Source organism: Gorilla gorilla, chromosome 5 (assembly GCF_029281585.2).
Source record: "Gorilla gorilla gorilla isolate KB3781 chromosome 5, NHGRI_mGorGor1-v2.1_pri, whole genome shotgun sequence".
In the NCBI taxonomy this organism is placed as follows: Eukaryota; Metazoa; Chordata; class Mammalia; order Primates; family Hominidae; genus Gorilla; species Gorilla gorilla.
Window position 1 is genome coordinate 117,832,616 of NC_073229.2, and position 72,089 is coordinate 117,904,704.

The 72,089-nt window shown below is 37.8% G+C and overlaps 1 long non-coding RNA gene across 2 annotated transcripts; it reads right to left on the reverse strand.

Moving 5' to 3' along the window:
* Positions 1-11,708: 11,708 nt before the first annotated feature.
* LOC129534342 (uncharacterized) lies at positions 11,709-36,822 on the reverse strand. Of its 2 annotated transcripts, none has more exons than XR_008680896.2 (3): positions 36,729-36,822; positions 24,317-24,411; positions 11,709-11,919 (listed from the first exon to the last, which is right to left on the reverse strand). It is a non-coding gene; the product is annotated as an uncharacterized lncRNA (long non-coding RNA). The 2 variants fall into 2 exon arrangements; XR_008680895.2 differs by lacking the exon at positions 36,729-36,822 and adding an exon at positions 34,024-34,104.
* Positions 36,823-72,089: the final 35,267 nt, after the last annotated feature.

Below are 72,089 nucleotides of genomic sequence, written 5' to 3' on the forward strand. Positions count from 1 at the left end.
ATTTTGTTTTCTATTCCTGCATTAATTTGCTTAGTATAATGCTCCCCAGCTGCAGCCATGCTGCTTCAAAGGACATAATTTTTCTCTTTTTATGACTGCATAGTATTCCATGTTGTATGCATGCCACATTTTCTTTATCCATTCCAACACTGATGGACATCTAGATTGATTCCATTTCTATGGTATTGTGAATAGTGCTGAGATGAACACATGCATGCATGTGCCTGTTTGTAGAATGATTTTAATTCCTTTGGGTATATTGCAGCAATGGGATTGCTGGGTCAAATGGTAGTTGTATTTGAAGTTCTTTGAGAAATCTTCAAACTGCTTTCCACAGTGGCTGAACTAATTTACTTTCATAACAACAGTGTATAATTGATCCCTCTTCTCTGCAATGTTGCCAACATTTGTTATATTTTGACTTTTTAATAATAGCTATTCTGACTGCTATGTGATGTTATCTCATTGTGGTTTTGATTTGCATTTATCTAATGATTGGTGATGTTGAGCATTTTTTTTTCATATGCCCATTGGCTGAATGTATGTCTTCTTTGAGAAGTGTCTGTTCATGTATTTTGCCTATTTTTTAAGTGGGTTGTTTGTGTTTTGCTTCTTGATTTAAGTTCCTTATATTTTCTGGATATTAGACCTTTGTCAGATACATAGCTTGCAAATATTTTTTCCCATTTTGTGCCTTTTTTCTCTGTTGATAGTTTCCTTTGCTTTGAGGAAGCTCTTTAGTTTAAGTAGGTCCCACTTATCAATTTTTGTTTTTGTTACAAATGTTTTTGGAGATTTTATCATGAAATATTTGCCAAGGCCAAGTTTTCTCCTAGGATTTTTAAAATTTTAAGTCTTACATTTAAGTCTTTAATCCATGTTGAATTAATTTTTGTACAGGGTGAAAGGAATGGGGTCCAGTTTTAGTCTTCTGCATATGGCTAGCCAGTTAGGGGATCCAATTTTAACATGGAGTTTCAAGGGACAAATATCCAAACTATACTAAAGGGTTATTTGAGATTTCTGTAAAATATTTTTTTAAAAGAAGGAATGGTTCCACTATTTCTCTCCTTTTTCTTTCCCACTAGCTAATGTGTGGATATTACAGATATAACTGATGTAGCTTTCTTGAACCACAAGGTAAACTCAAGAGTGGAAGTTGCTGCTGAAATTAGGCACAGATTGTTTTATATTTGCTTCTCTAGATCCATTCTTTGCCCACTTAAAAAACCCTGTTCCCTGCTCTAGAAAGCTGACCTCTATTTATAGCATCACTCAAGTTCCTTTGTTTTCTTACAACTAGATGGATTTGACCAATGAGAACAAGATATTGGAGGTGAGAGGAGAGCAAGGTCACAGTATTTATTTCTCCTCTTTCTTGCCAGATTGTAGACCTGAAGAACGGAGGGAATAAAGTTTTTATTTAACTTGAAGAAAGAGAGAGCTGGTAGTGAAGACTGCCTGAGATAAACTTTGGTGTTTTGTAGAAGAACATATAGAACCCATGGTGACTGGGAAGGCAGGAAACCAGGGGAGTGGATCCTCAGCTTTACTCTCTTCCATTGTATTATCTATTGTTAGTGGTTTCTGATTGTTGGACTAACCAGAAATTAGAGGGCATCAGGAGCCATTGGTATAGAGTATGTGTCTGAGCACCCATGGAGAGCTATGAAAAGTAAAGACAGAGGGGCACAGAGAATAAATATACAAACACATGCTTCTTTAAAAGCTCATCAATTACCCTTTTAAGTTTGTCATTTGTTTCTTTCAAGGACTCTAGTCGATACAGTAATGACTGTCAGAAGTAGGCTTTCTAAATATGATGTTGGAATTTGAATGGACACATATTCCCAGCTCAGGAAGTGGGCAGAGAAGTCAACCATCTCATGTAGTCATAAGGTAAACAGGAATAAAGCCTGATTGTGAAAGCTTTAGATTCACAGATCCAAAATGCACAATCCAACTAGGTCTCATGCTAAGGCAGGAGTGGCAATTGGGAAGAACCAAGACCCTAAGATGTGCTTTGGGGTCAATTAGGCAGACACCGATGGGGCACAGAATTAGAACTATCAAGTCTTCCTGAACATACATTTTTGGTGGAAGTATCCCCTCCTACCATCCTACCTGCCCATTTCTGCCTAAGAGAACTAATCTCTTATATTAAACAAAACTAAACAAAGCAAAACAAAACAACTCTTCATGATGTCACCTAGTACAGATACTTCATAAAGATATGTGGATTCTCTTGAGTACCTACTCTCAACATTCTTCACAGACTCCATCCCTAAAATGAGAATTAGATCTAAGCATAGCACAGACAGTCAAATCAGGGCCTCTTCCAGGTGGAGATCACTTCTACACCAGGACAATTTTTAGCATGTAGGAAATACTTTTTCCCAAAGCTTTAAGAGCTGCATTGCTGAGGGGAATATCAGAAATCATAAAAAAAAAAAAAAAAAACAAAGGCTACAGTGGTTGTTGTCTATAATCTAGAGAGGACAGTCAGCTCTGCTACCATGGAATTAGGTTCCCCAGTGGATTATGGTATCCCACAGTAGCAGGGGTCAGGTGGTGGCCCATAACCTTTGGACACAATTAACCATAATTAGCCACAGAGGTCTATAGCTGTGGCTAATTATTCCCAAGGCTCCTGAGAGTGAAATAGATGGGCAGCCTCCTAATGCATTATTTAACTTATAAAAGCAGAACATTTTCAGGTCTATTGAGCAAAAATAAGACTTGAAGTACTGCAGTGGGGTTCATGGCCTCTTATTCAATTCTAAAACATAAACTATCTCACAGACCCAGAATGATTTGATTGACAGGGAGACCAGTCCTCTTTGAGGAAAGACCCTAGAAAAGAGCCTAAATTCTGTACTGTGAATCTTTCTTCATGTTCTCTCCAGAGGCTATAATCCCTTAATAATGTGACTGAGAAAAAGCAAAAAACCAGACCGTATGTGGTTATTAGATACCAGATCTGAATGAAACAATGTGATCCAGTGGTTCAATTAAGGACTAATGGATATCAAGTGTGAGATGGAATCTTGGCAAAGTCAATCTTGTACTAAATTGATTAGAATTATTTTTTCCTATTTTCCTAGTTTTGGAATATTTTGAGTAAATATGTATATTTGGTAAATGCAGAGTCCTCTCATTAGTTCTCTGTCCTATGGAATGAGGGCTATTATTGCAGAAATGTTCTATATATTTTTCTCTCATGGCATCCTTCCCCAAGATACTAAATCAAAAGCAACACTACATAACTGGTGGGAATTGCAGAGATTAGTGCCACCATCAAGGATTTAAGAGATAATGGAGTGGATATTTTTTATCTATTTGTAAAACCAGCATTATCTATTTTATCCTTATTTAACTTTTTGTTTGAATTCTGAAAAAAAATTAGAATAATCTTAGAGAATGACTCTGGATTATAACAATATTACTCAAATAATACAACAATTGTATTTGTTGTTCTGGATATGATGAGCAAATAAACAGATGTGTTAGCTTCTCGTATGCTGTTACCTTAGAAATTACTGTCTTTAACTTCCAACCAGTTAACACAATCAGAAATAGTGTGCCTTCATGTGTCAGGATCAGCAGCACTACTTACCTTCTTATATCAGGTCTTTGTTAACTCTTTTGCTCTCTGTTCTAACCTAGTATGGAGAAAACTTCTTTCTTTGTTTTTGGAATTCTATAGACTATTTCCTGATCCATTACGTTATACTAATTGCAACAGGTATGAAGGAAGTAGGAAGCACCATAGTTGATTTATTAAGATAAATACGGGTCTGAAAATTCCATGGAGTTTCTAAGTACCCTTCAAAAAGAAATAGCCATAATGGCTGACCTCTTTAGATTTTAGAGCTAACCTGTAAAATATTTGAGCACTTAAATACGTATATTTACCATTTGCAACGATTAATGTTAGGTGTCAACTTAACTGGATTGAGGGATGCCTAGATGGCTGGTAAAGTATTGTTTCTGAGTGAGTTTGTGAGGGTGTTGCCAGAGGAGACTGACATTGAGTTGGTGGGATGTGAGAGGAAGATTCTCCCATCATGTGGGTGGGGGCCATCCAATTGGCTGCTGCCAGCCTGGCTAGAACAAAGCAGGAAGAAGAAGGTAGGATAACTTTACTTGTTGAATCTTCTGGCTCTCTTTCTCCTTCACATGCTGGACACTTGCTTCTGCTGTTTCTGCTTTTGGACATCAGACTCCAGGTTCTTCAGCCTTTGGACTTTGGGACTTGCACTAGCAACTTCCCAAGTTTCTTGGTCCTTCGGCTGCAGACTGAAGGCTGCACTGTCAGCTTCTCTGGTTTTGAGGCTTTCAGACTTGGAATGAGCCACTTCTGGCTTCTCTCTTCCCCAGCTTGCAGACAGCCTATCATAGGACTTTGTCTTGTAATCTTGGGAGCCAGTACACCATAATAAACTCTTTTTTGTATATACATGTATCGTATTGGTTTTGTCCCTCTGGAGAACCCTAATACAGATTTTGGTACCAGGACTGGTTATTAGGAAAGAAATTTAAGAATGAATTTTCTTAGTTGATTTTGGGGTTTCTGGAGTTGGCTTTCTAATCTGATTAGACCTAAACATGCTAAAGACTCTTCTTCTAATAGCCCAGAGAGCACTGAGTCTTTGGCATGCATTGTTTACAGAGTTGTGCAAAATAAAGATATTTGATACTCCTGATTCAGTGCTCCTGAAAGGCAAGTTTAGTGACTCTATACATAATACCTTTGAACATTTGCAGAGAACCAAGGAGTATAATGAAGTCGGTTGTTTGCTCCTAAATTCACTGGACAGAGTGATGAAAGAAAAGGATGAGTTCAGAGACTATATCTCCTGGCTCTAGAAGAACATACTTTGCCTCAAAGCTTCTAAGAGTGTCCGGGGTGAGATTCTTCTCTTCTATAGACAAAGGGCTGAAATTGCTGAAAATAAGGTGCAAGATCTTATCATGTGAGTGGCGGAGGTACAACAACAAAAAAGTGTCGGCTCAACCTTACCAGGTGTCTATTGTTAAAGTGAAGTCATTGATTGGGTAACAACCGGACCCTGTAACTTGGCATGAGGATGTGTGAGAGGGCCCTAATGAAGCTGAGGACACTGAACTTCTAAATAGTGATGCGACTTTTTTGCCAGAGGAAACAGCCTCCCCATGCTCAGTGGTGGCAACATCCCCTCCCCCACCCACACTGCCATCAGCCTTTCCACCTTTGTCTGAGGAGATTAACCCTGCACTGCTTGAGACCACAGTGATGGCCTCACCTGAGGCAGTTGCCAGTCAAGACAATGCAGATTATCTTCAGGACCCACCCCCACCATGCCTCTTTGTTTCTAGACCTATAACTAGACTCAAGACCCAGTAGGACCCTAGAGGTGAGGTTCAGGGTGTTACCCATGAGGAGGTGCACTACACTCCAATAGAACTGCTTGAGTTTTCTAATTTATATAAGCAGAAATCTGGAGAACAGATATGGCAATGGATGTTAAGGGTTTGGGATAATGGTGATAGGATCATAAAGTTGGATCAGGCTGAATTTATTGATATCGACTCACTAAACAGAGATTCTGAATTAAATGTTGCAGCTCAGGGATTTACAAAGGTTCTACTAGTTTATTTACTTGGTTAACTAAAACATAGAGCGAAAGATGGTCCACTGTAAGCAAGCTAGAGACACCTGATCTCCCTTGGTTTAATGTAGATGAAGTGATCCAAAAACTTAGGGAGATTGAAATGCTAGAGTAGGCTTGTCACTGAATACCTACTCACCTCAACTGGGAGAGTCCAGAAGACATAACCTTCACCAATACCTGTGACATAGATTTGTGAGGGAAGTACCAGCATCCTTGAAGAGTTCTGTGATAGTTCTTTTTCATATGCCAGATCTTACAGTGAAAACGGCAGCCACTCAGTTGGAAAACTTAAATGCAATGGGAATAATTGGCTCCTAGGTGGAACAACTAAATGGCAGCACTCAATCATCAAAGGCAAGGTGGGCATAGTTACCATAATTAACAGCAGAGGCAAAGTGGCAATCAGAATAGTCTGACTTGTATAGAGTTCTGGCAGTGGCTAATTAATCCTGGTGTTCCTAGAAGTGAAATTAATAGGAAGCCTACTGCATTCTTACTTGATTTGCATAAGCAGAAAACTTCCAGGTCGAGTGGACAAAGTAAAATTTGAGTTATAAAAATAGAGAATCAAGGTCCCTCAATCAATTTCCAAACTTGAGCCAGTTTATGGGCCTGGTACCCCTTGAATGAAGGGAAGGCCAGGTTCCCTTGAGGGAGAACCCCACTACACTCCCGAAAATCTATACTGTTAATCTTTCTCCCATCCTTCCCCAAAGAGACCTCTGGCTTTTACCAGGGTAACTGTGCATTAGGGAAAGGGGAATGATCAGACCTTTTGAGGACTCCTGGGCACTTACTCTGATATGAAATTGATTTCCAGGGACTTAAAATGTAATTGTGGCCCTCCAATTAGAGTAGGGGCTTTTGAAGGCAAGGTAGTTAACAGAGTTTTAGCTCAAGTCTGACTCACAGTGGGTCCAGTGGGTTCCCGGAAACATTCTGTGGTTATTTCCCCAGTGCCAGAGTGCATAACTGGGATAGACATACTTTGCAGCTGGCAGAATCCCCACATTGGTTCCCTGAACTGTGGGGTGAGGGCTATTATGGTGGGAAAGGCCAACTAGATGCCATTAGAGCTGCCTGTACCAAATAAAATAGTAAATAAAACCAATATTACATCTCTGGAGGGGTTTCAGAGATTAGTGTCATGATCAAGGACTTGAAAGAGGCAGGGGAGGTGATCCCCAACACATCCCCATTCAACTCTCCTATTTGGCCTGTGCAGAAGACAGATGGATCTTAGATAATAATAGTGGATTATTGTAAGCTTAACCAAGTGATGACTCCAGTTGCAGATGCTGTATCAGATGTGGTTTCATTGCTTGAGCAAATGAAGACATCTCCTGGTAACTTGTACGTAGCTATTGATTTGATAAATGCCTTTTTCTCCATTCCTGTCCGTAATGCCCACCAGAAATAACTTGTCTTCAGCTGGCAAGTTCAGCAATATACCTTAACTGTCCTACCTCGGGGTATATCAGTTCTCTGGCTTTGTGTCATAATCTTGTTTGCAGAGATCTTGATTGCTTTTCCATTCCACAAGATATTATACTGGTCCATTGCATTGATGACATTATGCTGATTGGACCCAGGGAGCAAGAAGTAGCAACCACTTTAGACTTATTAGTGAGATGTTTGTCATGTCAGGAGATGGGAAATAAATATGACTAAAACTCAGGATCCTTCTATCTCAGTGAAATATTGAAGAGTTTATTGATGTGGGGCCTGTTGAGATATTCATTTGAAAGTAAAGGATAAGTTACTGCGTTTGGCTCTTCCTACAATCAAGAAAGTTGCACAATGCCTAGTGTGCCTATTCAGATTTTAGAGGCAACACATTCCTCATTCAGTTGTGTTACTCTGACTCATTTATTAAGTGATCCAAAAGGTTTCTAGTCTTGAGTGGGTTCCAGAACAGGAAAAAGTTCTGCAACAGGTCCAGCCTGCTATGCAAGCTGGTCTGGCACTTGGGCCAGATGACCCAGCAGATCCAATGGTGTTTGAGGTATCCGTGACAGAGAGGGATGATGATTGGAGCCTTTGGCAGGTCCCCACAGATGAATGACAGTTGGAGCAAGGCCCTACTATCTTCTGCAAATATCTATTCTCTTGAGAGACAGCTTTTAACCTGTTACTGGGCCTTGGTAAAAACTGAACCTTTGACTATGGGTCGCCAAGTGTATTAGTTAATTCTCACATTGCTGTAGAGAAACATAATACTTGAGACTGTGTAATTTATAAAGAAAGGATATTTAATTGGTTTACAGTTCTGCAGGCTGTACAGAAAGGATAGCTGCATCTGCTTCTGGGAGGCCTCAGTGAAGGTGTAGCAGGTATGTCACATGGCGAGAGGGGGAGAGAGAGAGAGAGAGAGAGACATCCACTTTTAAATGACCAGATCTCTGAAGAATTCTCTCACTCTTGCAAGTACAGCACCAAGAGGATAGTGCTAAACCACTCATTAGAACCTGCCCCCATGATCCAATCACCTCCCACTAGGCCCCACTTCCAGGACTGAGGATTACAATTCAACATGAGATTTGGATGGGAACATAGATTCAAACCATATCACCAAGTTACCACAAGACCTAAACTGACTATCATGAATTGATTGCTTTCTGACTCATCTACCCATAAGGGTGGGCATATGCTGCAGCATTTCATCATCAAATGGATGTGGTACATATGGGATTGGGCTCTAGCAGATTCTGATGGCACAAGTAAGTTACATGAGGAAGTAGCCCAAATGCCCATGGTCCCCACTTCTACCACCCTACCTTGTCTCTCTCAGCCTGCATGTATGACCTCATGGAGAGTTTCCTATGATCAGTTGACAGAGGAAGAAAAGACTAGGATCTAATTGACAAATGGTTCTGCATAATATGCATGCACCACCTGAAAGTGAACAGTTGCAGCACTACAGTCCCTTTCTGGGAGATTCCTGAAAAACAGTGGCAAAGGGGAATCTCCCTAGTGGGCAGAACATCAAACAGTATATCTGGTTGTGCACTTTGCTTGAAAGGAGAAATGGCCAAGTGTGCAATTATATACTGATTCATGGGCTGTAGTCAATGGTTCGGGTAGATGGCCAGGATCTTGGAAGGAGCATGATTGGAAAATTGGTGACAAAGAAATCTGGGGAAGAGGTATGTGGATGGGCCTCTCTGAGTGGTCAAAAACTGTGAAGATGTTTGTGTTCCATGTGAATACTCACCAAAGGATGGCCTCAGCAGAGTAGAATTTCAATGATCAAGTGGATAGAATGACCTGTTCTGTGAATACCACTCAGCGTCTTTCTCCAGCCATCCCTGTTATCACCCAATGGGCTCATAAACAAAGCAGACATGGTGGTAGGGATGAAGGCTGAGCATAAGCTCAGCAACATGGACTTCCACTCACCAAAGCTGACATGGCTATGGCCACTACTGTGTGTCCAATCTGCTAGCAGCAGAGATCAACACTGAGCCCTCGATATGGCACCATTCCTTGAGGTGATTAGCCAGCTACATGGTGGTAGGTTGATTACATTGGACCTCCTCCATGATGGAAGGAGCAGTAGTTTGTCCTTACTGGAATAGACACTTACTCCAGATATGGATTTCCTTTTCCTGCATGCAGTGCTTCTGCCAAGACTACCATCTGTGGAATCACAAAATGCCTTATCTACTCTCATGATATTTCACACAGCATTGTCTCTGACCAGGGAACTGACTTCACAGGCAAAGAAGTGTGGCAATGGGCTCATGCTTATGACATTTACTGGTCTTACCATGTTCCCTATTATCCTGAAGCGGCTGGCTTGATAGAAGAGTGGAATGGCTTTTTGAAGTCACAATTACAATGCCGGCTAAGGCAAAGTTCTCCAGAAAGCTGTGTATGCTCTGAATCGTGTCCAATATATGGTACTGTATCTCCCATAGCCAGTATTTATGAGTCCAAGGATAAAGGGGTAGAAGTGGCAGTGGCACCACTCTCCATAACCCCTAGTGACCTGCTAGAAAGTTTGTGTTTCCTGTTCCCATGATATTATGTTCTGCTGGCCTAGAGGTCTTAGTTCCAAAGGGAGGAATGTTGCACCAGGAGACACAACAACGATTCCATTGAACTGGAAGTTGAGACAACTGCTACCTGGCCACTTTGGGCTCCACCTGCCTCTAAGTCAAGAGGCTAGGAAAGGAGTTACAGTGCTGGTTTGGGTGACTGACCTGGACTACCAAGATGAAATCAGACTACTACTCCACAATGGAGGTAAGGAAGAGTATGTTTGGAATACAGGAGATTCCTTAGGGCATCTCAGTATTACCCTGCCCTGTAGTTAAGGTCAGTTGGAAGCTACATCAACCCAATCCAGGCAAGACAACACATAGTCAAGGCTCTTCAGAAAGGAAGGTTTGTGTCATGCCACCAGGCGGAAAAAAACACAACCAGCTGGGGTGCTTGCTGAAAGCAAGGGGAATACTGAATGGATAGTGGAAAAAGATAGTCACCAACACCAGCTACAACCATGTGACCAGTTACAGAAACGAAGAGTTTAATTGTCATGAGCATTTTTTCCTTATTTGGTTAAGAATATGTTGGTGGATATGCACACCAGTACTAAGAAAATATCTTCATTTTATTTCCATTATTACTTTATCATATAACATAAGATTTACTGACTTCATGTCTATCAGTATTTAAATGCTGTTAATTTTATGTAATAGCATTTAGGTTAAAGGATTAGTGCACTTTTGGTTGGTTGTACGAAGGATAGTTATATTATGATAGACATAATTATGACTTTATTATTGTCCTTATTTGGAGATTAAGTATAATTTAAGATGTGTATGGATGCCGAGTTGACAAGGAGTGAACTTGTGATGGTTAATACTAGGTCAGCTTGATTGCATTGAGGGATGCCTAGATGGCTGGTAATAAATTGTTTCTGAGTGTGTTTGTGAGGACGTGGCCAGAGACAACTGACATTAAGTTGTTGGACTGGGAGAGGAGACCCTCCCTCAATGTAGGTGGGTGCCATCCATTTGGCTGTCAGTGCAGCTAGAACAAAGCAAGAGGAAGGTGTGGAAAACTTTGCTTGCTAAATCTTCTGGCTCTTTTTATTCTTTTCATGCTGGACACTTGCTTCAGCTCCTCCTGCCCTTGGACATCAGACTCCAGGTTCTTCAGCCTTTAAACTCTGGGACTTGCAACAGCAGCTTCCCAGAGACTCTTGGTCCTCTGGCTGCAGACTGAAGCTGCACTGTCAGCTTCCCTGGTTTTGAGGCTTTCAGACTTGGACTGAGGTACTACTGGCTTCTGTCTTCCCCAGCTTGCAGGGGACTCTATCACAGGACTTTGTCTTGTAATCTTGTAAGTCAATTCACCCTAATAAACTCCTTTTTTATATACATGTATCCTAATGGTTCTGTCCCTCAGGAGAACTGTGAGTAATATATTATTTATATTTAAGGTTGCAGTTTTGAGTGAGGCCCAGAGCAAGTGACGGCTACACAGCAGGCCTAGACTGCATTACAATTTTTTCTGGCATATGGATCTTAGGATGCAGCAGACCCAATGGTCCTGAATGGAACCGTGACAGATGCCTCCTCAGATTTCTGGCAAGTCCCAACAGGAGAATACCAGCACATTCCTCTTGAAATTCAGATTAAATGCATGCCCCTTTCTGCCATTTGAAAAGCTGCTCCTGGTGTATAACTGAGTCCTGGTAAATTCTAAATGCCTAAATATGGGAGACTAAGTGATTTTGGGTCCCAAGCTGACCAAACATGGAAAAAAGACAAAACACATACTGAGGGATAAAAGGAGGCAACTGATTATTTTATGTTTATTCTTCTAATTTAGTATTTTACTCTTTTGTATCCTGTTCTGTTCCTTGAGATGCTGAAAGTATCCCCTGGGCTCTCTTGGCCTGTAGTTTCTAGTTATATTTGACCAATGACAGGAAATGAAATGGAGGAGGAGAGTATGAGATTATTTATTAATTCCCTATATTTTCTCTCTGCTGAAACGAAGTTTAGCAGTGGTGATGGTACTCTTTCGAAGGCACAGTTGCTCTTCATATGGCCGCAGCTCTAATTTCATGTAACAGCATCTCCTTCTCACCCCTTCAGACTTAAAGCTATTGTTGACTTCCCCCGTTTCTATTCCTTGGAATCTTCATCATTCTCTTCCGTTGCTCTTAGCCATCCTTATACCTCTATAAATAGTTCCTTTATTCGATTCTCAACCATTACTACTTTTGGTATGCAGACAGTTCCCCTATCGCCTAGAATAAATGACAGAGCAGAAAGAAGACCATATCAGGTCACATATGTACTTTTTAGTAAGAGATAAATAAAATCTATCTCTTTTAAAGACACTGTCACTTTGGGGTTTTCTATTATAAGCAGTCAAACGTTATCCTCAATGCTGTAACACCTCACTTTGATAATTCCACCTTTCATTTGTTTGGAAAGTGCTTTTCGTCACGTCTTTTTTGTTGGCATTGTCCTAGCACCCATTGTGTCCCTTAGACACCTCTGCATCCTCTGAATGTCAATAGACTTGGTGCCTTTACCCCTCATTTTGAGTTAGAATCTCTAACTGTACCATTATCTTCCATCCATGTATCATCCTCTGTTCCTCATCTAAAATTTAGCAAACATGTCCTGAACTCAGTAGTTATCAATATATGCTATTGATAAGAATGGTACTTTCCCCATTTATTTAGGAAGAATCAAACTTCACAGCCTTCTAAGTAGAGAAGACTGCAGTGGTTTAAATATTTTCATTCTGAATTCTTGCCATAAGTGTATTTTATGAGAAGATTATTTTTCTCCGACTCTGCTTGGAAAGTCAGAAGCAAGCAACATGGAAGAATATCGCTTTGGAAGCAAAGTGGAAGAATATCATTGGCAGATGCTTTAGTAGAGAGCAACTGAGGGATATGGCAAAGTCCCAGTCCCTGCTTCATCTTCCTCTATGGTCATGTCGTGGGCCAAACTTTAGAGCCTGTCGCTCTCAAAGACCTACCTGGAAGGTGTAATCTGCCTGTCAACATCTGCTCACTCGACTCAAATGAAATGTCCTCTTATTTAGTCCCAACTATCCCTCCAATAGCTTCAGATAACAGTTATCAGCCTTTCACTGAGTAGTGATTTTGTATATGTGTGTGTGTGTGTCTGACTGGCACATATCTTATGAGATTAGAAGCACTAGAAGGGTCAAAACTTATCTTGGGTATTTTTGTCTCCTTAACAACTAGAACATGCCTGGCTCATAGCAGAAAGTCAAAGAAATAAATCCAAACAAATAATATATATTTGTTGAATATATTCAAGACCTCATTCAAAATCCTTCAATTCTTCATCACCTTCAAACCTGTCATAGTGTTTACTCCCTCTGTGATTCCATAGTAATTTATATATGATTCTCTTACAGCATTTTCATGTAATTTCATAATTATATATGTATTTCCCAGTAGCCTATGTAATTATCAAGCACAGTAACTATACAGCTGAATGTTTAAACCTCCAGCTTTGAATCACAACTCGGCTGCTACATAGCTACCTCATCTTAGTTAAGTTGCTTAACTTTTCTAAGATTGTTTCCTTGTTAATAAAATATATATAACTTATTTTTACACAAAGAAAAGATTTATTATGTACCTAACATCTAACAGGTGCAGCTATGGGCAATAGAGTTAAGAGAAAAAGGAAAAGTAAAAAAGAAAAGGGAAAGTATGGAGATGGGGAAGAAAGAAAAGGTGGACAAAGTGCTTGTCCTCACGGATTGTGCATTACAAATATGAATTTATTTATATTTTTCTATGTCCAATTCTATATCTCCAAGCAAACAATATGATTTCATATATTTATAAGTAGTCTGAAGAAAATAAAGCAAGATGAGGGCATAGAATTTGACAGAGATGGCAGAAAGTCCTGGCGTTTATTAGAGAAGCTGATTTAAGGATTGAAGTCCCCCAAATCATTAGGATTGTGCAAAAAATTCATAAAATTTTCTTCTTCTTGATACACGGTAGGATTGCACTTGCTATCTTCTTTGTATCTGGGTATGGCCTTCTCAGCCCATGAAAGTTGGAGAAAAGGGAGTTACGTGCAGAAGCTTTAACAACTAACTCAAGATTTGCCCCATCTTCTTCACCTGCAGAAATTATTTGGAAGCATTTATTGAGAAGCTCTGGTCTTTATGTTAACCCAAACTGGACAGCACACAATTTGAAGATTGTTTTAATACTGCGTAAGCTATCCTATCTTTACTGATACAAGCCTTATCACAGTGCCTGACCCCCAGAGACTGCTTGATAAATTCTTATTATCATTTTGCTGACATTATTATTATTATTGATTTTATTATAGTAATGTACATATTACCTATGTAGAAACATAGTAGAGGATAAATATCCTTCTCTTGAGTGAGTTTTAAGGCAGGAAAGTGCAAGTCTTTTGATCCCATCTTTAATTCAAATTACCTGTCAGAGGCAGCAGAGTGGCAACACTTAGATCCAAAGAGGAATCCCTAGTGGGAAAAATTGAACGTATGCTTTCATTGCTATATATTAATTGATTGGCACTGTAAAACTGGATACAAATATTTTTAAGCTATTTGGCTTGGAGACCTAATAAATCGAATTATTAATGCAGAAAACTTTAAAAAATCAAGTATATAAGTAAAAAATGATAACTCTTTGAAATACTATTAGGAATAGTAAAAGTTGTCACAAAATATCAATATAAACTAAGAAATTTTATTTTTAGGCACAGCTTAAATTATAGAAGAGATAATTAAGTAACTTAACTGGACAGAAATATCAGTTTTAACTGAAATGTAGCTCAGTTTCATTTAAACCTTTGCAAGGGAATCATAGGAAAAAATATAACACAACTTTCTCTGGTGGCAGAAATTGCTAACAGCATCACAGTAAATCTTGTGTGAAACATGTAAAAACAGATCTGGAGGGGTAGGGAAATGCAAAACACGTCAGAAGCAATTTTTCAGTGAATAAAATTAAATCAAAGGAGAAAGTAAATTTATTGGAACGTAAATATAAATGATAAAATGAGAACTACATTTTATAAAATAAGAACATGTTTCTTCAATAAGTATTTCAGTGGTATCTACAAAATCAAGTTCATAATTTTAAATTCTGTAAGTGGAATTCTAAATATCCTATTTCTGGTGCATACTAAAAACTAGTGAATTTGGAATATTATTTATTTTCTAGAGCTCACTATTTGCCACAACAATAGCCTCAGGGAAAGCTTAATTGAATTTGCATTATATGTTAGTAACAAATACAGTACAATCACAGTAGTAGCCTCGATAAGCTTGGCTTGAAATTGTGTGCTTTAATAGGCTTGATTTGAGAACATACAGGTAATACTTTTTCTATGCCATAAAAATAACCAGTGCAAATTCCTTGCTCCTAGAGCTGAAAAAGAAGACATTATTCAATTGACTAGGACACAGAGTTACTATCATTTTCTTGTTTGACATACTAACCTAAACAGAACAGATTTGTCAAATGTGTTCCAGTAAGAAAGAAAAACTACCTTTTGTTTCACTTTGAGATTTATTTCTTTACTCAGAGCTCATTGTACTGATTGTGTGCTATCAGCAGAAGTCTTAACCCAGAAGCCAAGTTTCCAACAAGCAGTTCAAGCAGTTTCTAGATACCACATGGTTTGGTTTGTGTTGGTACTAAAATAAAGCACATGGAAGTGGTATCATGTAGTATTTGCCTTTCTGTGTCTGGACTATTTCACTTACCATAATGTTCTCCAGTTTCATCCACATTGTTGCAAATGGCAGAATTTTTTAAATAGTTGAATAATATTTCATCGTATGTATTCATTAATCCATTGATGGACATTTAGGTGGTTTCCCTGTATTGGCTATTGTGAATAATCCTATTATGATCAGGGGTGTACAAATACCTCTTCAAGATCCAGATTTTGATTTCATGTTTCAAAAGAGGAATTACTGGAGTATATGGTAGGTCTACTTTATTTTTTTTTTGAGGAACCTCTATGCTGTTTTCCACAGTCATTGTACCATGTTCCCTCCTCTGGGAAAACTGAGAGGTATTAGTCAAAGGGTGCAAGGCTTCAGTTGTGCAATATGAGTAAGCCCAAGAGCTCTGCTCTACTGCATAGTGCCCATGTTTAATAATACTTTGCTTTATACTTGAAATTTTGCTAAAAGTGTAGATCTCATGTTAAGGAATCTTATCACAAAATAATAATAACAGTAATAAAGAGGTGAGAGAGAAACTTTTGAGGTGATAAATACATTTATGATATAGATTGTTGTGATAGTTTCACAGATTTATATTTATTGCCAGATTTATCAAGTTGTGTATATTAAATATATACATCTTTTTGTGTGTCAATCATATATCTCAATAAAGTGGTATAAAATATTAAAATAAAACACAAGCTCATACACAAACTAGCATATCAATAAAAATAACCTAATTCTTAATTTTGCATTAACAAACTTATTTTAATTATCTATATATCCATTTCACTTGATAAACAGCGTTTAGATTCCAAAAGTTAAATATAATATTTAAAGTAATAAATCATAAAAAATAACAATTTTTCATGTGGAGCTATGGATATATATCATATATTAAATCATGTGTGGTATGGGTATGTATATATGACTTAGATTTTATAATTTATATATTATATTGGAAATAATAGGAACAAAATTTGAACTAATTTAAATAGGATAAACATCGTTTTCTTTTGTTCTGAAGTGAAAATATAGATCAGACCCTTTTCTTCAGTTCACTGTGGTTGCTTCAAATGGCTTGAAGCTACTGAGTTAACAAAGTCAGACTCTCCTCAATTTTTTAATATATTAAAATAAAAGTCTCTTCCACTAAAACATGCACTAGAATTATCAAATCTTCACCAGCGAAGTTTAGTCATTAGATAGATGGATGGGTTTTTACTCCTCCTATCATTTTTAATTGTCATGGAATTACATTTATCCTCCCTAAACCAGTACAATGTATGCTTTTCTTGGTTCAGTTGAAAGGGATGCATCCAAGCAAAGATAAGTTATTCCTTTATCACCAAAACATTTATTAAATGTCTATATTTTTAGGGGGCAGTGCTGAGTGTTATAAATGGGAATTAATTAGGCTAAATTCCTGCCTGTATCTCTATTACAACAGAAGATAGACAACAACGATGCAGGAATTTTAAGGCCATTCATTCAACATGCGGGATGCGTTCAACATGGGGATGCAGACAGATAAGTTTTTACCATGAACATTTGCATCCTTGAGCACAGTGTACTGGGTGAAAAGGGTGATGCACACCATGTGATTAATTGCCACCCACCAAACATGGTAAGAAAGATCGCTGCCAAAATCCTATGACTTGACAGAGTGCTGTCCAAATGAAAGCATGATAAGAAGGGGTAGGCACAGTGGTTTTTTTTTTTTTTAATCATCCATATCCAATCTCAGAAATTACTAACAGAAAGGGATTTCCAGCTTGCATCTGCTTTATACATTTTAAAAATCCTTTATCTGCTGTGGGGAAAAATGTTAAATAGGGAATAAAGTAGTTATTGACAAACATCACAGAGAAGCACACGAGAGTAGTGGATACTTCTCATACTCATAGAGATTTAAGCACATGCTTAGAGAATTATACACATTTTATATATTACATATACTCAGCACACCAACATATTATTTACTTTACCTATACTCCCCATCTCTACATGGGAAGATCTTATTAATCTTACCACATCTCTATCTCAAACTCATTCCCTCTTCATCTTTTTCAGGACAATCAAATTAACATAAGTTGTGAATCATTTTGGTCTGGATAATTACAATAACCTCCTAGCCATATTTTTTTGATTTCCCATTATTGTATTTCATACAGTATTGCTTCTGAGCAAGAAACTCACTTCAAAACAAAAGAAGTGCAAGAATGGGCTCATGCTCATGGATTTCACTGATTTTACCATGTTCCCCACCAATCTGAAGCAGCTGGCTTGATAGAATGATGGAATGTTCTTTTGAAGACTGAATTACAGCACCAGCTAGGTAATAACACCTTTCAGGGCTGGAGCAAGATTCTCCAGAAGGCTCTGAATCAGTGTCATTATGTGGTACTCTTTCTCTGATAGCCAGGATATATAGGTCTAGGAGTCAAGGAGTGGAAATGGGAGTGGCATCACTCACAATTACCTTTGGTGACCCACTAGCAAAATTTTTGGTCCCTGTTTCTGCAGCTTTAATTTCTGTCAGCCTAGAGGTCTTAGTTCCACAGAAACAAATGCTTCTACCAGGAGACACAACAATGATTTCATTGTGTTGGATGTTAAGACTGCCACCTGGCCATTTTGGGTTCCTCATGCCTTTGAGTCAACAGGCAAGAAGGAAGTTGTGGTGTTGGCTGGGATTATTAATCCTGATGACGAAGGGGAAATTGAACTAATCCTCCTCAATAAAGGTAAGGAAGAGTATGTCTGAAATCCAGAAGATTCCTTAGTGTGTCTCCTAGTATTAACATACCCTATAATTAAAGTCAATGGAAAACTATGACAATCCAATTCTGGCAGAACTACAAATGGCCCAGACCTTTCAGGAATGAAGGGTTAAGTCACCCTATCAGGTAAAGAACCATCAACAGGTAAAGAAACAAAGTATATATATTTTTCTCCTTGTGGGGTAGAAAAAGAGACACCCCTTTGAACATGATTTTCTTTGAACATTCATTAAGTATCAGTATATTACAAGCCAAAAATTCCTTAGCCTTTATTTATTTCATTTGGCATCTAACCTCATTGTGACATAAATTATGGTTTGACAGAAGATCCAACCAAGTTATTGTACATTTTAGATAGGTATTTTAGGATAATGGTTCATAAAATAATCATTGGTATCAAGTACTCTGAGCTGAGCATTTAAAAATTCTTGGTACAAAAGTTCTAAGCAATCATATCCATTCTGCACCTTAGGGGAAGTAATCACAAATTATCTTTTGACAATGTCTATGTTAGTCAGTATTTTTATTTTCCTGCTATTCAGAAGACTGAATATTCATAGAAATAAATATTTGTGATTATTAGAACCAAATGCAAAATGAACCAATGTTGTTTCTACATTTTTATGTTGAAAATCAACCAGATTTAATTTTCACCCTACATGAGGTAGGAAAGAATACACAAATCAATTTTTCATTCTGAAATGAGACAAAGAGATTCTGGCATTTGTTAGGACTGTCTAAAAGGGAAAAAAAAACCTAGATATTTGCTTTAATGGGATAATACTGTGTTTTCATATGTACCACAAAGCTATTTCCATAGCTTTCAGTGGGGGCATATTGTTTTAATTTCTTCTATAGTGACTGCTATGATTTTGTCTTGGTTCATTCATATTAAGTTGCCAAATCCCTATTTGTGTACATGCACTTGCACTTATAAATATATGCCTGGGATCTGTTAGTGACCTTCCACTGACCAACTCTGCACAAATATCTCTTATCTGAACATTTAGAGCAAAGTTTGGTAAACAGGGCAAAATTCTGGAGGGAAGACATAAATCAAAACTAAAGTAATAAGTTCAAAGACTTGAACTCTTGCTATATATTGTTTTTCAATCTTGGGAGTCATTGAAATGATTACAGAGACCCAAACTATTTGAAATGCATGTCTAAAATCTAACCAGGATGCAACCACATTTGAGTAAAAGGCTATTAAAATGATGAAATCATTACATTGTATCCAAGGATAAAAGACATTGTAAATATTTAGTCTTTCGCAGTCACAAACCACTTAAATGAATGAATATAGTCTATTCAATGGTTTATGGTTCCAATAGCCACCAGGAAATGTCAAATTCACATGCTGTCCCAGAACACAAGATTTAGCTTTTGGATTTTTAATTTAGCTAAAAGATGTGTAAAAGCATACAATCATTCAGATCTCTATTGGCTCCACATCTGTGTAAAATTATATACAAACAATGTTTAAGCTAGCATTGGCAATCACATTGGCTAACGAATGTAATTAATTGTATTTTTTTAATTTTAATTTTTATTTATTTTTATTTTTTAGGGAGAAACAGAAATAATGAAGGATGAAAATTTGGAGAGGCACTGTTTTTAGTAATAGTCTTACATATGAGGTAAGGCTTAAAGTTGCCCAAATGGAATCTGGAAATAAAAATCCATCAGCCTTATGTCTAAAGTAAATCATAATTGTTCTGAAAATGATTAACACTGGGTGACAGCCAATGCTCCTTTGATAAAATAGTACTTAGTCTGATTCTACAATTGAGTAGACAGGAAATGGCTCACCTTTTGGTAATGAATTAACTCTTTCATACAGGGCTATAGTAATTCCAAAACATAGGTTACAAAAATGGCTCAGATGCCAGGAAATTAAACAGAGTTTCCCAGGATAGCAGACAATTGTTTGTTTGTTTTTTCTATTTCAGTCTCACATTCCTCTAAGTTTTGCTTTTTCTTCTTATGAGCATATTTGGCAAACCATGTACCTATTGTTCAAGGAGCTTCCTACAATTTCTTTGCTGATTTGACTGCATCAGAGTAGAAGTTAGTAAACAACAACATGACAGTACTATTCAGTGACTTTTTACTTTGCAAATTACACAAAATATTTTTAATAACTTTGTAATAAGGTGGGATCCAGGCAGATCAAATTCTCATAATTTGTCAAAGGTAGCCATTAAAATTGTAATAGTTTATTGGAATTTCTTGATTCCTGGAGTGCAAAAAACTATTAAGCTGAGTCTCTGTCATCATATAGTGTATTTAAATGCTTCTTTTAGACAATTCTTTGCATTCCACACCACACTTCCTATATGCAATATTGCCAAGCTCAGGCTCTTTCTTCCCATGGGCATAACTTAAATGCATCTAGAAAATGATGTGAACTGTAGAGTGCATATCATTTTAAACTGGAGAGAACAATAAAGCCTTGGAGACAGCACAGTGTGTGGTTGTAGTAGTCCAAGGTAAAAATGACTTAAGTATCAACGAGGGATTTGAATGCTAGACTAGTGTGGTTATTAATGGACAAATACTCTTTCCTCAATGAAGGAACTGCTTCTATTCCTTATGGTTATGGGAATAGGAAATGGAAAGAGACAACACTTTACTGGCAGACACATTACTGACCATGCAGAGGCAGCAAGAAAAATGAGCAGAGAAAGCTTCAGAGAAGAGAGTCCTGCCAAGCAGAATCATTGCTGCAAGAAGTACAGGATTCCTTGGACATGGTGGTGACTGGGTTGGATAACCACCTATCAGAGTAGAATGGATCAACCAAAGAAAGGGTTGTTGAATCAAATCATCCTAGACTGTCGAAATCACTGGGAAAGAAGCAAAGGCATCCTAATTCCTGTCATTTCTGAGTCATGGGTATTTGAGGGAGCCAACCTCTCACTTCACTTCGGATACACATTGACAGCGATTTGCTAGCCATAAATCTGGCATGGTCTTGAATTCAAATATTCATTCTGTAATCAGAAAATGTCTTGATGTTTTGCTTTCATAAGTATGGCTATGAAAATAATCTATTAATAAAATGCAGTTTTTAGACCAGTATAACTCTTCAAGACAGTGCCTAAAATAAGTAAAATGGTTAGGAGGTTTTTAAATTACAGATTTTAGCAAATATATTTAAGTTAGAAAAAACAAATATTAAACGTATGTTTTTAGATTTAATATTTAGCTTATTTCTCATCTCAACTTTGCTTACTTATAACAGTAACCAAATTTTATGAAAAAAAACATATTTGGAACTAGGTTCAATACAATCTAATGCATAAAAGACATGAAGGAGAAATAAATAGTGGAAGAACATAAATAAAAATAATTAAATAAGAAAGCAAGCCATGCTATTGCAGGCTGAATAATACCTAGAAATGGTCCCCCCTTAAAAAAGGATACTTTGTTTTTCCTCCTCTCTCTTTCATTATGATATAGGGAATCTAGAGCATAGTTTACTCTGGAAACAAAGACAAAATTAAAGGAGTCAGACAGAGGGAAAACCAGTACTCACCTCTGCTACTTTGAACTTGAGAGATAAGTGGAAAGTTTCTGAAAAAAGATGACTTTTATAGAACTGTGTTTTTGAGATGCTTAAAATTCTTTCACTAGTGATGCATTCTTCCACTTGTGATATATTATTAAACTCTAGAACAGAAATTTATCAAGGCTTTTTGGGTCTTCAAGAAACAATTTATATAAATGAAACTGCCCCTGGAAGGATCATAACATAATCAGCAGACACTTGGCCAGTTTTCTTTATAATAATGTTAGAAAATCTTTGCTTGCTGGTAAGAAAAAATAAGATAGTCTTCTAAGAAGCTGTGACTAAAGGAAATTAGGTACCTGAATTGGGAAGAAATGAAAATAGAAAGGTATCAGAGATGGGCTTTCCCTGGATCTATGCCTTTTCTGCAGTTTGCTTCACTCTACGTACAAAGGGGTCCAGCTCTAGCTGTTCTTCCCTAATGATATTATTGGCAGTCAGCTGAATGTCTGCACAGAGAATGTCACAGTCACGGCAGGATTTTTTCTGTATTGAAAAAGCAGAAACCAACTTCTTGGCACTCCATCAGAAGAGATGTGATTTCCTAACTAAAGCAGAATGCTCAATCAGAACAGTTTTTGGAACTTTTCCCTCTGCCATGGAACCTGGTGAATGGTTTGTGTTTTTCCAAAATTACTTGAAATTTAGCTGCTAGGAGGCTGTGCCGACCGTTCCAATTTTTCTTTCAATTTTGCATTTTATTGGATGCTTCCCTCAAGTCTTCCAGCGTAATTCAGTCATTAGTCAGAGCTGGAAGATTTATTATTTATTTTGACAGTCACCAGCCTATTTTGTCAAACCATACACATTACTGCTCCATTTGACAGGTGTTACTCTTAAAATCCTTCAGTTTATTTTCCCCCTTTGTGTGAGGCTTCTATGTCTACTGTCTTGTTTACTTTCCCAAAGGAAGCACAATATGTTTTCTGGTTGATAAAAGCTTGGTTTTGTTGCTACTTTTCAGTGACAGATTAAGCAGCCACTGGTCAAAAACTTTTTTCTTGATTTAATCTAAATTTTGGTGACGTGCTTACACTAGGAACCATTAGGAAATAAAATAAAACAAAAGAAAGAGTAGTGAATTCAGTGTAAGTAGAGGCAGAAAAACATTGCCATTTTACCTGCAATGTACATATTGCAGGGTATATCAAATTTAGAATTTCTTTACTCTAAAAGAGCTCTAAGGTTAATGTATATTACAAACTGTCATATAAGAAAATACAGGGAGCTATGATGACATAGAAGAGAGCACTACCCAGATTAGAAAAGTCAGGTAGGTCTTCCTGGAGAAGATGACAGCTAAATTGATTTGTAAAGATAAATAGTAATGCAGAGAAAAGGAGATGACAGGATGGGCATTCTATGTGGATGCCAATATAGGAAGGATGGTGAATTTGATTTGAATATATTGCTTATAACATATCACGAAAACATTTGTAGATATATATATGTATTTTTTTTCTGATGTTTGTGACTCATCTCTGTTACCCATTTTGTTATCTAACTTCCTTTTCTTCTTGAATGTTATCTCTTCAGGAAGCCTTCTCTGACCACCCAATGTAAATACTTCTCTACCACTTCCTTGGTAGCTCTCCATCTTTAAGCCTTGCTTCATGTTTTTCTTTTCTTTCCTTTTTTTTGTGTTTTTTGTTTGTTTGTTTGTTTGTTTCTTTTGAGATGGACTCTTGCTCTGTCACCAGGCTGGAGTGGTGCAGTGGCACGATCTCGGCTCACTGTGACCTCCTCTTCCCAGGGTCAAGCAATTCTCCTGCCTCAGCCTCCCGAGTAGCTGGGATTACAGGCGCATGCCACCATGCCCAGCTAATTTTTCTATTTTTAGTAGAGATGGGGTTTCACCATGTTGGTCAGGCTGGTCTCGATCTCGTGACCTCGTGATCCACCTGCCTCGGCCTCTCAAAGTGCTGGGATTACAGGCATGAGCCACCGTGCCTGGCCCTTTTCTTTCTTTTCTTTTCTTTTCTTTTCTTTTCTTTTCTTTATTTCCTTTTGAGACAGAGTCTTGCTCTGTGGCCAGGCTGGTGTGCAGTGGCATGATCTTGGCTCACTTTAACCTCCTACGTCTCCCAGGTTCAAGCGATTCTCCTGCCTCAGCCTCCCAAGTAGCTGGGACTACAGGCACATGCCACCACGCCCAGCTAATTTTTGTAGTTTTAGTAGAGACGTGGTTTCACCAAGTTGGCCAGGATGGTCTTGATCTCTTGATCTCGTGATCCGCCGCCTTGGCCTCCCAAGTGCTGGGATTACGAGCGTGAGCCACCGCCCCCAGCCTGCTTTATGTTTCTTATGGGAATGTTTCATTGTCAGGAAGGAAAACAAATATTTAATAAATTAATTGTTGTTAGTCCCCTTCTGTTTCTTAGCTATACTGTGCAACACACTACTTTAATACTCAGTGGCTTAAAATGCAACCAGCTTATTAGTCATGATTCTGTTTTCCAAGAATGAGAGCAAGGCTTGTCAGGGATGGCTCATCTGTGCTCTGTGATCTTGGCTGCATTCACTCATTCAGGTGATAGTTGGGGTAGAGGATCAAAGGTGACCTTACTCACATGTCAGGAACCATGGTGCTGGGCTGCTGCTGGGGTCCTTTTATTCACATGGCCACTTTCTCCAAGTGGATAGCCTAGACTTCTTTTCTAGAAGCCTTAGGATAGCAAAAGAATGAAATAATCAGCGGCTGTGTCTCTTAAAGTCTAGGCCCTGAACAAGCACAATTTCACTTCCACCACATGGTTAAATCAAATCTAAAGTCAATCCAGATTGAAGGAGAAGATAAATAAATTCCATTTTTTTTTTTAACATGAGGAGTAGCATGTACCTACAGGCAAGGGAGGGATTGTTACAGACATTTTTGCTAGCTATTCCCCATACTCTCTAGAATTCAAACTGCTCAAGGACATAATCTAGTTGTTTGGAATCAAGAATATAGTTGCTCTTTTATTGACTTTTCATCATGTCCACATTGAAGGACAATTAAGTACCATATTCACATCTCCAGTCCTGATTTATTTTTTACTGTGACAGGTTCTTGCTCTGTCTCTCAGGCTGGAGTGCAGTGGCACAATCGTGACTCACTGCAACTTCAACCTCCTGGGCTCAAGCCATCCTTCACCACAACCTCCCAAGAAGCTGGGAAGCTGAGAGGGAATACAGGCGTGTGCCACCATACTTGGCTAATTTAAATTCTTTTTTTTTTTTTTTTTTTTTTTTTTTTTTTTTTTTTTTAGAGAGACAGGGTCTCACTGTGTTGCCTAGGCTGGTCTCAAATTCTTGGGTTCAAGTGATTCTCCCACCTTGGCCTCTCAAAGTACTGGAACTACAGGCATGAGCCACCATGGTTGGCCCTCAATATATTTTTAAACTAGAATTTAAAAAAATGGTCTCTGTTTATTGGACATTTATATTTATATGCCCTAGCATTGCTTCAGAAACAATAATATAACAATAAATTCATCTTTCCTCCCATTTTATTTTTTTCTCCCAATTTTTCTACTCTGTAAACGGTATTCTTTCAGACTTTTATCATCACCAAGGATTTAAAATGTGAAGTTACTTTTCTCTCTCTCTCTGTCTCTTGTTTTTGCAATCAGATGGACCCAAAATCATATTTGAAAATTGGTTCTACTATGTACTGACAATGTGGAATTGAGCAAATCACTTAACCTTTCTGATCCTGTTTATTCTTCATTTAAAATTGATATGATATCCTCATCTCAGGGTTGTTCCAGAAATTAGTTAAAAGAAAACTTTGTAGACAGCCTGAATAAGATATTAAGCGCTCACTAAATGTAAATTTCCAACTTTAGAAAGTTTTTTTCTAGTGATTATGTTATCCATGTGCTATTATTAACATTTTATGTATATACTATGTTTTTACAACAAAAGAGTAAACTCCTTGAAGACAATGACTCCAGAATTCTTAGGGTAGGGTCCTACATACTTAGAATTTGGAGCATGATAAACTCTGTCAAATGAGTCACACTAACATCAATTAAAAAGCATGAACACCATTTTATGGGGGAGAGTAAACATAAACTCACTGCTTTGTTGAAAATTAGGCAATGTATATTGTCATTTTTATCGTTGTTAGTTTGCATTCTACATTATGCTGTGTTCTCTATAAAGCAAACTCTGTTTTAAAAGAAAAGTCCATAAGAAAATAAGAGGCCTGGTGTGAAGGGAACTACTGATTTTGACAGTCAGAGGAGAGTTTTTAAGACCTACTACCAGATGTTGAAGTGATTTTGGTAATCACATCCCTTTTAGTTTTGCATGAAGATCTTTATACCTCCTTTTTAAAAGTTCAATAATATCGCAGCAATACATTTTTTAAGCAAATATATTTTAGAGACCAAATGTTTTTTTCCCTCTGAAATATGATTATTTCAATTACTAGTAGCAACAATTAATCACTGACTGATTCATCAGCCTGCAGCTGGGATTATAGAGCTGACTTCCTTTTTTTATTCCTGTTCTACTCTGCTCAGCAGGGATTGAGTGATAGCAAACTAATAACCTTTCCCTACCCTTACTACTTTTTCTTAATACTATCAAAGAAGAAAATTTTAAATATTTTCCCAAAGTTCATTTTTACCCCACACAACTCATTTTTGTTAAGCTTTACTAAGATATACTTGACAAATATTTTATATATGTATATAACAATGTAATGTTTTGATATACATATACATTATCAAATAATTTCCATAATCAAGCTAATTAACATATCCATCTACTTATGATTTAGTGAATTTCAAGTATACATTACTATTAACCTTAGTCATCATGCTGTACATTAGGATCCAGAAATCATTTATCTTATCATTGCAATTGTATACTTTTTGTAACTGTATATCCCCATTATCCCCATTTCCCCCACCTCAATCACCATTTTGCAATTATATATCCCCAACATATTCCCATTTCCCCCACCTGAATCCCTGGTACCCAACCTTCTACTCTGTTTTTATAAGTTCAACTTTTTTAGATTCCACATATAAGTGAAATCATGCAGTATTTGTTTTTCTGTGTCTAACGTATTTCACTTAGCATAATGTCTTCCAGGTTCATCCATGTTGTTGCAAATGACAGAATTTCTTTCTCTTTTAATGCTAAGTAATATTTCATTGTATGTATATATTTTGTACATATACACACACACACTAAAATGTCTTCATTCATTAATTGATGGACACTTAGGTCATTATCATATCTTGGCTATTGTAAACAATGCTGCAAGAAACATGAGCATGCAGAGATCTCTTTCAGATAGTGATTTTATTTCCTCTGAGTATATGCACAGAATTGTTGGGTCATGTGGTATTTCTACTTTTATTTTTTTGAAAAACCTCCATACTGTTTTGCATAATGTTTTTACTAGTGTATATTCCTCTCAATAATATATGAGTTTCCTTTTCTCCACATTCTCACTATACTTATCTTTTGACTTTTCAGTAATAGCCATTGGCAGTGGAGCAAGATGGTGGAACAGAAGCTTACAACCTTTATCTCCCTGTAGGAACACAAAATTCTTAACAACTATCTAAACAGTACAGTCACAAGAACTAAAAATCAGGTAGGCCATCACAGTACTTTGTTTTAACTTGACATTGCTGAAAGAGAGGTATTGAAGAGGGTAGGAGAGACAGTCTTAAATTGCCAACATCATGCCTTCCCCATCTCCTTGAATGGTCCTGTGGGGCCAAAAGAGTCTGTCTCCTTTAGTAAGAAAGAGGGCAGTGATTGGGGGACTTTACACTGAACTTCACACTGCCCTGTCACAGCAGAGAGAAAAGACATGCTGGGCTTAGCCAGTTCCCAGGTATGAAAAGAGCCCTAGACTGGCCCTAGACAGAGGGGAATTCCCCATTCTAGTGGTTGAAACATGAGTGTATTGGCAAGCCTTGCGAATGGAGGCCAAAGTTCTCTGGTGTCCTAGGTAAACCAGAAAGGCAGTGTAGGAAACAAGGACTGCAATTCCTAGGAAAATCCTAGTTCAGGGTTGGGCTCAGAGCCAGAGGACTAGGGTGGCACATGATCTAGTAAAACAACAGCTGGGGCAGCCAAAGGAATACTTGTGACACCCTTTCCCCAAATCCAGGCAGCACAACTGACAGCAATGAAAGTGACTCTTTCCTTCTGCTTGAGGAGAGGACAGTAAAGAGTAGAGAGGACTTTGCCTTGCATCTTGCATACCAGCTCAGCCACAATAGAATAGGGCACTGGGCAGAGTTGTGAGGTCCCCATTCCAGACTCTAGATCCCAGACAACATTTCTAGACACACCCCAAACCAAAAGGGAATCTGCTGCCTTGAAGAGTAGGACCCAGTCCTGGCAGGATTCATCACCTACTGATTAAAGACCCCTTTAATCAGTAGGTCCTGAACAACCAGCAGGGATACCCAGGTAGTATACAATGGGCCTTGGGCTGTGAGACATGTTGGCTTCAGGTGGGACACACCACATTCCTAGCTGTTGTGGCTGCAGTGAAAGATTCCTTCTGTTTGATAAAAGCAGAGGGAAAAGTCAAGGGGTCTTGTCTTGCACCTTAGCCACAGTGGGATAGAGCAACAAGCAGGCTCTTGGGGTCCCTAAGTCCAGGCTTAGACTCTCAGCCAGGTTTGTGAACCTTCCCTGGGCGAGAAGGCTAAGTCCCAGGCCTGGTAGCATTCACCACAAGCTGACTGAAGAGCCCTTAGGACTTTAAGTGAGCATCGACAGTGACCTGGCAGAATCGCCTATGGGCCAGTGTTGGCAGTGGCCACAGAGAAAGGCTCCTCTGCCTGTGGAAAGGGGAGGGAAGAGCAGCATAGTCTTTGCATTGTGGTTTGAGTGTCAGCTGCAGTAGAATAGAACATTAAGTAAATTTCTAAGATTTTTGACTTCAAACCCTGGCTCCCAGACAGAATCTCTGGACCCACCTGGGACCTGAGGAAACTCACTGCCCAGAAAGGAAGGACAGAAATGAGGCTGGCTTCACCACTTGCCAATTGTAGAGCCCTAGATTCCTGACTGAACATAGGTGGTAGTCAGGTAGAGTTTACAGTGGGCCTTCAGTGAGATTGAGTGCTGTGTTGGCTTCGGGTCTGACCCAGTCTAGTCTCAGCGGTGGTGAACACAGAGGTGCTTGCATCACCACAACCCAGTTTCAGGTGGCTCACCATACACACACACAGACTTTGTTTGGGAGAAAGTAAGTTAAGAGAACAAGAGTCTCTGCCTGGTAATCCAGAGAATTCTTCTAAATCTTATCCAAAAACTATCAAGGAAGTACCTCTACTAGTCTGCAGGAACCACAGCATTGTTGGACTTGGGGACCAAATCCTTTCAAATACTTGGAAAATCTTCCCAAGAAGGACAAGCACAAACAAGCCTAGATTGCAAAAACTACAATAAATATCTAACTCTTTAATGGCCGGACACCAACAAACATCTGTAAGCAACAAGACCATCCAGGAGAATATGACCACAACAGATGAACAAATTAAGGTACCAGGGTCAATTCTGGAGAAACAGGATTTTTCTGAACTCCTGGAGGTCACAGAGATATGTGACCATTCAGGCAGAGGATTTAAAATAGCTGTTTTAAGGAAAATCAAAGAAGTTCAAGATAACCCAGAGAAGGAATTCACAATTCTATGAGATAAATTTAACAAATAAATTGAAATAATTAAAAAGAAGTAAAAATTCTGGAGTTGAAAAATGCAGTTGACATATTGAAGAATGTCAGTTGTCAGAGCCTCTCAATAGCAGGAGAAAGAATTAATGAGCTTAAAGACAGGCTATTTAAGACACAATCAGAATAGACAAAAGAAAAAAGAACAAAAAGCAATGAAGAAGGCCTACGACGTCTAGAAAATAGCCTCAAAAGGGCAAATCTAAAACTTATTGGCCTTAAAGAGGAGGTGGAGAAAGCGATAGAGGTAGAAAGTTTATTCAAAAGAATAATATCTTTTTTAAGAAAGCCTGTTATGTCTGTAGTCTGAAACTCTAGATAATTGCATTCTTAAAAAACACACATTCATAACAATTGTACAATGTAACTTTCTATTTCATTCTAAAGCTTAAAAGCCAGAAGACGTATTTCTCAAATTTTCAAATGACATTCCAAAATTATATAGTCTTTGCATATTTTATCTCATTTGACAATAAAAGAGCAACAAAAGTAAAAAAAAGAAAACAATATATCATCAGAAAACTTCCCAAACCTAGAGAAAGATATCAACATTCAAATACAAGAAGGTTATAGAACACCAACCAGATTTTAACCAAAGAAGACTACCTCAAGGCATTTAAAAATCAAACTCCTGAAGGTCAAGCATGAAGAAAGGGTCTTAAAAGCAGCAACAAAAAAGAAACAAATAACATACAATGGAGCTCCAATACATCTGGCATCAGACTTTTCAGTAGAAACTTTACAGACCAGAAGATAGTGGCATGACATATTTAGTGTACTGAGTTCAAACAAACAAACAGAAACTTTTATCCTAGAATAGCATATCTGGGGAAATGTCCTTTAAACATGAAGGAGAAATAAAGACCTTCCCAGACAAACCAAACCTGAGGGATTTCATCAACACAAGACCTGTCCTGCAAGAAAAGCTACACGGAATTATTCAATCTGAAAGAAAATAATGTTAATGAGCAAGATGAAATCATCTGAAGCTATAAAATAGTCAAAGGATCATTAGTGGCTACTATGAGCACCTATATGCCAAAAAATTGGAAAATTTAGAGGAAATTGAACCATGAAGAAATCCACAACCCGAAGAGACCAATAATAAATAATGATATTGAAGTCATAATAAAAAGTCTCCCAGTAAAGAAAAAGGACCTGATGGCTTCACTGCTGCATTCTACCAAACATGTAAAGAGGAACTGATGCTGACTCTACTCAAGCTATTCCAATAAATAGAGGAGGAGGGAACACTTCTAAACTCATTCTATGAGACCAGTATTACCTTGACACCAAAACCAGACAAAGACACATCATAAAAAGAAAACCACAGGTCAATATCTCAGATGAATATTGATGCAAAAATTCCAAATGAAATACTAATAAACAACATTAAGCAATACATTAAAAAAATAATTATGCTCAACTAGGATTTATCCCAGAGATGCAAGAACAGTTCAACATATGCAAATCAATCAGTGTGATACTTCATATCAACAAAATGAAGAAGAAAAACCACATGATCATTTCAATTGATGCTGAAAAGCATTTGATTAATTTAACATTTCTTCGTTATAAAAACCCTCAAAAACTGGTTATAGAAGGAGCTCATCTCAATATAATAAAAATCGTATGTGACAAACCCACAGCTAGTATCATACTGAATGGTGAAAAACTGAAAGCCTTTCCTTTAAGATCTGGGACATGACAAAAATGCTCACTTTCACCACTGTTATTTGACATAGTACTAGAAATCCTAGCTAGAGGAATCTGACAAGGGAAGGAAATAAATGGCATCCAAATTGGAAAGGAAGAAGTTGAATTATCCTTGTTTGCAGGTGATATAATCTTATATTTGGAAAAACCTAAAGACTGCAGCAAAAAACTATTCAAACTGATAAACAAATTCAGTAAGGTTGTAGGATCAAAATCAACATACAAAATCCAGTAATATTTCTATATGCCAAGAGTGAATTGTCTGAAAAAGAAATAAGGAAGTAAGCCCATTTACAAAAGCCACAAATAAAATTAAATACCTCATAATTAACTTGACCAAAGTGAAAGATTTCTACAAAGAAAACTATAAAACACTGATAAAACTAATTGAAGAGGACCTCCAAAATGGAAAGATATTCCAGGTTCATGAATTGGAAGAAGCAATATTGTTATAAATTCCATACCACCTAAAGCAAAGTACATATTCAAGGCAATCCCTATCAAAATATCAATGACGTTATTCACAGAAATAGAAAAACAATCCTAAATTTTATATGAAACCCCCAAATACCCAGAATAATGAAAGCTATCCTGTGCAAAAAAAAAAAAAAAAAAAAAATCATAACTGGAAGAATCACATTACCTGACTTCAAATTGTACTACAGAGCTACAGTAATGAAAACAGCATGGCTCTTGCATAAAAACAGACAAAGACCAATGAAACAAAATAGAGAACTCAGAAACAAATCCACACACCTACAGTGCACTCATTTTGACAAAAGTTCAAGAATATATATTGGGGAAAAGACAGTGTCTTCAATGAATGCTATGAGGAAAGCTGTATATGCATATGCAGAAGAATGAAGTAGATCCTTATCTCTCACCATATACAATAATCAAATCAAAATGGATTAAACACTTAAATGTAAGATATCAAACTATGAAACTGCTACAAGGAAACCTTGGGGAAACTCTTCAGGACCTTGGTCTAGGCAAAAATTTCTTCAGTAATACCCCATAAGCACAGGAAACCAAAGCAAAAATGAACAAATAGGATTACATCAAGTTAAAAAGCTGCTCCACAGCAAAGGAAACAGTCAAAAAAGTGAAGAGATAATCCACAGAAAGGGAGAAAATTTTTGCAAACTATGCATCTGACAAGGGATTAATAACCAGAATGTATAAGGAGTTCAGATAGCTCTATGGGAAAAAAATCTAATAATCCAGTGGAAAAAGAAAACTGGCAAAATATTTGAATAGACAGTTCTCGAAAGAAGATATGCAAATGGCAAGTAGGCATATGAAAAGGTGCTTAACATCATTGACTATCAGTGAAATGCAAATCAAAACTACAATGAGATAGCATCTTACCCCAGTTAAATGGCTTATATCCAGAAGACAGGCAATAACAAATGCTGAAGAGGATGTGGAGAAAAGGGAACCATCCTACATTGTTGGTTAGAATGTAAATTAGAACAACCACTAAAGAGAACAGTTTTTGAGGTTCCTCAAAAAACTAAAAATAGAGCTACCATAAGATCTAGCCATCTCACTACTGGGTATAGACACAAAGGAGAGGAAATCATTATATCAAAGAGATAATCTGCGCTCTTAGGTTTGTTGCAGCACTGTTCACAACAGCCAAAACTTAGAAGGAAGCTAAGTGTCCCTCAGCAGATGAATGAATAAAGAAAATGTAGTACTTATGCACAGTGGAGTACTATCCAGTCATAAAAAAGAATGAGATCATGTCACTGACAATAACATGGATGGAATTGGAGTTCATTATATTCATTAAGTGAATTAAGCCAGGTACAGATCCCACCTGTTTGTGGGATCTAAAACTGAAAACAATTGAACTCATGGATATAGAGAACAGAAATATGGCTACCAGAAGCTGAAAAGGGTGATGGAGTGGTGGTGGGGATATGGGAATGGTTCATGGGTACAAAAAATAAAGAATAAATAGGACCTAGTTTTTGATAGCACAACAAGGCAATTATAATTTAATTGTGCATTTTAAAATAAGTTGAAAAGTATACTTAGGTTGTAACACAAAGGATGAATGCTTGAGGTAATAGATACCCAATTTGCCACCATGTGATTATTACCCATTGCATTTCTATACCAAAATATCTCATGTACCCTATAAATATATGCACCATTAGAGTGAGGGCTCTCAATTAAATATTCCATAGATTTGTAAACTATCCACAAATGTCAAAGAACAATTTTTGTCATGAGAAATTTTCTATATCTTATATCAGTTTCTCTAAAATATTAAAATAAATGTCCTTAGTGGGAACCAGAATCTTTCTTAAGGACAGTACTGAATTATTTACTATATAATCACATTAATTTACTCACTTAATAATTTTAAAGTCCAGCATCAATTGGAAATGATAGCTATAAGATCTTTAGACTAAATTTTTTTCACTCTTTACAAAGTAACTGAAATCATAATTAGTAGACATTAGTAATATTATACTTGTCAAGAACTTAGAAGGGTCTGAGATTTTACCCTATGCACGTGACAACTTAGCTTGCCACAGTTTTATGTGTGGTGGCAAAAGACACGAGATTTCTGGGCCAGAAACAACAGACCTTATTACTAATAGCAATAGCAGTAGTCAGAATATCAGCATTTATTTTTGTGCTCCACAGGATAAAGCTAAGTGAGCTGAATGCCTGCATACACACAGTGGTTTACATTATAGGGGAGGAAGTCTGAACTTAGGGAAATCAAATCTTTAATGATGGGCAGTAATCTGCCAGATCTTTGCCCTCCCCAAAAAACACTATCTTTGTCATACTGAACAACAAACAAAACCTGTCTTTTACTTTGTAGGGGGAGATTATCATTACCTTCCATGTCTTTTGGTGTACAAACTCCCTTGAAATGATACTCCAGAACAATGGCTATTACCTCTGTTCTCTAGATGTGCTGACACCTGAGAGACACATACAGAATTGTTTTTTGGCAATATTGTCTTCTTTACTCAAAGCTATCTTGAGTTTCAGCAAATTTTTCTATGAGTACACTAGTCTGACAGCCACACTAATTAATGTGACTGATAGAGGTTGGAACTAAATGTGTTCATTTTTTTCTCATATAGCGTTTAATTAAGGTTACTATCATCAAGAATCTGAGCAGCATTATGAGGCAATCTGTAGTATTAACATCAACTGTGCTCCTCAGGGTCCCAGACTCAACCAGCTGACAAAATCTCATAAACCATTTGATCTACTTTAGAAATCCAGGTGTCACTCTCCTTAACTTTCCATATTGACCTTCCCACTTGGCCCAAGGCACTAATCCAGGTACAACAGGATGTGTTAGAGAAAAAGAAAACTCTACTTTGGCCTGCAAAGAGAAAATCGAGGGCAAAAATTATCAATAGCAGGCATGCTCACTGAGTTAAGACTAAACCAAATATACCCCAGGACCAAGGTGGTGCCTTTGATCACTTTAACTAATATCAAAGACAAATTTTATATTACCTTTTTAAATTAAGTGATTCCTATTGCAGGAAAACCTGCCTACTGGGTGGGTATAAATAGCAAGTCAGCTTTCCTGGGAAGCACCCCTAAGTAACCAAGTATAGCTCATTTTGTAGAGAGAGGGCAGTCATTTAAGGGCTATGTGATCTACTGGGGTGTTTCTTTAAACGCTTGAAGGTATGCTATGGCCACTTTTAAGGTGACAATCACCATTTTGGGAGGAGAGACAAAAGGAATGCTTGGCTTTTACAAAAGAAATACAGTCCCAAGAGTACATGTGGCACCCCTAAAAATAAAGTACTGTTTACAGTTATTCAGACCATCAAAGTGGGATCTACATCATCCAGGAGACAGGTTGACGTTGCTCTAATATGGCCTCCTGGCCAGCTGGCACTGCTTGGTTTCTCAATTCGGTTTGAATAACTGGATATCTTTAATGTTTTTGAAGGTAAGATCGTAGGCAGTTGGTCTACTCAGTTCTGTATTTTCTCACTATCATCCAGATGGCTTTCTCTACTTCACAAAATGACTAAGCTATTGCAGTGGGAATGGGGTGAAGCAGATAACTAGAATTATTGATAGAAATTTTGCTGGAAAGTATTGGGACTAGGGCCATCACTTGTTCTTTTGATAGATTTTTTGGTAAGGATAAAAGAAATGGCAATTAATTTGTCATCAGGGCTGCCTAGTGGAAGATTACCAAGAGGCATTACAGACACAGAAATCAATTAAATTTAAGTGTGTGTTACAGTTTAGGAGAGCCACTAAAGGTAATTTTTCTTGGGGAAGTCTCCAGGGGTAGTCAGGAAGAAAAAAATAATAATTGTTAATGTCACTACCTCATCCATGGCTTCTGGGGTCTAAGATTTTCCTGCTCTAGGAAAATGCCAAAGTTGTTACTGTTTCCCTGCCACCATAAAAGATCTGTGTCCTTTTTTAATCTTCATAAAGAATCTAGGTGGTTGAATAAGAATTGTTTGAATCCCTTAGGCATCCTTTTGCCCAGGGAGCCACGCAGAGTGCATACAAATCAGTCCAACTTGGGATTGCTATTGGGAGAAAGTAACAAGTATCATGCCCAGTAACAATCAGAGCAGAATCTCAAACTTTCAAAATATGATTACATGACCTCTTATATTTTTCATACTGATCATTATGGAGGGAGTAACTGAAAAGGAATGACGTTTCTAGGTAGAGCTACACTCAGTAGCCAAACTGCTTTATTAAAGTGTGTGGATAAGGAAGAGTTGAGGAAGGTATGGTCAGATATCTTTTTGAGTTGATTTTTGAGAAGGTTATTCCAATGTTCTCCAATACCAGAGTCCTGTGAATGTTAGGGAATGTAGGAGGTCCATTGTATAACTTGAATATTAGCCCATTGTTGTATACATTTTTGACAAAAAAAGTGCTAGCATCAGTCTCTAAATTGTCAAGACATCTGAAAATATGACATAGACCAGTTACAAGAGCCACTGTTGTGTGTGGACTTTGCTGATCAGGCATGGAACGAGCATTATAATCTGAAAAAAAAAATCACCAGCTATGAGGCCCTGCTGATACCCTTGAGAGAAGACAACATTCTGGTCTAGTTAATGTGCCATAGCAGGGGAGTGGAATGCCCAGTGTGATGTGGTCTCTCCTACCATGAAACAAACACATTAACTTCTGGCAAGATTTATATGCCTGCTATACAGTGAAAGACTGTGCATCATAAACTTAGGGTCTTTTACTTGGCTTGATCTATAACAATGAATGTGTTGCCATGTCTTGTATGAGAATGGATCTAGACAGCAATGGTGGAAATCTGAGCAATGCAGGCTCAATTAGCAGACTGACTTCACCTGGTTTCATCAGGGAACAAATCCTCATTATGCATAGCTCTATGAGTGACCCAGATGGTTCAATCAGCAGGGTAATTTGTTACCACAGTTTGTGGTCCTAAAGAGAGGCTTCTCAAGTCTGTCAGTCTACAGTTTACCAGGTAGGAGAATAAGTAGTTTAGACAATTAGCAAAAGCTCAAGAGACAGCAAACATAAAATAAGGTTCATCAAAAGGAATATTATCCTACTGAATTGAAGAACAATGTCCATGTTCAGTCTGAATAGTTGGTATTGCAAAGAGCTGTAGCAGTCCAGTGGACACCATCAGGTTCCTGCTGAGATGAGCCTTCAGTGAATCAGGCCCAGGCATTTAGGGCAACCTCTGTGAAGCAAGGACCCCATTATGACAGCACTTTGCTTCAGCTGGCAGAGTGAAGGATAAAGACTTCCTCAAAGACATAGTAACCTCTTTTGAAAATGAAAGGCAAAGATGCCACTGGGTCCAAACCAATAGCATTCTTGAATGTATTACTTTTATCAGACAAATGAGGCTTGTCGAACCCTTCCTTCATGGATCAGGTATTTAGTTTTGACTAGTGTCTCATGCCAAGCTAAGTGCTGTTTTTCAAAAGGAGTGTACTTGGCACCTGTGCCACCAAGCCAATGACTCCAAAACCCCAGGGACTCCTGTGGGTATAGGGGTGCTTCGCTTTTCCAAACACTCCAATCATCAAAATCATTAGCCACAGAGAATTATAGTTCAAAGAGATCAGTTGTGTAGAAGACATGCAAAGCTCACTGGGCAATTTTAAACATATCCTTTTGGTCTGGGCCCCACTCGATGGATGCTTATCTGTGGACTAGTTAGTACCATTTTCCAAGTAGAATGCTACCTGAGGCGTGTACTATCTCTAGTATCCAAAGAGTTCAATAAATTGCTGTATCTCTTTTTGGAGATGATGTGGGAAAGACACAGTAGGTTTTATTGTTTTTTCTTGACAGCCAGTAGGATTGACAGTGTTAGTATGCACTCATATAGGGCCAAAATATTAATACTTCTTGGCTAGCAGGCCCCTAAATTTTATTGAAGTATTAAACCTCAGTAGCCATCCTTGTTAGTAGAAATGTAATAATACAACAATCAGGGCCATGGACACTGAGAATTCTGACTTGCTAACCAGCAGGATATCATCTAGTTAGTGAAAACTTCAGACATCAGAAGATGGATAAGAATGTGTAGTACCCACATATAAACCATTAATATCATTAAACAGTGAATTCGACAGTGAAACCCACAACTATACATTAAATTTGCCCAAACGGTGGTGTCCACAAGGCCGTATTAGCTGCTCTTCCCCACTGTATACCCAGACCAAATATCTCATTAACTGAATCAGAGCATCTTTATACACACAGAACCCCAATAAGATGCTGAGTTGGGCACATTTCCCCAACAGAGCCATGTAAGTTTGAGTTCTTGCCTTCCCCCAAATTACGTAGCATACCGAGACAGGTGCATATGGCCTCTGGTCCTTCTTTTGGACAGGATGCATATAACATCCCCAAATCATATTTATTCATAAAGAGGCTGAGGATGTGGTTGTGGAAAAGGAAGAATCAGAGGGCATGACATATTTATCTTCAATTTTGAGCAGAGTGGTGACTGCATGTAACTCAACCAAATGAACTTCCAATGTTTTTAGCTCACTCAATGCCCTATATTAGCAGTAACATCATCATCACTGACACCATCTATTTTAGCTTTGTGGACCCCTTGATTCAACAGCCATTACCACATTGTTTTCTGTTTGGGGCTGTGGAATTTATTTCCTTTGGCTTATTTAGATTTGATGTACACAGTGGTGTCCTTATTTTTCTTTAGAGTCCACCTTACTCTAGAACATTTGCAGTACCATTACCAAAATAACATCTCTTAAGATCTTAAGAAATAACATCTCTTAAGATCAAGATTGTGTAGTTTCAACATAAGGCCTAGGATAATTTTCCAAGATGGCATGGCTTCCTGCAAGAATTTATCTAGATTTATTTGAGTGTTTTTCCCATAAATTAGTGGATCACTTTCATTAGCACTGTAAAGTCTATCCAGTGTAGTAAGAGCCCAAATACTAGCTAATGCCTCACCTGTTGTTTTCCCAAGCAGTCTGTCTTCGTTTTGGAAGTCTTCCTGAGAGAGCCAAAGTTCCCACATAGAAGTCAGGACACACGACGACGATAGCAACAATAAAACCCTGAAAGGGTCTAGGGTTGACAGTCTCGACTGCAGGAGAGACTAAGCCATAAAACACTCATCGGTTGCTGTTCCTCCTTAATAAGCATTATATGCCCCACTCTTTCATTTCCCAAGTGAACTAGCCAAAATTTTAATGGTTTGCCTGATTTCTGCAGATAGTGGTAATAAATTTCCCTCAATTCTTCCCTAGTGCATCTCTGTTGTCTGAAAGGTGACAGAACTTTCTACTATGAAACCCCAGGACAAATCTCAGTACTAGTTATTACAAAGCAGTAGAACTGAGGATGATCACCACATAGGGGCATTCTCTTCACCCACTTATATAAAAAGTAGTAGGGTAGTTGTCTTTGTACCTACTTCCCAGTGCTTTTTCTGAAACCATATATTCAACTCATTTTAATTAAAAGGCATCGAAGTGAAGGACACTGTTATCCAGGTGACCATATATGAACTTCCCTGTATTCCTATTGATTGGCCCAGAGACTAATCCTTCCTAATCTTTCTTTTTGCCAACAGAGAACATGCCTATGTCAGCATCCCATTTTCACCACGAAATTCCCAGGAAAACCGAAGTGTGTTAATCTTTCTCAACTAACAAGTTATGCTGTCCCTCTTTCATGGATACTCAGAGAAAAGAAAAAATAATAATAAAGCCTTAGATAAGAAACAAAGGGCTTTATTATTTACAGAGGTAGTAATAGCCAGTATATCAGTATTTATACTGGTTCTTCAAGCTCCAGTTTCCATAGGGCAGCACAAAAAGGTTGAGGTGGCATCTTTACATGCAATTAAGTTACCCTACAGGAGAGGAAGCATGAGTTAGGGAAACCAAATCTTCTATAGTGGGCAGAAAGCATATCTGATCTTTACACAAAGAGAAACATGTTTTTACTATACTGACCAGTAAGAAAAATAGAACAAACAAAGAAAAAAACAGAAATAACAGATCTTTGCTTCAGATGAAAACACTGTCTCTACCTGCTTAGGCTGTTTACTATACTAACATTTTTGAAATAATAATCCGGAGCAAAGCTGGACAGTGCCTCTGCTTATAAGACATGAAGAAATGTAAGAGACTCATGGAGAATTGTCTCTCCACAACATTACCCTGTCAAAACATATTTATATTAAGAGCATTCTCTCTCTGTCTTTCTCCCATCTCTGCATTTCCGTGTCTCTCTCTCTCTCTGTCTCTTATACACACACAAACACACACACATGCACATACACACACACACACAGAGAGACAGAGAGAGAGAGCAAAAACTGAAGTATTTTGGGAGTGTCTTACAGCTTTAAAAGTATTCCCCCAAATTTTACAATGAAATATCAAGATGTTCATTTGGTGGGACCCTTAGAGTTTTAAAAATAGTTAATAGAAAAAAACCCTACTTTTTCAGTGATCATTAATAGTAAATGGAATGAATTCTAATCATATTAATATAATAGATAAGAATTATGACTGTAGAGAATAAATGGGAGACTGATATGTGGCAATTTTAAAAGAAAGAATTAGGAGCATTATGTGTAGCTAAGCAGATAGCTGGCTTAGGAAATAGGCTGCAATGAGAAAGTTTGAAGAATATTTGAAAAGAAGAAAACAATTTGAGTTAAATTTATAAATGAAAAGAAATCCAGTCAGTTAAGGTGATGGAGGAGGTGTGAGGGTGAAGCAGTCCCGCTTCACTGAGCAAGATAATAGTCTGCTCAGAGCATTCTGGACCCAGGAATTTTAGAGACTAAAGATTTAAGGTGGCTATAAAAGAATGAATTGTAGTAGTTGACATAGAAAGGATGAATAAGGATATCAACTGAAGCCTACTCAATGTAAGAAAAATCTGGCAATTTTCAGAGATGATGATAGTCAAAACTATATATGGAAGGAGAAAAATTCTCTTAGAATTTTTCAGTATGGAAGCCATTTAACTCACATGGAAGTGAAGGTCTTTGAGACAGCCAGCTATTTCACAGGACACAAAGATCTGCTCTAGTGGGAGGTAACAGATATAGCCCTCCTAGCTTCTGTTTGAGGATATATACAGCACAAGTTTAGAAAATCCCCATTATTATATTATTTTTATTTTACCATAAATATTCATAGCATCATACCATAGAGGAAAATTGTGCCAAAGGAGAGAGAGAATTCTAGCACCAATGAGCTTATGGAACAATGTAATATGCAGAAAGAACAGAAGGAGAAATGTAATATACTGACTTTTAATTTTTATTTCAGACTGATGCTCATGGCTATCTAAAGCCATCCTCATTAATAGAGGAGCAAAATAAATTATATCAGTACAGAAGGGAGGCACACCACAAAACTAAACCCCATTTTTGACAGGCTTATTTACTGCATAAATATGATGAAAATGTAAGTATTACCACTTACAATTATGCTTTGCAGTCAGGTTTTGTTTTCTGTTTTTAAAAATGCATGCATGTATTGTGGAAGAGATGGTGGATAAGACCAGTTTATTCACTCAAGAAAAAAAAAAATCTTTGTATTCTGTCACACAGGGTGTACACATAGTGTGGACACTAGCTTTTGATACTCCCACCTGGATCTGGTTTGAAATTGAGAAAGAAAAGGGCCAAATGCAGAATTGAATACATCAAGACTTAGTCTTTCCTAAAACACATTTTGCATCACAAGCATAACCCCATAAAGAAATACATTTCATTTGGGCTTGATTTTCTCAAAAGCCACCTACTGCAATTGTGTGAAATCATGTTGTCTGTGCAGTCTATCTTGGAGCACAATCTACACTAATTTGGATCTGTATTATAAAAGCTAAGCACGTCTGGAAGCTGGGTTTGTGAAAAGGCATACCTTGCATTGTCATGTGCATAGTAAAGTGGAATTTCTGTTTCGAGTTGCAACTTTGGAATCAAGTTTGTTTTCAGGAGTTTTGTGTAGACATGAGTAGACATGAGCATATAGCAGAATGCACTGACTGAATTCTAGGAATGTCAGTACAGTTTGATTTTATTTGCAACATCTGTAGGGAAACTACTGATGAAAGTTGCATTGTCAAATAAATAGTAATATAATGGCTAATATTTATTCAGTTTTTTTCTACAATGGTACTATTATCAATCATCTCTATTACATAGATGAAGAAATGTAGGTTTAGAAGGTTATGTGACCTTCCTGAACTCACAAACCCGTTAAATGATATTATCAGGATTTATACCAAGTTCTCTCTGACCCTAAAGTCCAAGTTCTTCATCAAGATCTATGCATGACCTTGAGAAAACACATTCTACTGTTCTGCGAAGAACTAAATCTAAAATTGATTAGAAAAAGAGATGAGGCATGAGATTCAGTTAATTCAATTTGTTAGAGCATATTAATAAAAAATGTTTTCTGTTATGCTCTCCCACACTGGAAAGTCATTTTTATCCATAAGCCTGAGTCATAGTGTGCAAACCAAACCCAGAAAGCTGACCTGCAAATATTATACAAGATGCTGCCTTCAAGTGGGACCTAGTAACATAGTTTGTAGTTCAGCATGAAATATCACCTTTGTCAAAATCTCACACACACTTCAGTATTATAATCCCAATGGTGACAATATCCCAACTTTATAGCTTTGTGTCTCAACAATAGCTTGTTTAAAGAAATAATAATTTTTGATATTAAAGAGATACTTTAAATTTTTAGTGTTAAATATTAAGTCTATGTTTAGGGATATCATTGAATACAGAGCTGTCAGGAGTGAGAATACTTAGAATTCAATACATGTTGATCAGAAATAACAGTTTTTTAATATTGCAAAAACAGTTTACTCAAAAAAAATGTTTAAATGATTTGTATGACAAACGCAGGTAAAAGCTGAACAATTACATTATTTGTTTTCCAATATTTCAATTAAATTCATATGAAAATAAAATGGGCTTTGATTAAAATTTTGATGGAACAAATTAATCACTACTTTATTGGTTGAGAAGATGCACTCATATTCATTATTCATTCAACCTGTCTTAATTTGGTATGAACTGCACCCTGGCCTTGTTCTAGGTGTTAAGTACATAATGATATGCAGAAGACAGACATTCCATTAGGGAGTTTACAGTCCAGAGGGAGCCAGACAGAAGAATCACTGTATCTTGACAAGTAAGAAACTTCATATGTCCCATGGTGACAATTTGAAAGCTTATAACATAGTAGGGCAAATGAGATAGGATGCAGACAGAGAGGTGGGTAATGATGTATCATACATAGTTTATAAAGAAAATAAAAAGCCTTTATTCTTTAAATTGAGAGCAAAAGAAAGTCAGTGCATGTCATTAACCAGAGATTGATGTAGTCCAATTTATGTTAAATTTTGTTTCTCTCTTGTTGCCATGTGGAGAATGAAATGTAGGAGGGATGGGTAAGAAGGGAGATCGGAACTAGGACATTGCAATGTCCAAATAGAGAGCATCAGTAGTAATATGGTAGATGATTGTGGCTCAAATAGGGTTGGTTTCAGTGCAAATGAAGATAGTGAAATATGAGAGGTTAAAAAGTCACAACACAGAGATCAGTCGTGAGGGGAAGAAGGGTAAACTGAAATGAGTATGAGTTATGTGGCAAGGAGAAATTGCTAAGGACAGCATTTAAGTTTCTAGATTGTGCAACTGGGTGTGCGGTGGTACCATTTATTGAGATTTTTAAAAAATCTGAAAAAGGACAAAGCTTAAGGAAAGGAAACTATAAGTTTGGTTTTTAAATTGCATTTGAATTGGTTTTTGCATTGTTTGATTGAATCTATAAAGTGCAGTGGACCTGCCGTTGAGACATTTAAGTGAAGATATTGACTAAGCTGTTGCATACATTGGTGTAGATCTCTCAAATCAGTTCTGGAATACTGACTAACATGGATGAACCTCCTATAAAAAATAAAGTAAAAATTAACTTGGTGCTATGTGGAATCCTATTATATCCAGGAAATTCATCCTAGAAAAGTTAAAAAGAAATGCTTGTTAATACTTATCACTTGGGGGAGGAGCCAAGATGGCCGAATAGGAACAGCTCCAGTCTACAGCTCCCAGCGTGAGCGACGCAGAACACGGGTGATTTCTGCATTTCCATCTGAGGTACCGGGTTCATCTCACTAGGGAGTGCCAGACAGTGGGCGCAGGTCAGTGGGTGCACGCACCGTGCACGAACCAAAGCAGGGCGAGGCATTGCCTCACTTGGGAAGCGCAAGGGGTCAGGGAGTTCCCTTTCTGAGTCAAAGAAAGGGGTGACGGACTCATCTGGAGAATCGGGTCACTCCCACCCGAATATTGCGCTTCTCGGACCGGCTTAAAAAACGGCGCACCATGAGATTATATCCTGCACCTGGCTCGGAGGGTCCTACACCCACGGAGTCTCGCTGATTGCTAGCACAGCAGTCTGAGATCAAACTGCAAGGCGGCAGCGAGGCTGGGGGAGGGGCGCCCGCCATTGCCCAGGCTTGCTTAGGTAAACAAAGCAGCTGGGAAGCTCGAACTGTGTGGAGCCCACCACAGCTCAAGGAGGCCTGCCTGCCTCTGTAGGCTCCACCTCTGGGGGCAGGGCACAGACAAACAAAAAGACAGCAGTAACCTCTGCAGACTTAAATGTCCCTGTCTGACAGCTTTGAAGAGAGCAGTGGTTCTCCCAGCATGCAGCTGGAGATCTGACAACGGGCAGACTGCCTCCTCAAGTGGGTCCCTGACCCCTGACCCCCGAGCAGCCTAACTGGGAGGCACCCCCCAGCAGGGGCACACTGACACCTCACACCGCAGGGTATTCCAACAGACCTGCAGCTGAGGGTCCTGTCTGTTAGAAGGAAAACTAACAAACAGAAAGGACATCCACACCAAAAACCCATCTGTACATCACCATCATCAAAGACCAAAAGTAGATAAAACCACAAAGATGGGGAAAAAACAGAACAGAAAAATGGGAAACTCTAAAACGCAGAGCACCTCTCCTCCTCCAAAGGAATGTAGTTCCTCACCAGCAACGGAACAAAGCTGGATGGAGAATGACTTTGACGAGCTGAGAGAAGAAGGCTTCAGACAATCAAATTACTCTGAGCTACGGGAGGACATTCAAACCAAAGGCAAAGAAGTTGAAAACTTTGAAAAAAATTTAGAAGAACGTATAACTAGAATAACCAATACAGAGAAGTGCTTAAAGGAGCTGATGGAGCTGAAAACCAAGGCTCGAGAACTACATGAAGAATGCAGAAGCCTCAGGAGCCGATGCAATCAACTGGAAGAAAGGGTATCATCAATGGAAGATGAAATGAATGAAATGAAGCGAGAAGGGAAGTTTAGAGAAAAAAGAATAAAAAGAAATGAGCAAAGCCTCCAAGAAATATGGGACTATGTGAAAAGACCAAATCTGCATCTGATTGGTGTACCTGAAAGTGATGGGGAGAATGGAACCAAGTTGGAAAACACTCTGCAGGTTATTATCCAGGAGAACTTCCCCAATCTAGCAAGGCAGGCCAATGTTCAGATTCAGGAAATACAGAGAACGCCACAAAGATACTCCTCGAGAAGAGCAACTCCAAGACACATAATTGTCGGATTCACCAAAGTTGAAATGAAGGAAAAAATGTTAAGGGCAGCCAGAGAGAAAGGTCAGGTTACCCTCAAAGGGAAGCCCATCAGACTAACAGCGGATCTCTCGGCAGAAACCCTACAAGCCAGAAGAGAGTGGGGGCCAATATTCAACATTCTTAAAGAAAAGAATTTTCAACCCAGAATTTCATATCCAGCCAAACTAAGCTTCATAAGTGAAGGAGAAATAAAATACTTTACAGACAAGCAAATGCTGAGAGATTTTGTCACCACCAGGCCTGCCCTAAAAGAGCTCCTGAAGGAAGCGCTAAACATGGAAAGGAACAACCGGTACCAGGCACTGCAAAATCAAGCCAAAATGTAAAGACCATCGAGACTAGGAAGAAACTGCATCAACTAACGAGCAAAATCACCAGCTAACATCATAATGACAGGATCAAATTCACACATAACAATATTAACTTTAAATGTAAATGGACTAAATTCTCCAATTAAAGGACACAGATTGGCAAATTGGGTAAAGAGTCAAGACCCATCAGTGTGTTGTATTCAGGAAACCGATCTCACGTGCAGAGACACACATAGGCTCAAAATAAAAGGATGGAGGAAGATCTACCAAGCAAATGGAAAACAAAAAAAGGCAGGGGTTGCCATCCTAGTCTCTGATAAAACAGACTTTAAACCAACAAAGATCAAAAGAGACAAAGAAGGCCATTACATAATGGTAAAGGGATCAATTCAGCAAGAAGAGCTAACTATCCTAAATATATATGCACCCAATACAGGAGCACCCAGATTCATAAAGCAAGTCCTGAGTGACCTACAAAGAGACTTAGACTCCCACACATTAATAATGGGAGACTTTAACACCCCACTGTCAACATTAGACAGTTCAACGAGACAGAAAGTCAACAAAGATACCCAGGAATTGAACTCAGCTCTGCACCAAGCGGACCTAATAGACATCTACAGAACTCTCCACCCCAAATCAACAGAATATACATTTTTTTCAGCACCACACCACACCTATTCCAAAATTGACCACATACTTGGAAGTAAAGCTCTCCTCAGCAAACGTAAAAGAACAGAGATTATAACAAACTATCTCTCAGACCACAGTGCCATCAAACTAGAACTCAGAATTAAGAATCTCACTCAAAACTGCTCAACTACATGGAAACTGAACAACCTGCTCCTGAATGACTACTGGATACATAACGAAATGAAGGCAGAAATAAAGATGTTCTTTGAAACCAACGAGAACAAAGGCACAACATACCAGAATCTTGGGATGCATTCAAAGCAGTGTGTAGAGGGAAATTTATAGCACTAAATGCCCACAAGAGAAAGCAGGAAAGATCCAAAATTGACACCCTAACATCACAATTAAAAGAACTAGAAAAGCAAGAGCAAACACATTCAAAAGCTAGCAGAAGGCAAGAAATAACTAAAATCAGAGCAGAACTGAAGGAAATAGAGACACAAAAAACCCTTCAAAAACATAATGAATCCAGGAGCTGGTTTTTTGAAAGGATCAACAAAATTGATAGACCACTAGCAAGACTAATAAAGAAAAAAAGAGAGAAGAATCAAATAGACACAATAAAAAATGATAAAGAGGATATCACCACCGATCCCACAGAAATACAAACTACCATCAGAGAATACTACAAACACCTCTACGCAAATAAACTAGAAAATCTAGAAGACATGGATAAATTCCTTGACACATACACTCTCCCAAGACTAAACCAGGAAGAAGTTGAATCTCTGAATAGACCAATAACAGGAGCTGAAATTGTGGCGATAATCAATAGTTTACCAACCAAAAAGAGTCCAGGACCAGATGGATTCACAGCCGAATTCTACCAGAGGTACAAGGAGGAACTGGTACCATTCCTTCTGAAACTATTCCAATCAATAGAAAAAGAGGGAATCCTCCCTAACTCATTTTATGAGGCCAGCATCATTCTGATACCAAAGCCGGGCAGAGACACAGCCAAAAAAGATAATTTTAGACCAATATCCTTGATGAACATTGATGCAAAAATCCTCAATAAAATACTGGCAAAACGAATCCAGCAGCACATCAAAAAGCTTATCCACCATGATCAAGTGGGCCTCATCCCTGGGATGCAAGGCTGGTTCAATATATGCAAATCAATAAATGTAATCCAGCATATAAACAGAGCCAAAGATAAAAACCACATGATTATCTCAATAGATGCAGAAAAGGCCTTTGACAAAATTCAACAACCCTTCATGCTAAAAACTCTCAATAAATTAGGTATTGATGGGACGTATTTCAAAATAATAAGAGTTATCTATGACAAACCCACAGCCAATATCATACTAAATGGGCAAAAACTGGAAGCATTCCCTTTGAAAACTGGCACAAGACAGAGATGCCCTCTCTCACCACTCCTATTCAACATAGTGTTGGAAGTTCTGGCCAGGGCAATTAGGCAGGAGAAGGAAATAAAGGGTATTCAATTAGGAAAAGAGGAAGTCAAATTGTCCCAGTTTGCAGACGACATGATTGTATATCTAGAAAAACCCCATTGTCTCAGCCCAAAATCTCCTTAAGCTGATAAGCAACTTCAGCAAAGTCTCAGGATACAAAATCAATGTACAAAAATCACAAGCATTCTTATACACTAACAACAGACAAACAGAGTGCCGAATCATGAGTGAACTCCCATTCATAATTGCTTCAAAGAGAATAAAATACCTAGGAATCCAACTTACAAGGGATGTGAAGGACCTCTTCAAGGAGAACTACAAACCACTGCTCAAGGAAATAAAAGAGGATACAAACAAATGGAAGAACATTCCATGCTCATGGGTAGGAAGAATCAATATCATGAAAATGGCCATACTGCCCAAGGTAATTTACAGATTCAATGCCATCCCCATCAAGCTACCAATGACTTTCTTCACAGAATTGGAAAAAACTACTTTAAAGTTCATATGGAACCAAAAAAGAGCCCGCATCACCAAGGCAATCCTAAGCCAAAAGAACAAAGCTGGAAGCATCACACTACCTGACTTCAAACTATACTACAAGGCTACAGTAACCAAAACAGCATGGTACTGGTCCCAAAACAGAGATATAGATCAATGGAACAGAACAGAGCCCTCCGAAATAACACCACATATCTACAACTATCTGATCTTTGACAAACCTGAGAAAAACAAGCAATGGGGAAAGGATTCCCTATTTAATAAATGGTGCTGGGAAAACTGGCTAGCCATATGTAGAAAGCTGAAACTGGATCCCTTCCTTACACCTTATACAAAAATCAATTCAAGATGGATTAAAGACTTAAACGTTAGACCTAAAACCATAAAAACCCTAGAAGAAAACCTAGGCATTACCATTCAGGACATAGGCATGGGCAAGGACTTCATGTCCAAAACACCAAAAGCAATGGCAACAAAAGACAAAATTGACAAATGGGATCTAATTAAACTCAAGAGCTTCTGCACAGCAAAAGAAACTACCATCAGAGTGAACAGGCAACCTACAAAATGGGAGAAAATTTTCGCAATCTACTCATCTGACAAAGGGCTAATATCCAGAATCTACAATGAACTCCAACAAATTTACAAGAAAAAAACAAACAACCCCATCAAAAAGTGGGCGAAGGACATGAACAGACACTTCTCAAAAGAAGACATTTATGCAGCCCAAAAACACATGAAAAAATGCTCATCATCACTGGCCATTAGAGAAATGCAAATCAAAACCACAGTGAGATACCATCTCACACCAGTTAGAATGGCAATCATTAAAAAGTCAGGAAACAACAGGTGCTGGAGAGGATGTGGAGAAATAGGAACACTTTTACACTGTTGGTGGGACTGTAAACTAGTTCAACCATTGTGGAAGTCAGTGTGGCGATCCCTCAGGGATCTAGAACTAGAAATACCATTTGACCCAGCCTCCCATTACTGGGTGTATACCCAGAGGACTATAAATCATGCTGCTATAAAGACACATGCACACGTATGTTTATTGCGGCATTATTCACAATAGCAAAGACTTGGAACCAACCCAAATGTCCAACAATGATAGAACGGATTAAGAAAATGTGGCACATATACACCATAGAATACTATGCAGCCATAAATTGTAGGGACATGGATGAAATTGGAAATCATCATTCTCAGTAAACTATCGCAAGAACAAAAAACCAAACACCACATATTCTCACTCATAGGTGGGAATTGAACAATGAGATCACATGGACACAGGAAGGGGAATATCACACTCTGGGGACTGTTGTGGGGTGGGGGGAGGGGGGAGGGATAGCATTGGGAGATATAACTAATGCTAGATGACGATTTAGTGGGTGCAGCGCACCAGCATGGCACATGTATACATATGTAACTAGCCTGCACAATGTGCACATGTACCCTAAAACTTAAAGTATAATAAAAAAAAATACTTATCACTTGGTTTAAAACTCGTTATAGAAAGGACAGGAAAATATGAATATGTTGGGGAAAATTAATAAAAAGAAGCCTCTTTATATAAAAGTGAAAAACATTTTAGAGCCAATGCCATGCACACAGAAGTATAGTACACTCAAAGAAATGTTTTTTTCCTTATTTTTTTTGAGTTGCGTAGGCTTGAGTATATACTGATATAACATGACTCATTTGGATATGTATTTTTATCACACCTATAAATATTAACTATATATAGTGCATATGCAGATGAAATGCTAATAAATTTATAAAAGTATAACATGCTACTAAAGATAACCATTTTGCAAACACTGCATAGTCCCAAATTATTCTCTGAAGAGTTCCCATTTTTTTTAAAAAAGTAGAAACAGAACCAATAAGACAGTAGTGAATATTTTAGTAACACAGAATGCTCAGTGAAACAGAATTTGTATTTTAAAGATTTGTACTTGGACTTTTATAGTGTTTTCAGAATTAATGTCCCAAACTAATAAACTCAGATAGCTACAGATAACCCCGAACTAACCACCTGCCTCCACTTATCCATTTTCTTTTTTTCTTATAATACAAACATAATAAGGTGTCAGGTAAAACTTGCAAGTTAATGCAAATTGATGACATATGATCTGTTAAGCTTGGAAAAAAGGAGAAAAAACTGTTAAAGAACTAAGGCCTCATTTGAAGAAGGCAAAAAAGGAGAAAGACCACTGATAAAAGCAAAGTAAGGCACCTGGAGGACATGTTTGATAAAAAGTAAAATAGAGTGGAAGTGAATAAGAGTTCAAAAGATTGTCACGGATATCATAACTAGGAAAGGAGGAAAAAGGAGAGCCACAATAATAGTAAGTACCCCTCCCTGCAGTAAAAGAAACACCATGTCTATGGAAAAGCTCAACTAGAGATATAGTCTAGTGAACTTACTGGACTATAAAAATAAAGTTCTTCAGACATTCAAGCAAAAAGATCAGTTCCCTTACTCTATTAGTCAGCAAATATTTATTGACTGCTGACTCTGTTTTAGGCATTTTGCCAGTTGTGGAAAGAATGGTGAACAGGACGGATAACAGACCATGTTCTCATGGCACTTATGCAGGAAAAAAAATATCAGATTGGCTCCCAAGCCTCTTATTAGTCATTATTAATGCCTGGAACCTATGGATCAATGCCTGAAATGACTTTGGGAAAGAAAATGAAGAAAATGTGCCTGAAGAGGTCTATACCCAGCCAAACTGCCCTTCTATATAAGGAAAACAAATAATTTTGAACATGCAAGTATTGTTTCTACTAACAATACTGTTAGTAGACAATATTGTTTCTACTAACCATTGTTGAAGAAACCATTAGTGGATGTAGCCCATCCAAATAAGAAACGAATAGAGAAACTAAGGCAAAGGGGCTGGCAGGTTAGCATTGAAACCAATTACAAATGACTGGGAATAAAACAAATATGATGATTATTTTAGAAAAGAGAACATAGAATATTTAAACGCTCAATGAGGAAATAATACAGCTGTTCAAATCTAGTAAAATATACTGTAAAACTGAATAAAATTGATTTTAAAAATGTAATTTACTATGTTAGAGCTCAGACTGGTTACAAAATTTTACTGACCATTGGTAATAAAATGAATTCATGAAATTGTAAAGCACTACCTTCTAAAATAGCACTAGGCCCAGTTGAGTCTGTGGATGAATCCTATGACACCTTTAATACATGGATAACCTTAAGTTATCTAATATATTCCAGAGCATAGAAGAAAATGGAATACTTTCATATTATGCTGAAAGCATCATAACACTGATATGCAAATCTAACAGAAAACAATAAAAGATAATTACAGATCAGTCTCATGTATGGTTACTGATGCAAATGCCTGAATAAATTTTAGTACATTACTAATGTGGATTCATACCATAGAGGCAAGGATGAGTTTGCATTAAGGGATCAACTGTGCTTAATACTTGGTTTGGACCTTTTTTCCCCATTTTATTTCACTTTCCTTCTATTTGGAGAATTTGGAAAGCAAACAACACACTCCCAAGACCCCTTGTAATTAACATTCTGGATGTGAATTTGATTTATGCTAATATAGAAGGAAAAAACAAGGAAAGTCAATGTCATCTGATTGGGGCAGTGTTGATAGAAAAACAGCCTCTGGTAGAAGTGAGTGTTGGCAGGAGCTCTTCCACTGTTGGGTCATTAGTTTCATGGGTGTGGTAGCTGCAGTGTCCTGACTTTGGATCACAGAGGCAGTTATGTGACTTAGACACCAAAACACCTGCTAGCTCCTTGACTCTCCCTTTCCCTATCCCAGGCAGGCATATCTGATTACTTATATTTGCCTTCATTTCACTCCTCCTCTCTTGGTACAGTGGTATAGAAGCCTCTTCTCCTAACTGAGGTTAAATCTACAACTTTACTTCTGCATGCCTCTCCCATTCCTTCCCACCTGTGTGGGTTACTCTTCTGATTGTGTCTACCATGATTTTGAATCTACCAAATTTTCCTACCAAGATTTAAACATATTCAAACAACTCTTAGCTTTAACATATTGTCATCTACTACTTTTTACAACCTCCAAAAACTTGTTGTTTAGGTCAAGCTAAGCTTATTAGACAGTAAGTACTCACTTACAGCAAGAAAGAACACTACCTTGACAGAATCTTCACAGTGTCTGAATGAGGATAGGTAAGGTATGTATTTATAGAGTTCTAGGGCCTAGGCTGAATGTTTTTGCAGTGGATTTCAAAAGTAGAAAACTGGGTTGGAATTGGGCAAAGTTTATGACTGGATTGGTGAGCAAAGCAAGTCAAACATTAAAGCAAGTTTTGGGCAAGGTATTAGTCTTAATAGATAAATTATTTTAGATGATTCAGAGTCATATCTCACAGGAAGAAGTGGCTAAGTTCCTTGTCATCAATACCATTTTACTTAGATACAGTCTGGTCTTGGTATTGTTTTACACAAGGGTAGAAAATTCTGTTTCATTTTTAAAACAAAGAAAGAAGCAAATAAAAGCTCTCAAACTCAAGTTCCCTTTATTTAGCACACTTTCTCTTCCTCCTCAAAATCAAAGTTTTTGGAAGTGCTATCTATTTTCTTTTTCTCCCCAGATACTACAATCTATTAATCTGCTTCTACTTTGGTAAGGTCACTAATAATAATTAACAAGTATATAATTTTCATTTAGCTTTCTTATTTGATTTCTCACCTTTTAGGCACTGCCAAGCCCTTGTTGGAAACCTCACCCATCTCTTGGCTTGCAGGATGTCATCCTCTCCTCCTGTCTGCCTGCCCCTTCTCAGTTTCCTTTACAGAGTTCCTCTTCTCTGCTATGCACTACATGCGGGGCTCTGCCTGATAAATCAAATTATATCTATTGAGGTCTTCTATTTAAAAGAATTAATTGGTAAGTTTCAACTTTCTCCCCAACCATCACTCAACATATTTAGTTTATAAACCCAGTTTATTACAGTTAGTTATTATTGTTTACATTATGGTTTTATTTTTAGAATTAAAAATGTATAACTAGTATATATTTACAATTATTTAGACTTAGTTATCTGATTACCATCCTTTTTAATGCTCAAAACAGTATTATTAAACTCTTAAATCATTTTGATTTTTCTTCTGGTCATCTAAGCTATACTTTTGAATTCACATGGGAGAGCAAAGAGGGAGAAATATGGAGATAGTATACATTCAGAGGTATTTTTCTCTCTTTTTTTCATATTAGAAAAACAAGGTGGTTATAGGATTTCTAATTCCAAGAACGCTCTACAAACATTTAGGTGTAATTTTTTCTTCTACAAATTAATGCTCTAGAGAATAGAAATTCAATTTTTATTCCTTTCTGATAATCACTTTCTTGAAGAATTATTCCTCATCTCCCAACATTAGGTTTTGTTTTAGGCCTTGAAACTCATAGATTTCATCAAAAGATAACTAGCTTTACTCCCTTTTGTTCTCTCCCATCTTTATTTCCTTCCTTCCTTCTTTCCTTCCTTCCTTCTTTCCTTCCTTCCTTCTCCCTTCCTTCTTTCTCACTTTCTTTTTTCTTTTTCTTACCTTCTTCCTTCCTTCCTTCCCTCCCTCCCTCCCTCTTTCCTTCTCTCCCGCTTCCTCCCTCTGCCTTGCCTTTGCCCTGCCCCTTCCCTTCTCTTCTCTTCCCTTCCCTTCTCTACTTTTTACTCTGTCTCTTTCTGTCTTTCTTTCTGCTTTATGCTTTTCTGATACTGAAGGGACATTTTGAATAATCAGAATCAGTCTTCAATTGAAGAAAGTTGTAGATTTGTCTGGAAAACTTTTTTTTTTCGGTAAAATGATATGCTTTGTTGGAAGTCTCAATACTGTAATGATGTCATTACAAATTAACAAATTTATTTATAAGCATCTTCTCTCAAGCAATATTCCTACAGGATATGTGTGTGTGTGTGTGTGTGTGTGTGTGTCTGTGTGTTTGTTTCAAAAATTGTCAAACTAATTCACATTCCCACCAACAGTGTATAAGTGTTCCATTTTCTCAGCAGCCTCACCACCATCTGTTATTTTCTGACTTTTTAATAAAAGCCATTCTGACTGGTGTGAGATGGTATCTCATTGTGGTTTTGATTTGCATTTCTCTGATGATTAGTGGTGATTAGCATTTTTTCATTGGCAGTTTGATGATTTCTCAAAGAATTGAGAGTTGAATTACCATTTGATCCAGCAATCTTGTTACCAGGTGCATACCCAAAGGCAAGTAAATCATTCTACCAAAAAGACACATGCACCCATATGTTTGTCACTATTTACAATAGAAAAGGCATGGAATCAACCCAGGTGCCCACCAATGGCAGATTGGAATGTTTTTAAAAATGTGATACATAAACACTATGGAATACTATGCAGCCATTAAAAATGATGAAATCATGTTCTTTGCAGCAACATGGATGCAGCTGGAAACCATTATCCTAAGTGAACAAACACAGAAACAGAAAAGCAAATACCGCATGTTCTCACTTATAAATGGTCATAAGAATGGTAACAATAGACACTGAGGAATACAAGGATTAGGAGGGGATTAAGGGTGGAAATAAACTAACTATGCTCCCTACCTGGGTGACGAAATCATTTGTACTCCAAACCTCAGCATCACACAATATATGTTTGTAATACATCTGCACATGTACTCCCTGATTCTAAAATAAAAGTTAAAAGTAAAGAATAAGTGGTCAAACTGATTTTACGCTTTCTTCATTGGCTTATTTGTTACTATTTTTTTAAATTGACTTTTATTTCTTATCTTTTATAAGAAAAGTTTATATTATGGATATTAATCATTCGCTGATTTTTTTCTTGTTACTCTGCAGGCCACTTTGCTTTTAACATTTTAAATGATGTCTACCAGTATAAGATCTTAAATATTTTTGTAGACAAGTTTATCATTGTTTTCTATTTTTTCTTCCTACAGAAGATATTGCTTATACAAAGTTTCTATAAGTACTCTTCTATAGTTTCCCCCAGACGTTTATGTATGTATTTATATTTAATGTTTTAATCAATCTGCATAACTTGTTTGTATGTGCATTTGTGTGCATATACTGGATGAGGTAAGTCTCTAACATGATTTTTGTCTTTGACTCCATTTTATACAAAATCAGTCTTTCAATGTTTAGAAAAACAGTGCTTACTGATAGCAAAATTTATATATATATATATATATATATGCATAGATTTATTTCACACTCTCCGATACGGTTTGGCTGTGTCCCCCCCCCAAATCTCATCTTAAATATCCACGTGTTGTGGGAAGGACCTAGTAGGAGGTAACTGAATCATGGGGGCAAGTCTTTTCAGTGCTGTTCTTGTGATAATGAATAAGTTGCACGAGATCTGATGGTTTTAAAAACGGGAGTTTTCCTGCACAAACTCTCTTCTCTTGTCTGCTGCCACGTGAGATGTGCCTTTCACCTTCGCCATGATTATGAGGCCTCCCCACCCACGTGGAACTGTAAATCCACTAAATCTCTTACTTTGTAAATTACCCATTCTTGGGTATGTCTTTATCAGCTGCGTGAAAATTGACTGATACAGTAAACTGATGCCAGTAGAGTGGGGTACTGCTGAAAATATAACCAAAAATGTGGAAATGACTTTGGAACAGTGTAACAGGCAGAGGATGGAATAGTTTGGAGGGCTCAGAAGAAGACAGGAAAATGTGGGAAGGTTTGGAACTTCCTAGAGACTTGTTGAATGACTTTTCCCAAAATTCTGGTAGCAATATGGACAACAAAGTCCAAGATGAGGTAGTCTCAGATGGAAATGAGGAACTTGTTGGGAAATGGAGCAAAGGTGACTCTTGTTATGTTTTAGCAAAGAGACTTGAGGCATTTTCCCCCTGCCCTAGAGATCTGAAATAGAGAGAGATAATTTAGGGTATAACTTTGAAATAGAGAGAGATAATTTAGGGTATCTGGCAGAAGAAATTTCTAAGCAGCGAAGCATTCAAGATGTGACATGGGCGCTGTTATAAGCATTCAGTTTTACAAGGGAAGCAGAGCATAAAAGTTCAGAAAATTTGCGGCCTGGCAATGTAATAGAAAACAAAATCTCATTTTCTAAGGATAAATTGAAGCTGGCTGCAGAAATTTACATAAGTAACGAGGAAATGAATATTAATCCCAAAGAGAAAGGGGAAATTGTCTCCAGGGTATGTCAGAGGTCTTCACAGCAGCCCCTCCCATCATAGGCCTGGAGGCCTAGGAAGAAAAAGTGGTTTCATGGGCCAGGCTTAGGGCCCTTTGCTCTATGTAGCCTAGGGACTTGGTACCCTGCAACCCAGCGGCTCCAGCTATGACTGAAAGGGACCAATGTAGAGCTCAGGCCATGGCTTCACAGGGTGCAAGCCTTAAGCCTTAACAGTTTCCACGTGATATTGAGCCTGGGAGTGCACAGAAGTCAAGAATTGAGGTTTGAGAACCTCTGCCTAGATTGCAGTGGATGTATGGAAATACCTGGATGTCCTGGCAGATGTTTGCTGCAGAGATGGGGCCCTCATGGAGAACCTCTGCTAGGGCAGTGCAGAAGGGAAATGTGGGGTTGGAGCCCCCACTTAGAGTCCCTACTGGGGCACCACCTAGTGGAGCTGTGAGAAGAGGGTCACCAACCTCCAGACCCTAGAATGGTAGATCCACTGACAACCTGCACCATGCACCTAAAAAAGCTGCAGACACTCAATGCCAGCCTGGTAAAGCAGAAAGCAGCCAGGAGGGAGGCTGTACTCTGCATTGCAACAGCAGCAGGGGTGCCCAAGACCCTAAGAACCCACCTCTTGCATCAGCATGACCTGGATGTGAGACATGGAGTCAAAGGAGATCATTTTGGAGCTTTAAGATTTAACTGCCCTGCTGGATTGCAGACTTGCATGGGGCCTGTAGCCCCTTTCGTTTTGGCCAGTTTCTTCCATTGGAAATGCTGTGTTTACCCAAAGCCTGTATCCCCATTGGATTTAGGAAATAAATAACTTGCTTTTGATTTTACATGCTCATAGGCAGAAGGGAGTTGCCTTGTCTTGGAAGATACTTTGGACTGAGAACCTTTGAGTTAATGCTGAAATGAGTTAAGACTTCAGGGAATGTTAAAAAGACATGAATGGTTTTGAAATGTGGGGACATGAGATATGGGAGGGGCTTGAGTGGAATGATATGGTTTGGCTTGTCCCCACTCAAATCTCATCTTAAATTTCCTTGTGTTGTAGGACAGACCCAGTGGGAGGTAATTGAATAATGGGGGCAGGTCTTTCAAGTGCTGTTTTCATGATAGTGAGTAAGTCTCACAAGATCTGATAGTTTTAAAAATGGGAATTTCCCTGAACAAGCTCTCTCTCTTCTCTTTTCTGCTGCCATGTGAGATGTGTCTTTCACTTTCCACCATGATTTTGATGCCTCCCCAGCCATGTGGAACTGTAAGTCAATTAAACCTCTTTCTTTGTAAATTTCCCAGTCTTGGGTATGTCTTTATCACCAGTGTGAAAATGGACTAATACACTCTTTATTCTGTTTTACTGACCTATCTGTCTATTACTGTGTGTATGCTACAATGTTTTACTTGTCTGGCTTTTTATTATGATGTCATATTTTCCAGACCACTAATTCTCAATCCTATGTCAGTTCATGTCACTAGGGAATATTTGGAAGGTGTGAAGTGTTTCACAGTGTCACAGTGACTGAGGGTATATCATTAGCTTTAATAAGTGAGGGCCAGAGATGTTAAAATATTACAATAAATGAAAAAGTCCAACCCAACAAATAATTACCTTTAACAAAATTTCAATAATACTTCTCGGCCGGAAGTGGTGGCTCATGCCTGTAATCCCAGCACTTTGGGAGTCTGAGGCAGGCAGATCACCTGAGGTCAGGAGTTTGAGACCAGCCTGGCCAACAGAGTGAAACCCCCTCTCTACTAAAAATACAAAAAAATTAGCCAGGTGTGGTGGTGGGTGCCTGTAATCGCAGCTACTCAGGAGGCTGAGGCAGGAGAATTGCTTGCACCCAGGAGGCTGAGATTGCAGTGAGCCAAGATTGTACCATTGCAGTCCAGTCTGGGTGACAGAGCAAGAGTCCATCTCAAAAACAAAAATATTAATAATAATACTTTTATGTAAGAAATTGGTTTCAAGGAAAAAAGAAGCAAGAAATCAATCAAACAAAAACTAGTTTAGAATCAGTTTATCAAGTACAATTTAAAAATTTGAATTTGATTAAGAATTATTTAAATATATTAGCTGATTTGGAGGAGAATGAACAATTACAGATAATTAAGAATTAAGATTGATGCTTATCATCCATGAAAAAGCATTCTTAATTTGTTTTATATTTATAGGAAAGTTGTATTTTTTCCTCCACTCAGATTTTACACATTCTTATTAGATTAATCTGGGGGAAATTTAGAGATTTTGCTATCACTGTAAAGGATTTTTAAAAATATTTCACTATATTTTTATTATGTATATCCATTAGATTTTCCGGTCATGATAGCTTGTGCATGTGACTAGTAAAGACATATATTTTTGTTGTTGTTGTTGAAATTGTACTCAATTCTTTTTCTTCTCACTTGGGAATTTATTTCTTCTTAAATAAATTTTATTGTGTATATTTAAGATATGTAGCATGTTGTTACAAGATATAGTAAAACAGTTATTATAGTGGAACAAATTAACATATCCATCATCTCACATAGTTACACATTGTCCTCCCCCACCCCTTGGCAAGAACAGCTATAATTTACTAATTTAGCAAAACTCCTGAATACAATACACTGTTATTAGCTATAGTCCTCATGCTGTACATCCAATCTTTCTACTCTCTTATCCCACATATTTGCTACTTTATATCCTTTCATCTACTTCCCTTATTTTCTCTCTTCACCCTGATAACAATCGCTCTACTCTCTCTGTATATATTTGACCTTTATTTTTAGGTTTCATGCAACCTAAAGTGCCAGCATGTAATATTTTATTTCTGTGTCTGGCATGTGATTTATTTTACTTAGCATAATGTCCTCTAGGTTCATCTATACTTTAATAAATGGCAGTGTCTCTTCCTTTTTTAAGGCTGAATAATATTCCATTGCATTTTTACTACTATTTCTTTATCTATTAGTCCATTGATGGACACCTAGGTTGTTTCTATAGCTCGGCTATTGTAAATAATGCTACAGTGGACATGAGAGTGCAGGTATGTTTATGAGGTGTTGATTTTATTTCTCTTGGGTATATACACCAGGGAGGGATTGTTGTATTACATAGCAGTTCTATTAGTAGGTTCTTTAGGAACTGCCGTACTGTTTTCCATAATGACTGCATCAATCTACATTCCCACCAACAGCATACTTGGGTTCCCTTTCCTCTACACTCTCTCCACACCCCTTATTTCTTTTTTTCTTTTCTTTTATTTATTTATTTATTTTGAGACGGAGTCTCACTCTGTTGCCAGGATGGAGTGCAGTGGTGCAATCTCGGCTCACTGTAAGCTCCACCTCCTGGGTTCAAGCAATTCTCCTGCCTCAGCCTCCCGAGTAGCTGGGGCTATGGCACGCACCACCACATCCAGCTAATTTTTGTATTTTTAGTAGAGACAGGGTTTCACAATGTTGGCCAGGATGGTCTCAATCTCTTGACCTTGTGATCCACCTGCCTCGGCCTACCAATTCTTTTTAATAACAGCTAATTTAACAGGTGTAAAGTCGTCTCTCATAGTGGTTTTAATTTGAAATTCCCTGATGATTAGTGATATTGAGCATCTTTTCATATTACCTCTTGGCCATTTTTGTGACATCTTTGGAGAAATTTTTATACAAGTCTTTTGCCTATTTTTAAATCAGGTTATATGTTTCCTTGCTATTGAGTTGCATGAATTTTTTTATAACTCTTGGATATTAACCCCTTATCTAATATTTTTCCAAATTATAGGTTGCCTTTTTATTTTCTTGGCTGTTTATTTTGCTGTGCAGGAGCTTTTTAGTTTGATGTAGTCCGGTTTATTTATTTTTGCTTTGGATGCCTGAGCTTTTGATGTGATATCCAATAAATTATTGCAAGGTAAATGTCAAAGAACTCTTCACCTATGTTTTCTTCTAGGATTTTTATGGTTTCAGGTCTTACATTTATATTTTTTATACTTTTTTTTTTTTTTTTTTTGAGACAGAGTCTCGCTCTGTTGCCCAAACTGGAGTTCAATGGCTCAAGCTCTGCTTACTGCAAGCTCCGCCTCCCGGGTTCATGCCGTTCTCCTGCCTCAGCCTCCCGAGTAGCTGGGACTACAGGCGCCCACCACCACGCCCGGCTAATTTTTTGTATTTTTAGTGGAGACGGGGTTTCACCGTGTTAGCCAGGATGGTCTCGATTTCCTGACCTCGTGATCCGCCCACCTTGGGCTCCCAAAGTGCTGGGATTTCAGGTGTGAGCCACCGTGCCTGGCCACCTTTTATACATTTTTTAGTTGATTTATGTGTATGATGTAAGATAAAGGTCTAATTTCATGCTTTTGCAAATGAAGACACGGTTTTCTTAAAATAATTTATGGAAGGATTAACCTTTCACCATTGTGTCTTTTTGGTGCCCTAGTCACAAATTAATTGACCATATATGTTTGAATTTATTTGGGGGCTCTATATTTTGTTCCCCTCATTTATGTGTCTGCTTTTATGTGTGGAACCATGCTATTTTGATTACTATAGCATTGTAATATGATTTTAAATCAAGAAATGTGATGCTTCCAACTTTGTTTCCCCACTTCTCTGCCTCAGGATTGCTTTGGCAATTTAGGGTTTTTTTGGGGGGTCCAATTTTAGCATTAGTTTTTCTATTTCTGTGAAGAATGCCATTGGGATATTAATAGAAACTGCATTAAATCTATATATTGCTTTAGGTAGTATGGAGTTTTTAATATTAATTCTTTTAATCCATGACCATGGAATATATTTTATTTATTTGCTTTTTCTTTAATTTCTGATATTGTTTGGCTGTGTCCCCACCCAAATCTCATCTTAAATTGTAGATCCCATAATCCCCACGTGTTGACGGAGGGGCCCAGTGGGCAGTGGCAGGTAGTTTAATTATGGGGACAGTTACCCACATGCAGTTCTCATGATAGTGAGTGAGTTCTCACAAGATCTGATGGTTTTATAAGGGGCATTTCCCCCTTTTTGCTCAGCACTTCTCCTTGCTGCCACCATGTGAAGAAGGATATGCTTGCTTTACCTTCTGCCATGATTGTAAGTTTCCTGAGGCCCCCCTCGGCCATGCTTAACTGTGAGTCAATTAAACCTCTTTCCTTTATAAATTACCATGTCTCAGGTATGCCTTTATTAGCAGCATGGAATGGACTAATACAATTTCTTTCATCAATGTTCTATAGTTTTCAGTGGACAATCTTTCACCTCTTGGTTAAATTTATTCCTAAGTATTTTATTTTATTATTTAATATTATCATAAATGGGATTCTTTTCTTGATTTTTTTGGGTAGGCAATTCTCTATGTATAAAAATGCCATGGGTTTTTTATATTGATTTTATATTCTGCAACTTTACTGAACTCATTAATTAAAGCTAACAGTTTTTCAATGGAATCTTTGGCATTTTCTACATATAGGATTATGTATTCTGCAAATAGAGACAATTTTACTTCTTCTTTCCTGGTTTGGATAGTTTTTATTTATTTTTATTTGTCTAATTGTTCTTGACAGCACTGCCAGTACTATGTTGAAAAGAAGGAGCTAGAGTGTGCATATTTGCCTTGTGCCGGATCTTAAAGAAAAAGTCTCAGTTTCTCCCCATTAGCTATGTTGTTAGCTATGGGTTTTTCATAAATGGCCTTTATTATGTTAAGGAACTTTCCTTGTATACCTAAATTCTTAGAAGTTTTTTATCAAGAAATGATGTAGAAATTTGTTGAATGCTTTTGTTGAATCAATTGATATGATCATGTGGTTTTTGTCTTTTATTCTATTAATATGATGTAACACATTTGTTGATTTGCATTTGGTAAACCAGCTTTGCACACCAGGAATAAATTCCACTTTATCATGATGCATAATTTATTTTATGTGCTGTTGAATTTCATTGGCTAATATTTTTCGAGCAATTTTGCATTAATATGCATAAGAGATATTGGCCTGTAGTTTTATTTTCTTGTGGTATCTTTGGCTCACATATGATAGTCATGCTGGCCTTGTAAAATGTGTTAGGAAGTATTCTACTGTTTGGAAGAGTTTTAACACTATTGGTATTAATTCTTCTTTGAAAGCTTTGTAGAATTCAAACGTAAAGCTATCTGGTCCTGGGCATTTTTGGGTGGGAAGGTGGGAAGGCTTTTAATTACAGCTTTAATTTATTCTTTTGTTATTGGTCTCTTCAGGCCTTATATTTCTTTTTGATTCAATCCTGTTAGGTTGTAATTTTCTAGGAATTTATCCATTTTTTGAGGCTATCAAACTTATTGGCATATAATTTTTCTAATAGTCCAACATCCTTTTTGTTTCTGAGGAGTCTGTTGTAATACATCTGATTTTACTTCTAATTTTACATATTTGAATCTTCTCTCTTTGTTTCTTAGGTAATTTAGCTAAGATTTTGTTAATTTTTGTCTATTTTTTAAAAATAACCATCAGTTTTATAGCTATTTTTGTATAGGTTTTCTACTATTTATTTATTTTCTATTCTTTACTATTTTATTCCTTTTGCTAACTTTTGATTTAGTTTGTTCTTTTTTTCCTAGATCCTTGAGGCATAATATTAGGCCATTCATTTGAGAAATTTTGTTTTTCATTTTTTCTTCATTTCTGAAGGACAGATACAATGGGTATAGTATTCTTGGTTGACATTTTTTGTTCTATTTTGTTTTCTCACACTTTGAATAAAACATCTCATTGTCTCCTGGCTTGTAAGATTTCTGCTGAGAAATATGCTGATAGTCTACATGATTTTCTGCTATGTCACTTGACACTTTTTCTCTTGCCACTTGTAAAATTCTCTTTGTCTTTGACTTTTGATAGTTTAATAATAATGTGTCTCAGAGAGGACCTTTTTGGGTTGAATCTGTTTGAGAATATTTGAGCTTCATGGATCTGGATGTTCATATTTCTTCCAAGACTTGGGTTTTTTTCAGCAATTATTCCACTAAATAAGCTTTTTGACCTTATCTTCATCTCTTTTCTTTCTAGAATTCTGATGATGTGAATATTTAATTTACTTAATTGTGTCCCATGAGTCTCATATGCTATTTTTATTATTTTTTATTATTCTTTCTTTTTCTCCTGTCACTTGGTAATTTCAAAAGACCTATCTTTAAGTTCACAGGTACTTTCTTCTGCTAGATCTAGTCTATTGATGAAGCTCTTGATTATATTTTACATTACACTCATTGAATTCTTCAGCTTCAAGATTTGTGTTTGGTTCTCTTTTATGATATTTATCTCTTTGTTAAATTTCTCATTTAAAGCATGAACTGTTTTTTTCTGATTTTTTTAATTACCTTTTTGTATTCTCTTTTATCTCGTTGAGTTTTCTTAGGATTATTATTTTGAGTTTTTTGGGGGGAATTTGTAGATTTTCTTTACTTTAAGAAAGCTACTGGAGAATTATTGTGTTCCTTTGAGGGTGTATACTTCCTTGCTTTTTCATGTGGTTTGTGCCCCTGTGTTGATGTCTGCACATCCAGTAGAAAAATCACCTCTCCAAATTTTAGATTGGCTTTCATAGAAAAAGATTTTCACCTTCAGATGGACCTTAGAGTACCAGATGGAAAGGGTATGTTGACTGTTTCTGAGTGGATGCGATAGCATAGCATCTATGCCATACTATCAACTCCTTCAGTTGCACTCAAAATCAGAGATGACTCTGGATGCCTCAGAGGCCTAGGCTGTAGGAGTCTATGGAAATGGCTATGGAAGTGTAGGTTGTTAAGACCATTGGTGGCAAGGGCTTTTGGGATTCTTCTCTCCTCATTTTTCCTTACAATAGACAGTCTTGTTTCCTTCTTGGGGTCCAAGGGAGATATCTCTTCAATATACAAAGGGGATCCCTCTTCATGTTGAATATTATACAGCCCACAATTAGCTTCAGAAGTTATGGGTTCTAGGCTTCAAGTGCTCAGAGTGGTTGTGGTGCTGAGGTCCTAGTCTCAGAGTCCAGAGAACCTATTGTGCCACCTGGGTCTCAGGGCATATGTTCAGTTTCTGAGTCAGTGTGGGATGTGGATTGCCTACAAAGCTAGGGTCTGTGACTCTGAGAACCCCCAGCAGCTCAGGTCCTGGGGGACAAGTTTTAGCTGTAATTCTGTCCCTGAAGGGCAGGGTATAGAACTGCCCTGGCTCCAGAGAAAAGAGGATTCTCTGAAGATTTGAACACACACAGCGGAGTACAGCTGGGATTTGAGAATGAGGTCCAAGAGGGCACTATGGCTACTCAGTCACCAGAAGATGCAGCATCACATAGTGGTGACTCTGGATCTAAGATGGTGGTATACAGCAGTATTTTCAGGTTCAGTGGCAGAAATAAACCCAGAATGGCAGAGCAAGCTATCACTTGAGCCCTGGGGGACAGGGGACAGCTCAGTGATGATTCCATTCCCTGGGTAGGAGGTTGTGTCAGCAGCTCAGACTCTAGGGTGTTATTCTAGTTCCAGAGCAGCAGGGTACTACAGTTGTTTGGCCTATATGGGAGTTTGTCTCAGCTCAGTCAATGCTCTGTTTCCCTGGGATGTAGGGTACCATGTCAGTTCAGTTCTGTGATGCACAGATGCTTGACTTGGCCAAAGCACCAATTCCCCATGAGTCAGGGCTCCATTTCAGCTCGAGCACAGGAAGGGCGTGAGTGCTCTGGGCAGCTAAAGTACCATTTTTCTGTGAGGTAGCACACTGCTTCAGCTTAGCCCCTGACAGGCATGGCACAGCAGTAGCTGAGAAAAGCCGATGGAATTGCTTCATGGCAACTTGTCCCCATATGTTAGCATGTAGTATAAGCTTGGCCCAAGGGTGATGAGCCACGAGATGAGAGTGGTTCAGAGGTGACAAAGCCTAACTGATGGAAGGGTATCTTGATTATTTGTCCCCAAGCAATATTTATGGTTCCAAGACGGTGTAGTATGATAGTGGTTTGGGCCATGTTGGGAGGTATGAGTGGGATGGACACAGTGTTGATGCCTTCTCTGGGTCAGGGGGTGGGGTGCAGCTGTGTGCATCCCAGGCAGCTCCCTCAGCTGGGCTTAGTGCTTGTGAAGATTGCAGTAGTCCCTACTGTGAGGACTGTAGGTATTCAAGGTGGTGATGGGGGATGATGGGGAATTTGCTTACCTTTTCCCTATAGGAAGAATTTCCCCTTGGTTCTAAGTGGATTCCAACTAGGTGATGGAGTGACAGAGGCAAGATGTTTCCTTCTGTTCTCTATGTGGCTATCCTGGGCTTCTTTGATCTACAAGGTTTCTGTTACTTCTTTCGTGTACTCCAGTGCTCTCCTTCCGTTATTTTCATTAGAAAATATTATTGTTTCTGCTGTCTTTGTAGGTGAGATGAGTGCTGGGGGCTTCTAGTTGGCCATCTTGCTCTCAATCATTTTTTTGGAAGTGTTTTACTAGGTTTACTTTTAAAAATTTGTGTTTTATGAATTCCTTTGTTTTGAGATAGATAATCATGTTTTCTGCAAGAGTGATATTTTCCTATCATTCTCACATATCCTATATATATTAGTTTGTATAATCAAATTAACTAGAAGCAGAAGCAGTAGCCACAGTGGCATCCTTGCCTTATTTCTCATTTTAATGGAATCTCCATTAATGTTTTATCAGCACATATATTGTGTTTTGGTTCTTATTAGATATGCTTAGCTAAATTTTCTTCCTATTCTCAGGATATTAAGTACTTTTTATAAAGAAACTTTAATCTGAAGACAAGTGTTTCAGCTTTGAGAAAAACACTTTTGCAATGATTATTGCTTAATTTGTTTAGGATAAGATAAAAAGTGGGACATACTTAATTGACCAAGTTGTTACAGTGACAGTTTAAAAAGTGATTACAGTAAGAGTTGCACAAATGCTCCTTCTCTTTGTACTCATACATTTTTAATTATGTTTTCCTCAAACTTGAAGTGACTCTAATGTTGCTATTACTTCAATAGTACCACAAATAGGTAACTAACACCTATAAAGTGTATACTATGTGCTGGGCAGTATTCCATGTGATATATATATATATACCAATATTTCCTCAAGGTGTATCATTTGGTAGAGATATTATTGTCTTTATTGTAGAAACATTGAACCAGTTATAGTAAAGAAAAAGTGATATTTTCAAAGCCATCCTGCTGATTATTGGCCATAATGGAAGGTATCGGGTGATGATGGCACATTACCCAAATGCCTCTCACAACCCCTCCCCATTTAAATCTCAAATAATGATTTCCTCTGTTATATTTCTGTATATCACCAAGAGATGAACTTCTGTTTCTCTCCTGTTTGTTTTGCATTCTTTCTCATGCATAATAATGATCTGTGTTTGGATTTGTGTCTTTTGGATCCACCATTTATTATTTTCTGCTGTATGTAGCAGTGGTAGTATCCAGCAACAGATCTTGTTGATGGCACTGGTAGTACCTCTGGGGCATCCAAACAAGAGTATTTCTTCATCATACTCCTGGCTGTGGTTCCCTCTACAAAGCTTCTGTTGTTTTCTGCCCATTTTCTTAGCAGGTACCCCATCATGCCAGCTAATTCTGTGAGCTACCCAACATTCTTTCAACAAATTTATATTATCCTTTTATTAGCTAGAACTGCTTTTTCTGCTCACATCCAAAATTTCTAACTGAGAGAGAAATTGGTACCTGGGAATGGGGTGCATCAGATACTTTCAAGGAAATGTGGAAACTATTAATTGTTCATCTGGCATAGCTGGGGCAGAAACCAGTCAAAATCTTGCTTAAATGCCAAGACAGGAATTCAGTAATAGTGAAAAAGCTAATCAAATTGTTGTCTGTAGTCACCTGGCATCAAGTGCTCATTGCAGTGATGGCTTTGGGAATTGAGTTGCCCCCACCACAGAATAGTGGGGTGTACATGAGGAATTTATGGACTTAGAGAAGGGGCAGCTGTTTTGAACATCAATGGACAGAATGACAAGTTAAAATCCTTGAATTCTAGGCTCATAGCACAGACTGAAATCCATGGAGTTTCTAGGATCAAGATAAAAGAATCTCTTATCTTTTGTTGCTGCAGGGACTGAGCTGGCAAAAAACAAAATGTGGTATTAGAGATAGTAAAATTAGACTATCAGTTGAATTCAGAGGTTTTCCTCATCTCTTATGTAAAAATTAGAGAATTGGTAGGGAAAGATATTTTGGCACCCTGAACACTAACTCCCATTGATAGCCCATTGACACTGAAGAATACACTATGAAAATTCCTTGTACCTCTTCTTAAAGACACCCATCGTGACTTACCAAGGTAAGGATGCCCTGGGAAAATGGAACTGCTAAGATCTTTTGGAGATGCTTAGACACAAGCATTAAACACATTAATCTATATTGCCAATTGGGAGGATTTTCTCTCTAAAACCTACTGGATGACTTGTGGAGCTCATGGGCAAAATAATGCCACAAGAAGTCCAGTTTTCTCTTGTGCTTTAATAATAGTTTCAAATTGCCTTAAATATCAACTTACCAGAATTTACGGCAAATGGCTGCCAGTTTGCCTAGAAACTAGATAAGGGATCTCAAAGGAACTGACCTGGGGGACTAATGACAGATTTTTTTTTGGTGGGGGTGGGGGATTGGGGAAGAGAATCATGGAAGAATTTTTAAAAATGGGCTCAGAACATAAAGAATATTCATGCTACATATTAATCCAAAGGACATTTCTAGCCAAACAGCTCATATATTTAGATGGACAAGATAACCTAATCTCCCAGTGTAGATCATCCTCCTTCTATAGCAACTTTAGAATTTAATGAACAAAGTGGCCATGGTTGAAAAGATAGTGGCTACTCACAAGCACAACAACACAGGATTCCCCTTAGCAGTGTACCAAGATATTTTACCAAAAGTAGTAAATACGAACCTATAATACTATAGGATAATTGTTTGGGCAAGTGTTTGTTTGGAATCAGTTGATGATTGTTTTACTGCTTTTGTCGTGAAGGATTCATGTAGTGCCTCAAGTCAGCATCGTTATACCTTACACAACTGAATGCTTAATTCAATGTCATTATATTTCTCATAATTTCTTCCAAGCAAGGAACTCAATTTCCTATGAGCAAAGCAGGAAAATGGGGTAATGCCCTTAGGTTACTTTAGTCTTATATACTTTATTGAAGAATAAGTTAGGTATCATGTCATAGGATACTACCTATGATTTGAAACATTTGAAACATATATATTGCTATTTATTTCACAGTCAGTACACAATAGAATTGAAATTAGTACATCTTCCAATTAAACCTAATTAGTTATTCACAATATCTTTATTCCTATCTCTGAAATAATGGGAATACTCGTTTAGAAACTAGTAATATTCAAGGGAGAAATGTTACACCAGGGTATTCAGTAATGGTTGCATGGGAGTAAACATTGCCAGCTGGCCAATTCAGAATCTCATGACCTGAGTCAGCAAACAATCAGGTGGGTTAGTGTGTTGTATAGGGTAATTGATATTGAAAGTCAAGAGGAAAGATAATTGATGATACATAATACATCAGGAAGGGTGGGTCCCCAGTTGGTCCCATGGGGAATTTTTATGTGACCATATTTATTTGTAAAAGACTGAGCTATACATGTAAAACTGGCAAGAGTTCAGAGCCCCTAAGAATGAAAGATTTACATAAATCTACTTTTCCTTTCTTTCAGTCACTACTATGGCAAGATCAAGACTGGATCTAGGAGATCTCGGTTCAATATGGAGATTATCCAGGGATTCTAGTGTTGAAGCCAGATGCTATAACTGAAGAGGGTTAAAACTGTCTCCTTTTGGGACACTGGTAAACTGGATTTTTGCTATGAGAGGAAGTTTCATAGTACAAGACAGGAAGATTTTTTGATTAGAATGGGCAAAAGATTTTATATGAATTCTAGGTTGCCAAGGAGATAATTGCTAGTGGGAATGTTGTGAACCTATCATGCACATGTTTACCTTATTTGGGATTAAAATCCATACTATGGGCTGGGCGTGGTGGCTCACGCCTGTAATTCCAGTACTTTGGGAGGCCGAGGCGGATGGATCATGAGGTCAGGAGTTTGAGAAGATCCTGACCAATATGGTGAAACCCTGTCTCTACTAAAAATACAAAAATTAGCCGGGCATGCTAGCATGCATCTGTACTCCCAGCTACTCCATTCCACTCCAGTCTGGGTGACAGAGCAAGACTCTGTCAAAAAAAAAAAAAAAAAAAAAAAAAAAATCCTTACTATGTAAATCTTGGAGGAAGCCAGAATTTAAGGTCAGACTAAAAAGGTCATATATTCTTCTTTCTTTCCCCTGGCACCTAGAGCAGGGCAACTGACTAGGTTCAACCTACTGGATGGCCCACTTTGAATTTTCAGGAAGTAATACAAAATTTAAAAAGGCCTGTGAAAAATTATTGACCATCGCTGTGTTCACGGCAGCTGTGCCCAGTAACAGTAGGTCTGGTTCAGTGGTATTCAGGAACAACAGAGTGAGTGGTTCCTGTGTTCTAACCAGGAAATTCCTCCAGTGGAAATTACCTGTATTTTCTGATGTTTGACCTTCCTGTTTTCCCAAATATGGTTATCAAGCTTTTGAGTTAATTCTAGTATCTACTCAGTAGGCTCCTGTCTATTGAATCTTTTCAGGATTCAAATCCAACTTCAACATTACCTAATCAAATGCTCTCCCTGGACCCTACATTGCTAATTGAAATGCCATTCTAAAAGCTTCATATTATAGCTCCTGTCATGGCACTTCTCATATTTTGTTATAATTGTTTTCTTTGTCATATTAACTTCCCAAGTAGAAAGTCGAAAGGACTAAAACTTTCCTGTGGTTAAGAAAATCTAGCCTCATATAAGGTTTGATAAAGTAGGAATCCTGCAACTGTGTTTCTAATCAATGAGTATAGTTGACCTCTGGTTGTTACCTTACACAGTTACTAAGTTATTGCCTCTCAGCTCATGCTGTTTCTTCTACACTCTGCTCTGTGAAGCTGGAATGGAAATCTGCAAGCTTCATGTCCGCTTTGCCAGCTGCCTTCCTCTTAGCCTTGGCTAGTAGAAAGCACTAGAGGGAGCTGTAAGGATGGAAGAGGGAAAAGAGACTTGCTCCATTTTGTTTGTTTGGTGCTGGCTTCCCATTTGCTTCCTGTCATTGAGCATCACCTTAGCCTCATCTCACCTCTTCCTGCTGGTAGCAGCAGTTTGTCTCTGTAGAATGTTTAATTGACTTTGCAGTTCTTCAACATTTGCAGAATCACTCTCAATGTGCTCCTGCAAAAACAGCAGCCCCTGATGCTGTCAATCAGCATTCCTCTTCAGAGGCCTGGGTCCTAGTCCCATAAGATATTTCCCTCAAGCAAAGAGACACAGGCATGGGTGAAGCAGCACACTTTATTTGAGGTCTGAGTTTCAGCTCTGCACAGATCTTCCTCCAAGATTGTGTTTGCATACCCGGTCATAGTAGGGTAGCTGCAGGCTATAGAAACTCCTTCCATAACAATGCAATTATTTTTCTTTTTGCCATTTTAAGTCTTTAGTACCTAATTAACAATTGTTTATATAAAACCATTTCTGTTAAAATAACTGACTTGATTTTGTCTTCTGAATGGACCCTAACTGATACACAATCATTCTAGAGTAGTATATGCAAAAGCATGCTTGATGGTACCCTGAACTGTTCTGGCCCATTTAAACCACAAGTAGCCAGGAAAGTGCATCCTTCTGCATGTGATATATTGACTCAGAGAACTAGAACAATCCAGGTGCTCAGGCCAATTTGAATTGTATTTTCAGTATTCAAAATCAAAAGATGTAATGAGGATGTTCATGTTTTACTCTATTTTTGTATTGTTTATTTACAAAATTAATCATGTCAGGGTACTGCATATAACAGATTATGTCCTCAAATTGGATAATTTGAGATGAAATTAATAAAATGATGACCTACAAACCTGGAACAGGGTATAGAGAAATCAAAAGAGATTTCTATACCCCAGGGCCAGTTATAGTGGAGAGACCTGTTATCAGTCTTATATCTGAAAGGACTAAAACCCGTAGAGCGATTTGTGTAGCAAGCATCATCCGTCAAGAGCTGTGACCTTTGGCAGAGGTATAAAATCAACCTGCAGAAAGGAAGCGAGGAAAATAAATTTTCCTACCTACCTCTGATCTCCTGCCAGGGATATCCATTAGCCAAACTCAACTAGAAACTGCAGGGCAAGGGAAACACTTGATGCAGTTCATAGAGATCATTGTCCTGTGGGTCTACCAGGGAGCAGTGGAGGGCAGAAGATCTGATGGAGTGAATGGAATACAGCTTCAAAAAACAGGTTAATTATAAGCATAATTGAGATATTTTTAATAATGGAACGTTTTCAGGAAGAAATCTTTTTGAATAAATGAGGAATATATTCTGAGGGCAGGGAGGGAATGGGATGGGAAGAGAGGAGAACGTTTACAAAGCATTTCTGGAAGCATAGAAGTTAAATATCAAAGAAAAACACTGTCATCTGAAAACATGAGAGGAATTGGAAATATAAGTGTTCTAAATAACATTTTTACTTTTAACAATAAACACAGATTTTTAACACACTTTCATCTTGATTCTGGGAAGCATTTTAGTGCTCAGTAGCATTAAGAAACACTGAAACA